This window comes from Ahaetulla prasina, chromosome 2, assembly GCF_028640845.1.
Source record: "Ahaetulla prasina isolate Xishuangbanna chromosome 2, ASM2864084v1, whole genome shotgun sequence".
NCBI lineage: Eukaryota > Metazoa > Chordata > Lepidosauria > Squamata > Colubridae > Ahaetulla > Ahaetulla prasina.
Window position 1 is genome coordinate 21002319 of NC_080540.1, and position 71766 is coordinate 21074084.

At 42.6% G+C, this 71766-nt stretch overlaps 2 protein-coding genes and 1 pseudogene across 6 annotated transcripts; 2 read left to right on the forward strand and 1 right to left on the reverse strand.

The window, feature by feature from the left end:
• Nucleotides 1-6850: 6850 nt before the first annotated feature.
• LOC131190285 (52 kDa repressor of the inhibitor of the protein kinase-like) lies at nt 6851-17141 on the forward strand. 2 transcript variants are annotated; one of them, XM_058167530.1, is made up of 3 exons: nt 6851-6990; nt 12015-12092; nt 14194-17140. In XM_058167530.1, the coding sequence occupies exon 3, from the start codon at nt 14196-14198 to the stop codon at nt 16494-16496; it is 2301 nt and encodes a 766-aa protein (XP_058023513.1). In that variant the 5' UTR covers nt 6851-6990; nt 12015-12092; nt 14194-14195; the 3' UTR covers nt 16497-17140. The 2 variants fall into 2 exon arrangements, with proteins under 2 accessions (XP_058023513.1, XP_058023514.1); XM_058167531.1 differs by lacking the exon at nt 6851-6990 and adding an exon at nt 7048-7496 and having other exon boundaries at nt 14194-17141.
• Nucleotides 17142-29108: 11967 nt separating this feature from the next.
• Nucleotides 29109-59604, forward strand: LOC131190287 (zinc finger and SCAN domain-containing protein 2-like). 4 transcript variants are annotated; one of them, XM_058167539.1, is made up of 3 exons: nt 29109-29208; nt 38022-38135; nt 57043-59604. In XM_058167539.1, exons 2-3 carry the CDS (start codon nt 38024-38026, stop codon nt 58692-58694), a joined length of 1764 nt encoding a protein of 587 aa, XP_058023522.1. In that variant the 5' UTR covers nt 29109-29208; nt 38022-38023; the 3' UTR covers nt 58695-59604. The 4 variants fall into 4 exon arrangements, with proteins under 4 accessions (XP_058023522.1, XP_058023520.1, XP_058023521.1 ...); XM_058167537.1 differs by lacking the exons at nt 29109-29208; nt 38022-38135 and adding an exon at nt 48710-49331; XM_058167538.1 differs by lacking the exons at nt 29109-29208; nt 38022-38135 and adding an exon at nt 48710-49331 and having other exon boundaries at nt 57046-59604.
• A 7157-nt stretch (nt 59605-66761) lies between these two features.
• Nucleotides 66762-71766, reverse strand: part of LOC131190416 (zinc finger protein 84-like) — a 13262-nt pseudogene continuing 8257 nt past the window's right edge.

A 71766-nucleotide genomic window follows, 5' to 3' on the forward strand; every position in this document is an offset into this window, starting at 1 on the left:
TATTTTTTGCACTATAAAATGCCCCAGACTATAAGACGCACCTAGCTTTTGGGGAGGAAAGTGTCGTGTCCCACTCCTCCGCTGATGGCCGGGTCAAGGAAATCCGAATCAGGCATGCCTCTGCAGCTCTGCCAAAGTCCTAGCAAAGTCCTCAGGGCAGGCAGGAGACCAGAAAGTGACTTCAGCAAGATATGTTTAGACTTTGCCTGACTCAGAGAATGCCAGAAAGCAGGTCCTTTATATAGGCCATGGGGTGTGGCTCCATGACTCAGCACTTATCCAGGCCTGCCCCTCCCTTCCTTCTGTTGCCTCCGTCTATCAAGTCTTCTGATGCGAGGGTCACTCCAGTCTGTAGCTGTTGGCAATTGACCTCCCTCAGGCTCACATGCTGTGGAGGAGGGGGAGGGGTCTAGTTGCTCCGTTTTCCTGGGCATGGAGCCAGAGCTGGGGGCTGGAGATACTTCCTCCTCTTCAGCCTGTCTGGGCATGGAGCCAGGGCTGGGGCCAGGAGGCATACTAGGACATTCCTCCGTGTTCGGAAGCAGATAAGAAGGCCCCAGCTGTGGTGAGATCGGACGAGACACAACAGAAAGCAAGAAAAAAATCTGCCTCTGCCTTTGCCTCTGCCCCCCAGCAATTTGCCTCCTTGCAGCAAAAAGCAAACAGCCTGGTCAGTTTCAGGACAGCCTGATTTAGCACGAGCAGCTGACTGGCGGTTGGATTCTGCTCCTAGAATACCGCCTATCAGCTGTTCCAGGCTGCGGGGATCGCCACCACCAATCAACACCATCACCACCCATCGCCGCTGCTGCCTATCACCACCTTTGTGCACCCCATTTTTGACCTCCGTGCATCCCGTTTTCGGCCTCCACACACCCCATTTGCGACCTCCACACATCCCATTTTCAACCTGTACCAGACAGCGGCAATGGCGGGGATGATCTCTGCGGCCTCGAACAGCTGATAGGTGGTATTCTGGGAGGCAGATTCAACCACCAATCAGCTGCTCGTGCTAAATCAGGCTGTGCTGAAGCTGACCAGTCTGTTTGCTGTTTGCTGCAAGGAGGCAAATTGCTGGGAGGCAGAGGCCGAAGGGTGGGAGCCAGCAGGTGGGCGGGGCTTCTGCAATATTCGCTGTATAAGATGCACAGACATTTCCACCCACTGGTGGGGGGGAGAGTGTGTCTTATACACCGAAAAATACAGCAGTGGATGGAAGCTTAACAAAGGGAGTTCCAACCTAGAATTAAGGAGAAATTTTCTGCCACTGAGAACAAATCAATCAGTGGAATGGCTTGCCTCCAGAAGTTATGGGTGCTCCAACACAGGATGTTTTTAAGAAGAGATTGGCCAGCCATTTGTCCAGAATTATATAAAGTTTCATGCTTGAGGAGGGGGTTGGACTAGAAGACCTCCAAGGTCCCTTCCAACTCTTGTTATTCTGTAATTCAATTATTATTGTTATATAGATCATAACTGCTTTTATTGTAACAGCTATAAAAACAGAATCTTGAACGTCTGAATGTGCTTCCGCTCCCTTATTTTATCTTCTTGTGAACTTGGGAAGGGCTTCCTTTGAGTTTCTCATGTTTTTGGCCCAGGATCCACCCCTCTTTTCTCTGATCTTTGCCTTGATATTGACTCATCTTCCTATCTTTCAAGGTCATACCCTAGGAAATAACTAAGAAAGGGTAAGGATTTGCTGCTTTGAAAATACTATTGTTTTGCTACAAATTATGATGTTAAAGATTATTATGAACATAATAATAACCAGATTTTTTGTGACAAGAAGACAACATAAAGACACAAACAACCATTGTGCCACACTTGGTTGAAACTTAAGTTTCCACTTAGTTAAAAACCTTGGGAATTTTAAGAGAACCCAGAGGAATCAAAACATTGGTTTTGGATGAGGGTACACAGCATTGTTGATAAACAAAACAGCCCAAGTCTATGTGGGGAAGTTGCTTTACTCAAAATAATCTAACTTACAAAATTATGTGTTCACAAGATTTTATTATCTGGGAACAAAACATCAATTATTAGGTTAAGCAGGAGGAGCTGACAAAAACATTTTTGTTCTCCACAGAAGCGTATCGTTCCTTGTTTATGTGTCTTGGAATAAATTTAGCAGAAGAACCTTCGCATACTGAAATATAAATGTTATTAGCGATCTGATCATGCAAACATTATGTGATGCTGTCTAACACTGTTGAATTAATTAATCCAATCTGATTGATTTTCATGCTTTTCACTTATATTAATGTCCAGGAGGCAGACCAGGGGTGAAATGCTCCCGGTTCAGACCAGATCAACTGATCCGGTAGCGATGGCAACGGGTGGTTCAGAGAACCGGTAGCAAAAATCCCTGCTCCCCTCCCCCCGCCCATGCCCAGCTGAGCCGTGCGATCATCAGAGGATTATTTTTTTTTTACTTTTAAAAGCATTTTTTTCTTCAGCCGAAGAAAATTAATTCTCTACCAAGAATTGAACTCTTTGCACTTCAGATAACTATATAGCACAGCTTTGCTGGCTGAGGGATTCTGGGAGTTGAAGTCCACAAGTCTTAAAGTTGCCAAGGTTGGAGACTCCTGATACAGAATGCATTAGCTTTATGAGCTAGCCAGATCCTGGCACTCAGCAGGATATACTGTACCGTAGCATTTTTATGTTTTAGCAAATATCCTCAGCAGATGATAGAACCTGATTGGTCTACTTTTTAGGATCAGAAAGTAAACAAGATTCAATCTAGTTAGTGCTTGGATGAGCGACTATCAGATCCATACCTTATACATGCCCCTGTATTGTTTGAGGCTATACAAACCAAACTGAAAACATCTATATTTCTGAAGTGACTTAAATGTTCCTTTCTTCTTAAATGTTCCAGACAGAGAATACCCAGCTGCTGTTTTGCATGTGCCAGATGTTTTCAGATGTTTCAGATGTTTGAAAATCCCCACCTGATCTCAAGCAAAAACACTGATGGGAGGAATAGCTTCTACAATGAAATAGTCCCAAAGGAAAAAGTTTCCTGAGCAGCAAAAGTGCAAAAGAAAAAACAAAGAGGAAATATTGTAATCAGTGGTGAGTTTCAAATTTTTTTACTATGGATTCTGTGGTTGTGGCTTTGTGGTCATAGCATGGCTTGGTGGGCGTGGCTTGGTGGGCGTGGCAGGGGAAGGATACTCTAAAATCTTCATTCCCTCCCCAATCTAGGGGAAGGTTACTGCAAAATCCCCATTTCCTCCCAATCAGCTGGGACTTGGGAGGCAGAGAATAGATGGGGGTGGGGCTAGTCAGAATTTTTACTACCGGTTCTCTGAACTACTCAAAATTTCTGCTAACAGTTCTCCAGAATTGGTCAGAACCTGCTGAAACCCACCTCTGATTATAATGGAAAATAGTCCATTTTGTTTGTTCTTTGAAATGGTTTTAAAATGGTTACATTAATTCTAGGCTAGTTAACCAGAATAAAGAAGCAAGTTACATCAAGCTTTGCACTGCTAAAACACTTTCAGTATGTAAATTTGAGTGATGCCCATTTCCCAGGAATAAAACTAAAAATTTCATGGGGGTGAACATTAGTCAAGTAATATACCATTTATTTTAATACATTTTAATTTACATATCATACAAACAGTAGAACCTTGCAACTTTATAATGCAATGCTTTTTATTGGAAATCAATAAAAATAATCAAATTTAAAGAGTATTTTTAATAGGAAAAACCTGGCTGTTGAAACACAATGCAAAATGTTTTTTTCAAATATGAAGAATAGCTAAGCTTAGCTGCTCGAAGTCATGGTGAATATTAACTTAAACATACTTGAAGTCACAATCTCTTGTGCAGGTAGGTAAGTATTCACAGGAGGATTTTACTTAAAGATCATCTATGAGGGAAGTGGGTAAATTCATATATAATCCAATATCATTTATATGAGCAACAGGCTCCCAGTTATGTATAGTTAGTCCTTGACTTCTGGCCACAATTGAGCTCAAAATTTCCATTGCTAAACATGACTTGGACGAGGGGATAGATGGGGAACTCATCAAATTTGCAGATGACACCAAGCTGGCAGGAATAGCCAACACTCCAGAAGATAGGCTCAAGTTACAGAAAGATCTTGACAGACTTGAACATTGGGCGCTATCTAACAAAATGAAATTCAACAGTGAAAAAAGTAAGGTTCTACATTTAGGCCAAAAAAACAAAATGCACCGGTACCGTATATGTGGTACCTTGCTCAATAGTAGTACCTGTGAGAGGGATCTTGGAGTCCTAGTGGATAACCATTTAGATATGAGCCAGCAGTGTGCAGCAGCTGATAAAAAAGCCAACACAGTTCTGGGCTGCATAAACAGAGGGATAGAATCAAGATCACGTGAAGTGTTAGTACCACTTTATAATGCCTTGGTAAGGCCACACTTGGAATATTGCATCCAGTTTTGGTCGCCACGATGTAAAAAAGATGTTGAGACTCTAGAAAGAGTGCAGAGAAGAGCAACAAAGATGATTAGGGGACTGGAGGCTAAAACATATGAAGAACGGTTGCAGGAACTGGGTATGTCTAGTTTAACAAAAAGAAGGACTAGGGGAGACATGATAGCAGTGTTCCAATATCTCAGGGGTTGCCACAAAGAAGAGGGAGTCGGGCTGTTCTCCAAAGCACCTGAGGGTAGAACAAGAAGCAATGGGTGGAAACTGATCAAAGAAAGAAGCAACTTAGAACTAAGGAGAAATTTCCTAACAGTTAGAACAATTAATAAGTGGAACGACTTGCCTGCAGAAGTTGTGAATGCTCCAACACTGGAAATTTTTAAGAAAATGTTGGATAACCATCTGACTGAGATGGTGTAGGGTTTCCTGCCTGGGCAGGGGGTTGGACTAGAAGGCCTCCAAGGTCCCTTCCAACTCTGTTGTTATGTTAAAGAGAGTAGTTCAATGAATTTTGCCCCATTTCACAATCTTTCTTGCCACAGTTGTTAAAGGAATTGTCACAGCTGTTAAGTTAGTAGCATGGTTGTTAAGTGAATCTAGCTTTCCCATTGACTTTCCTTGTCAGAAGGTCACAATAGATGATCATATGACCGGACACGGAAACCATCATAAATACATGCCAGTTGCCATGTGTTTAGGCCAAATGTCTGAATTTTTATCACATGGCTATTGGGATGCTGTAACAGTTTTAAATGTGAAAACGGTCAGAAGTCACTTTTTTCTATGCCATGGCATGATGGTTCAGTAGTTAAGATGCTGAGCTTGTCATCTGGACTGACAGCCTGGGTTCAAGACCTGAGTGCAAAGGAGTGACTGCCTGTTATGCGCCCCAGCCCCTGCCCACTTAGCAGTTCTAAAGCATGCAAATGCGAGTAGATAAATAGGTACCACAAAGACCGTATCCCACCTTTTACCAATCCTAAATCTTATCAAACAAGGCAATCCTACAAATCTGACAAGGTTGGGAGAAATCAGCCCTAAGAATACCTGAGGCATTTGGCACCAAAGGCAGTCCAAAGAGAAGCATTTAGAAAAAGCGCAGAGAAGAGCAACAATGATGATTAAGGGACTGGAGGCTAAAACATATAAAGAGCAGTTGCTGGAATTGGATATGCCTAGTTTAATGAAAAGAAAGACTAGGGATGACATGATAGTGTTACATAGTGTTCCAATATCTCAGGGGTTGCCACAAAGAAGAGTGAGTCAAGCTATTCACCAAAGCACCTGAAGGCAGGACAAGAATCAATGGGTGGAAACTAACCAAGGAGAGAAGCAATCAGAGGTGGGTTTCAGCAGGTTCTAACCACTTCTGGAGAACCGGTAGCAGAAATTTTGAGTAGTTTGGAGAACCGGTAGTACAAATTCTGACTGGCCCCACCCCTCTGGAGGAAATGGGGATTTTGCAATATCTTTCCCCTGCCACACTCACCAAGTCATGCCCATAGAACAGGTAGTAAAAAAATTTGAAACTCACTACTGGAAGCAATGTAGAACTAAGGAGAAATTTCATGGCAGTTAGAACAATTAATGTGTGGAATGACTTGCCTCCAGAAGTTGTGAATGCTCCAACACTGGAAGTTTTAAAGAAGTGATTGAATAACCATTTGTCTGAAATAGTATAGGGTTTCCTAGACTAGAAGACCCCCAAGGTCCCTTCTAACTCTATTATTCTATTCCAAAACGTCTCTTAAATCTGTGGCAGAGTAGCAAATAATCCTGGGTACCAAAAGAAAGATCAGGAAGTGGCTGGGAAGGGATTCAGGCTCTAGGATGCAGCTAAAGAGACGGAGCGGGCAACACAGACAGCCGGACATCAATGGGAAGCTTCTGCAAAAAGGAAGATAAATTGACAGGAGTTTTTGCCCCGAAGCCCTGAGCCAAATGTGCACAGGTTGCAAATTTTTTTTTAAAAAAGACACTTTTTTGCACGGCCGCCCTTCCCTCGGGACGGAGGAATAAATTAAGACAGCATCGTCCTGGTTTGAAGAGGTGGGATGCGGGGGGATCACCTATCTTTGGCAGCACCTGCTCCTGTTCCAACAGCTGGAGCGGGAAGCCCCTTTAAACCAGGGATCTCCAACCTGGGCAACTTTCAGCCTGGCGGACTTTAACTCCCAGAATCCCCCAGCCAGCAAAGCTGGCTGGGGAATTCTGGGAGTTGAAGTCCGCCAGGCTGAAAGTTGCCCAGGTTGGAGACCTCTGCTTTAAGCTCTTTGCCTGGTTTGTCAAGCGCCGCTTTTCCTTCACCCGCGAGGGGAGGCGGGGAAAGGGGGCGGCGAAGGATGCAACAAGCGCCGCCCCTTTGGAACGCGACACTACACGACACGCACCCAGAGGGGCGGGGCTTGCATGACGCCGACGCCGCCCGCGTCCGCCATTTTGCTTTTTTTGACCCCACCCGCGGGCGCCCAGAGTTGCCGTTCCTTTGTCCGCCTCGGGGACCCTCCCGGGCTGCCCGCGTTCACACGTGCACGTGGATACCGGGGGCGGCGGGTGAGTCGGGGCGAGGCCGGGGGAGGGGCAGGAGCTGTTTCTTGAATGGGACCCTCCACAGACCAGGCGCTGCCTTTGTTCTCCCCGCTGGGCTTCCCGAACAGGACTCGCCCACTTTTTTTTTTTGCCCTTTTCCTTCATGAGGACTAGGAACCCGTCTTGCTTTCCCTTCCTGGGAGGGCGGGCTCATCCTCTTGGCACTCGTGTCGGGGCCAACGTCACCTGTTCCCGGCTTCCCTTCCTGGGATCTCCGAAATACCTGGAGAAAGCCGCCCCCGCAGGAGGGGAGGCTCGGAGCGAATTGGTCTTTGTCCGACGGGCCCGGGGTCGTCGTGGTTGGGGGGAGCTTCGGCGGAAGAGGCTGCAGAGGCAGGAGGACCGCTGACCGAGGCATCCTCAAGGCAGGCTCGGGGCACGAGGGAAGAAGCCGCCGCCTCCTCTTCACCTGTTACTTCCAATCTAGAGAGTACACTGGTTTTTAATTAGAATTTTTCAATGCAATAAAGGTATATCAAAGGAAAAGAAGATGGGAAAAAGGATAGCGCAGTGCTTCTCAAACTTTTTGAATCCGTGGAATAGGTAGGTAGGTAGGTAGGTAGGTAGATAGATAGTAGATTAGGTATAGTATAGATGATAGATTAGATAGATAGATAGATAGATAGATAGATAGATAGATAGATAGATAGATAGATAGATAGATAGATAGATAGATATAGTATTGATGATAGGTTAGAATAATAATAATAATAGTTATAATAATAATAAGGTAGATAGATAGATATTGTATAGATGATAGATTAGATATAGTATAGATGATAAATTAGATAGATAGATTTAGATAGGTAGGTAGGTAGGTTGATAGATGATAATTAGATAGATATTGTATAGATGATAGATTAGATAGATACGTAGATAGATAGATAGATAGATAGATAGATAGATAGATAGATAGATAGATAGATAGATAGATAGATAGATAGATAATTCTTTATTGGCCAAGTGTGATTGGACAGACAAGGAATTTGTCTTTGGTGCATATGCTTTCAGCGTACATAAGAAGAATAAAATACATTCATCAAGAATAAAAAGTTACAACAGTTAGTGATAGTCAAGATTACTAATAAGCTATCAAATCGTACTAGGAAACAAGTAAAAACAATATAAATTGAAAGATACAAGCAACATGATTATAGTAATAAGTGGGAAGAGATAGATACTAATAAGGAAGAGAAGAAGAATAGTAATACAGTCTTAGTAAATTATTTGACAGTGTTGTGGGTGTTAAGCAGAGTGATGACAATATGTAATATAGCAGTAGTTCTGTGGCACACCGGAAAGTTATTAATTATATTTTTAAATGTGAAAGACAGGTTCGAAGGGAAGTTACACATTTTTAAATACCCAAACTGTACAGGTAGTCCTCGACTTACAATAGTTCATTTAGTGACCATTCAAAGCTACAATGGTACTGAAAAAAAGTGGCATATGACCGTTACACATACTTATGGCCATTGCAGCATCCCCATGGTCACGTGATCAAGATTTCAGACGCTCAGCAACCGGTTCATATTTATGACCATTGCTGTGTCCCAAGGTCACATGATCTCCTTTTGTGACCTTCTGACCAGCAGAGTCAATAGGGAATTCAGGTTCAGTTAACAACCATGTTACTAATTTAACACATGCAATTACTCACTTAACAACTGTGACAAGAAAAGTGGTAAAATGGGGCAAACTCAGTTAACAAATGTTTCACTTAGCAACATAAATTTGGGGCTCAATTGTGGTCATAACTCGAAGATTACCTGTATTGAATATATAGATCATATAGAATATATACAAAATTATTGAAAAAGTATGTGACAAAAATCTCAGCACACAGTAGAAACAAGCCCATGGCACATCCTCATCCTTGTATTGCAGCATGCTGCTTGAGCTTAGAGTTCCTCATTTTCTATGATTTAGTATTTTATTTATTAATTAGCTTTTTATCCTGCCTTTATTATTTTATAAGTAACCCAAGGCAGCAAACATACAAGGTTGACTCAGCCTTCCATCCTTCCGAGGTGGGTAAAATGAGGACCCAGATTATATTGTTGGGGGCAATAGGCTGACTCTGTAAACCGCTTAGAGAGGGCTGTAAAAGCACTGTGAAGCAGTATATAAGTCTAAGTGCTATTGCTATACCCAATACTCCTTCCTTCTCCTGTTTTCGCCACAGCAACCCTGTGAGGTGTTGGACTGAGAGCGAATGGCTTTCATATGTAAGGCAGAACTAGAATTCACAGTGTCCTGGTTTGTACAAGTGCCTAACCACCATAATCACTTTTGGTATATGATTATAGCAATTTGCCATTTTATTCTGTGTCTCACTTACATTTATACATAAGTATAACAACCAGCAACTGCTGCTGCTATTAATTCTTAAAGAAATAGCCTCTGTTTCTTCATCAAAGCTGTGGTGCTTTTGAGTTGACTTGGAGGTGGAAGGAGAGAAGTCTATGGAATGACTAAATAAAAAATTTAATAAAATAATGACCTGCATGGAGATGAGACTGGAGTCCTAGCGCATCTGTTACCATCTAGGGTTCTCCTAAACTCTAACCCACCTTTCATGGGTTTCCTTGGGTCCTTAAAATTCATTAAATGTATTCTGGATTTCAGCTTGGTGAGCCTTTTTTTAAGGATTCAAGCTGACAACTCAGATCCCACTCCAGCCATTGTTCTCAAGAGAGACTTTGATGGGCCCCAACCCAATTCATGATTTTAAAAATGGAAAGAATTGACTGATGTTATCTGAGGCCTGTAGAATTGCAGGTGCATCTATTCCCTTACATAGAAAAATTTGAACTTGAAAAACAAATGTATATACAGTTAAGATGTTAATTAATTATGCTACATTATGTGCTATTGATCAGACTTTTGGGAATAGGAGTTGATTTCCCTAGTCACAGTTTTCAGTGTTTTAAACTAGGAAGTGGGATTATAGAGTAGGTTTTATTTTGATCAGCTTTTGTTTCTCTGTAAAGTGTCTGTAATGTGCAGGGAGATTGAGCGTTTATAATGTGTCAGATGGGAGAGACTCAGAAAAATTCTGGGAAAGAAGGTATTAAACTGCCAACTTTTCACGTGCTGAATTCCGCTTTCTCACTAAACCATCTTCCATTCTGAGACTGCAAAATGTCTTATTTTGCCTCTTATTTTACTTTCCAGAATCCATTTTTCTCACTGTGTAAGAAAATGGAGATGATTCATATAATCTTGTATGTGGATGTCTTAAGAGGATAACTTAAGATTGATTTTACTTGCCTTTCCCTTTAAAGTAATAATAAAGTGTCATACTTGGAATAACCTTCATTGCATAGATCATGCACAGCAATCCCATTAGGTAGGTTGGGATTAGAGAATCTATTTAGTCTCCAATTCAAATATGATAAATTTTGGTTTTGTTGCATTCCTTTGTTTTTGACCATTTTAAACCCATTATTCATGGTTACAGCTAAGCATGTTGCACACACCTTGATATTGAGGGGTTAGATGTGGCCTGGACAGACCCAGATTAAAGGCTTGGCCTTCTCAAGTGACAAGGAACATCTACTTCCAGTTTCCTGGAGTTTTGCTGTTTTTTTCTCAGTGGCAATTTACAAGAGGGCAGGCTGCCTAGAAAATGGCCAGGACCTGGGCCGCTGTCGTCCTGCCTCTTTAAGCCCTGTCCCCAGCCAGCACAGCAAAGTTGGAAGAGGGACATAAAAGCTATGCAGAGGGACAAGTGGGGGTGTTGCTGTGTGTGTGAGAGAGAGAGTAGTGTATATTTGCATCTAGAAATAAAGCAGCAAAGAGATACTGTTCTCCAGTAGGACTCGCAAGAAGTACAATAGTTTTTGGAGGAGCAGTAGCAGGAGGGGTAGTAGCAGTGGGGGAAGAGTGGAATAGTGGTGAGCAGTGAGTACTAGCCTATGAATACTTTTGTGGTGTTGCTTAGGGACCTTTGTTGCAGGGGTGAAATGTAAAATTTGTTCTGTGGGTGTGGCTTGGTGGTGGTCGGGGTAATGTCACGGTGGGCGTGGCCAACTTTTTTTTTTAAACTTTTAAAAGCATTTTTTCTTCAAACTTTGGCCGAAGAGGTTGTAAAAAAATGCTTTTAAAAGGTTCTGGTGATCAGGCAACTCAGCTGGGATCGCCAGAGAAGTCTCTTAAAACCTTTTTTTTTTTTACAACCTCTTCGGCCAAAGAGGTTGTAAAAAAATGCTTTTAAAGGGTTCTGACGATCCCAGCCGAGCTGCGGGATCATCAGAGGCTTTTTTTTTTTACTTTTAAAAGCATTTTTTTGGCCGAAGAAAAAATGGTTTTAAAAGTAAAAAAAAAAACAACCTCTGATGATCGCTCGGCGGGGGGTGGGCGCGCAGGGATTTTTGCTACCAATTCTCCGAACCACCCGCCATCATTGCTACCGGATCGGGTGATCCGGTCCAAACCGGGAACATTTCACCCCTGCTTTGCTGTTTTGGTCCTCTTGTGTTTAGAGCTCACTGACTTGGGTATACTTAAAAAGAACCTGTGGCGCAATTCCTGAGAGGTTTGCATGTATTTAGCCTTGGACAGCCTTCAAAATTCTTTTCAGATGGGGACGTTAACTATACGGTTATGTGAGAACTTCCAAGTTCCAGTTTTGTGGGGTTTTAGTCCACAAAAGCCTGGGTTTTGAATCCTTAACTTAAGGCCCTTCAGGCATTTCCTATCTGGGCTCTGAAGAAGCATCTAAAAACAAAGTTTATTTATTCCCTGGAAATGATGTCAAAACTTTTCTTTCATTTCCCCTTCCCTCCATTGTGTTTTTTATGGAATTGTTTTCTTTATTGTCACATCTGTCCTTTGACCCAAAGGCAGTTGCCATTTGAGGAAATGTCTTTTCAAGAAGAGAAGCCTTTTGGTTGATCCTCATCCACCAACAGTTTATTCCCTGACATATTGCAGCTTCTTTTCTGAGCCTGCTAACAATCTTTATTTTCTGTTTTATTTTCTAGAGTGAAGTTTTCCCTTCTTGGCCTGCCTGCATAGAGTGGCTGGTCTGCACAGCCACTGCAGAGCAACACAGCTACCTGGTAAGGTTCATTTCCCTCCCCCGTCAGGGTTCCAAGGAACACCCCCAACAAAATAAAGCTCTGAGGATTGAGGTTCCTCAAAAGTTCCAATTTATTAGAGATGTCATGTTGGCACAGCTGGGAAAACCCGAAACTGAAAGCTTCCAGGTTTTCCACACCCAGTTGACCGTTCACAGCCGTGCCCCACACCCACAAGTTCATCACATTGTCCAATCAACTCTTCACACTCAATTGGATACAATCTTCAGGCAGTCTCCATCAGACGCAGGATGTCCTTGAATGCGGAATGTTGTTATGACTAATTTTCTATCGCTCCAACAACAACACACACACCCCTTCCCCGGGCCACCCATAGTAATAAAAACACTGTCTCTCTAACCATAACCTGACTGGCGTACAGGTAATCCTTAACTTACAACAGTTTGTTTAGTGACCATACAAAGTTACACGGCATTGAAAACAATGACGTATGACCGTTTTTTACACTTAAGACCATTGCAGCATCCCCATGGTCAAGTGATCAAAATTCAGGCGCTTGGCAACTGACACGCATTTATGACAGTTGCAATGTCCTCCTGGGGTCATGTGATCACCTTTTGCTACCGTCTGACGAGCAAAGTCAATGGGAAAGCCAGATTCACTTAACAACAGTGCTGTTACTAACTGAACAACTGCAGTGATTCACTTAACAAATGGGGCAAGAAAGGCCATAAAATGGGGCAAAATTCACTTAACCACTGTCTCTCTTAGCAACAGAAATGTTGGACTCAATTGTGGTTTAAATAGAAGTCGTACCTGTATTTCTCCTTGCTGGGCATCCTAAGCCTATCCTACATGCTTCTCTCCCTGCTGTTGTCTGCTGGATGGAAGACTACTTTCCATTCCCCTCATAGGCACCTTGTCCCAACCAGGCACCTGTTGTTCTGGATAGCCTCCAGCTAAGCTGAGGGAGAAAAATTCCAGGCCTCTGAAGATCCACACCAGACCAAACAAGCAAACTTGGCAAGAATAAGAAAAGGGCTGCCTGGCTGAGCTAACAGTGTCTGAAAATCAGGTTCTTTGGAAGGGCATTTTGTCCTATTGGGTCCCATTTCCCTTTCCAGACTGTTAAATACTCTCCTCTCTTTTCTTTTCACATTCTGACTTTTGCCATGCATGCACATATACACAAACACACAGTCTTCCTCCCCAACTAAATACTTCTCATATAATTTGGAAAGGGGGAGCAGGAAGGCAAAGTACGTATCTCCTTTTGTCTCCTCTGTTCTTTTGAGTCTCATGTTTTATTAATTTTATTAAACTTACCAAAATATGAAATACAAGTGAAAATGAAGAGAGTAGGGAAAAGGGGAGGAGAAAAATATGGGATAAAGGAGGGGGGAGTATTAACCTCCAATTCTTTTCAGTGAAGTAGAATAAAGGTAATAACACTAAAGCCTCAAATTTTGGGAATGTAGTATATACTAATCATTTCTATAACAACAAACTTAGCTAATCAGAAAATCCCAAATTCAGAGTTCCAATTTTTCTGTCTTGAGCATAAAAGTAGAAACAAGATTGGATATTTTTTTTTCTTTAATTAAAGCAGTTAATTTGCCTACCTCTGCTAGCTCTGTCAGGTTTTCCAGCCATTCTTCCATTGTAAGATGCTTGTTTCATTCTCATATGATTGTGAATTAAAAGGAGCATGTAGAAAATTACTCCTGAATAAAACTAATTAGGGAGTCAGGTGGCATGCAAATTTATATAAAATTTAATCAATATAAAATGTGAAAAATTAAGCTCATTTTGCAGTACTGAGATGAAAACTACTAAAAAAAAAACCCTAGCAATCACTAATCTGTATTTCAGTATACATGAATAAAATCGCAAGAAATTATTAAGGAACAATTAACAGCAGAAATGTCTGTTTCACTAAGACAGGGATCTGCAAACTTGGCTCTTTTAAGACTTGTGGACTTCAACTTCCAGAGTTCCTCAGCCAGGAAAGCTCTAGATCCCTGCACTAGGAAAACAACATTTCATTGTTTTTATATTCCTTCTTTTTGGAATCAGTTTCTGTTCTATTCATCGTCTCTCATCGTTCTTTTTTTCTCCATAGGAATGGAGATTGGAACTCTTTACAGGAAGCGCAAAACAGTTGAAGAAGAAACAGTGCAGAAGAAAAGAAGAAATGAGGAAGAAAATAGCAGCTCCTGTTCGGACTCACCAGCAGAATATGAATGCATCATGGATGGTTTGGAATTTGCTGTTCATCCTTACGATATTGGGTTGTATGTGAACTCGCCCACTCCTCTCACAGATGATCTGAAGTATAATCTTCTTGTGAACACCTTCACACCAGCGCATGACTATAATTTCAAGGGAGATTCAACAGGAATACGCAGCTTTCGTCACATATGGTTAATTAGATACTCACCCTGGCTTTGCTACTCCTCCTATTTGAAAGGACCTTTCTGTAAATACTGCATCGTCTTCCCACAGCCTGATCTTTGTGGGAGGCAGGGGGGCTTCATCATGGTGCCCTTCGTGAGGTATAACGATTTTCACGTCTGTGCCAAAAAACACATGTCCAGCGCATGGCACAAGAGTGCCGAAATAGATGCAACGAACTTCTTAACCAGCAGGAACGTCTTCGAAACCAACTTCGCTTGTCAGCTCGACAGCAGCATTAACCGGATAGTCAATGAAAATCGTAAAAAACTGCACTCGATCTTGTCAGCCATCGTATTTTGTGGCACCCACGACATTCCTTTACACGGGGAAACAAGAAAAACTGGGAACATGAAGAGCCTCTTGGCGTTTCGCGTTGAAGCTGGAGATGTGACCCTAAGAGAACATCTAGAGAATGAGGCAGGGAACGCCCGGGACACGTCCGCCCAGATAGAAAATGAACTGATTAAGCTGTGTGTGGATGTCATTAGAGAAGAGATTGTTTCTGCCGCTAATGGCTCCGCTGGTTTTTCGGTTCTTGTGGGCGAAAGCACTGAGATCTCTGGGGAGGACCATGTGTCACTCGGCATACGTTTTGTTGACATGACTGGCGCTAAACCTCAGGTTCGAGAGGAATTCCTTGGTTTTGCAGCACTGAAGGGATGGGACGCTACCTGCACTGCTGAAGCCATCATTGAGGAGTGCACCAAGTATGGTTTACATCTTGAAAAATTATGCGGCCAAGGGTATGACGGATGCTGTAGATTGGCTGGGAGAGATGGTGGTGTACAAGCTAAAATAAAAAGTAGGTACCCCAAGGCTACTTTTGTTCACTGTGCGGCGCACACACTCAACCTGGTTGTGAATGACTTAAACGTTGTCCCTGAGATAAGGAATGCGGTTGGCACAATCAAAGCTATCCTTCGCTTTTTCCATGAGAATTCGAGCAGAAGAAACCTTATTCTGGCGGTTCCGTTGCTGGGTGAAGCACTTTGGACTGCAAAACACAAGCATGTCAGATTTTTTTCCAAGAATTTTGTACAGATCTTTGATCAGTTAAGAAACCTGGCCGCTACAGCTTCAGGTCAAACCTGCCAGGATGCGTACCAATTATCCTGTGCTTCAGGGACACCTAATTTCCTCTTTTGCCTTGTTATCATGTCAAACTATTGCAGTAAGTTAGAGTCAGTGACCCAAGCTCTCCAGACTGTTCAGCTTGATATGATGAAAGTGTACGAACGCATCCAAGAGCTCTTAGCTGTCTTTCATGGCCACAAAGAAAAAGCAGAGGAGCACTTCAAGGGAATTTTTTCAGAAGTTCGAGAACTAGCAGACAAATTGGATATTGACTTGCGTATTCCCAGACAGAGCGACTTGCAAAGGAACTCAAATGCCAGTGTCCCGACTGAGGAGGAATATTTCCGCCAGTCACTCTATATACCCTACTTGAACTCGGTAATCTCATGGCTGGAAAGACGGTTTGCTCCAGAAAGCAAGGTGGTTTTTGGAATCTTTTCGCTTCATCCCCAAAAAATGGCTAAAGTTGGCCTTGAGACATTGAAAGCACAGATGGAAAAAATCAGTGAATTATATGAAATTGAAAATTTGGAAACTGAAACAATCACCTGGTTTGAAAAGTGGTTGGGGACAAAGGAAGAAAGGGTTGAAAATGGGGAAAATGGACTTCTGGATTTGCTGCAGTATGTTGACCAATATCCTTCGATTCAACAAGCCATTTCAATTGCTCTGGCATTGCCAGTAACAACTTGTACAATGGAAAAATCATTCAGTACAATGAGAAGGGTAGAAACATTGTTGAAGTCAACAGTGGTAGATGACCAATTGTCTGGACTTTGCATGATGAGTGCTCATCGGGTAAAAATTAATGAAAATAAGGACGTATTACTCCAAAAAGTAATTGACAGATTTGGAGAAGATAACAGACGTTTACAATTTGTCTTTGAAAAATAACTGGTTGGCTATTTTTTAATTATTTTTATAAAGAGGGAGGAATAAAAAGCATAAAAGGACTAAAATGCAGGTCTTTTTAGACTTACAGATGGCAATTCAATAAATCCAGAATATAATAAAAATGATTATGTTCCATTATACAATTAGAGACATGATATAAAATATATCATCCATTTTCTAAACATTTAATGTCTGTAATGAAGTGTAAACTGAAAATGCTTAATTAATACAGTGTACATCACTAGGAAAAATTATCAACAACATTAAGTCAAGTTTTCCATCAAATATTAACATATAAAGTGTCTATATAAGAAAACCTAACGTTTCCATAATGTCTACTCATAAATTTTCTAATTTGGAAATGGAAGTGTTGATTTAATGTTAATTCTAATTATGCTGGATCGATGCTGGTCTATAAGCATAACACATTTTATTGGATTGTACTTTTATGTTCTATTTAGAGAACGCAGTGAAATTACATCCATGTTTACTAAGAAATAAGTTCTATTGAATTCAGTAGGATTTATTTCCAAATGATTACAGTAGCTGTCTAAAGGATTGGACTCTGTCATGACTTACTTTGAATTGTTCCTGTGAATCTGCTCTAAGGTGAAGGAACTTTGGATGCATCTGTTGGTTGCTTTTTAAGAATAGATATAGTGTCTGTTTTGCCCTCCTGGAGGTGGGGGGGGAAGCATATTTTAGCTAAAATAGCTCTTAGTTGCTTTGTCATTTGAAATTGTGTTGTATCTGTGTCCAGAAGGAATGGGTTTGATCATGTTCAAGATTCTTTTGAGTACTGGGATTACAGCCTTTTCTCTCTCTCTCTCTCTTTTTTTTTTTTTTTTTTAATCCAACCTCATTTTCTCCGAATTAATGAAATAGCCAAAGGGTTTCAAATGGGAGTGCAGAAAACTACTCTTGGCTTTTCAAACAGAGCTTTGTGGAAAAAATGGAAGTCATTCAGACAAAAAGAGAATCTTCCCCATGATCATGAATATTCTATATCATGAATATTCTATATTCTTATGCGTGCCCCAAGCATATCATACGTAGATTGCAAAAATCCAGGCCACCTGCAGATGACAAGAAAGCTGCAGAGAACTCTGGTTGATTATTGAGGTGGTTATTCAGACTTTTGCGACCGATCTCATAGCGTTAATGTACAGGAAACAGCTTCTGCCTGCGTGTGCTCCTCCCTTTGCTTTCTTACAGAAAGCCAAATACAGTTCATTTTATTTGGATATTACTGTGGTGGATTATGTGACTCATCACCGAGAATGCTGTAAGACAAGTTATGTGCAAAACATAGCTTCATATGGTTCCAGCCAACATGTAGACTTCAACAAAAGTAATGTTAGAGAAAGAATATGACAAACCAAGAACTAACCAAGCCCATGTGGTTTCCTTAAAACTTCAGCGTGTCATGGTAAACAGGAAAATAGGATTCCTTGGCTAAAATATGATTGTCCATTAGTGACTGTGACATAAAGATAACAGTTATCTTCCTACCAGCTTGCCAACAATTCATTAATGAAAAGAGGAAGCTACCAGATCCTACCTGAGGTCTATCCCGTTTTTTATTCTGTTTCTTATCTTAGGTGACCCTTTTGTATCTGCACTGCAACAAATTTGCTGAGATAGGGCAACTTAGAGAGTAGAGGCTCCAAACTAAATAACCTTTTTTTTTAAAATCAGGCAAGAGTTGTCACAATGTTATTTTCCTTTGTAAACTTATTTGCTAGTCTAGGTGATTTGGTAAAGTTTGGATGAGTTTGTGTGATTCCTCTTACAAGGTTGCCAAGACTTGGTATCCTTCAAAAAGAGACTGTTTCTTGTAAGGCTGGAGAAGATTAAAGGGGGGGGGAGAGAAACCCCTATCATTTTCATTATAAAAAGTACTTCTCTGTGCAGCTGATCTATCAGAATCAAGTTTTCTCTTGGTTGATTGGAAGAGTTTGAGCTGCTCTGCAACTAAAAGAAATCGGGAATTAAAATGGGGGGGGAGGATTTCAATCTATTTTCCAAAGCACAAAAAAGGCCAGGCAAGGAATAATGGATGAGAACTGATTAAGGAGAGATTCAACCTAGAAATAAGGAGAAAATTTGTGACAGTGAGAGCAATCAACCAATGGAACAGAAGTTGCCTTCAGAAGTTGTAGGAGCTTCATCCCTGGAAGCTTTCAAGAAGAGACTGGACTGCCATCTGTCAGAAATGTTGTAGGGTCTCCTGCTTGGACAGAGGGTTGGACTAGATGACTTACAAGGTCCCTTCCAACTGTGTTAGTGTTATTTTAGAAATGGGCAACCTGTAGGCTGCCTAATAACCCTTCCCAGAAGCCTTAAGTCTACATGGCAAAATATTGGCTGCAAATTGGGTAATTTTTTTCTTTGCTCCCCCTCCCCATAAGGGAACTCCAATTGTATTTTTAACCTTACATTCACACACACACAAACGCAGAGACATTTCACTGCTTAAGGACTCTGAAACCTGATGAATATGGGAACAGGGTTTGCCTCTTAGCCCCATGGAAATTCCTACAAAAGGTTCTTTGGAAGGCTAACTAATCAGCATTCAATAACTGCAATAAACAGTAATTTAGATTCTAGAAATCTTAAACAGTTAACAATCTACAAAGATTTTCTTTGAAAAGTGAAAGACCGATTTTCTCTCTTCAAAAAACCTGTCTCATTTCAAAAAATGTTGAAAATGGAGCATTTGTCTATTATAGTACTGGGTTTTAGGTTTGGGAAGAATTAATATAGATTTATTTTTCTTTTTATCCTTTTTCTTGGTCCCTTGGAGTCAGTCTTGACTCCTGGCAACTACTTAAACAAATCCCTGTAATTTTATTCCATGGATATTTTAATATTAGTAGAGCTCATTGTGAGTTGTTAACCCTGATGGCAGTGTGGCTGCCTCTAAAGTCCGCCCGCTGGGAGACTAAAATTTTATGTTCCACCGTAATCCTAAAAATTGTAGTAGTATACAGGCAAAATGATTAATTTACAAATTCCCAGGCACCACTGAGCTCATTTGTTGAGTTGGTATGGGTGAAGGTGACTCCACTTCCTTTGAATATCTCTATTTCTCAAATCTGGGCAATTTTAATATGTGTGGACTTCAACTTCCAGAATTCCCCAGCAAGGTTGGTTGGGGAATTCTTGAAAGTTAAATCAACACATTTTAAAATGGCCAAGGATGAGAAACATGGTTAAACACAAGGAAAAGGAGGCAGAAAAGAAAGCAATTGTATAGCACAGTTCACTAAAGAATCTCGTGACTCGCTTTTATGATTTGAGGGCTACTTTTGGATCTTGAAGAACTTTACAAATCTGGAGAAATCAAATTCTAATTTCAGAATTTGGATATTAGTGCTATTACTTCTGATTCTATTCTTGGAAAACATTAGAGGAAAAAAAACACAATCTTCCTATGGTGGGATTGGGGAAAGAGAAGGAAATTGGTGATTTAGCCTAATGAGTGGTGATAAGCAAACATTACAAGGGATTATGCCAAACAAAAGGGTGTTGCTGTGAACTCAACAGCAGGAAGACTTGGCTAATTAAACAACAGATCTTCCTGAGGATTCAGTCTCTGACACACACACACACACACACTTCAACACTGCAGAATTACTAGGTATCCGGCATAGAGATGTATTCCGGTGCAGGTCCAAATCCACAGAGGTTGTTCTTGATGTCCTGTTCTACTGTATGGCTTCTGCCTTCAGGTGATAGCTGAAGAGAATGAAGGAAGGAGGTAGGATCAAGATACTTGAGAGTGCCTTGCGAGAGCTTCAACCAGGGATAATGCTTTCACCAACCTAGAATGGGGCCTTTCAGCTTCAGGTCAGCTTTATAAGGCATGTGTGAAAGTTTCCCATCCTTGTTGAAACAAAGGCATCCAAATTGCTCCCACCTCTCAGAGTTTTCCACCCTGAGGGATCTGTCTCTGCAGTAAAATATGGTTTGTAGTTGCAAATTTGTGTCTGACCCATCACAACCCCATGGACAACGTTCCTCCAGGCCTTCTTGTCCTCTACCATCCCCTGGAGTCCATTTAAGCTCACGGCTATTGCTTCAGGGACTCCATCCAGCCACCTCATTCTCTGCCGTCCCCTTCTTTTGCCCTCAATCTTTCCCAGCATTAGGCTCTTCTCCAGTCTTCCTTCTCATTAGGTGGCCAAAGCATTTGAGTTTCATCTTCGGGATCTGGCCTTCTAAAGAGCAGTCAGTTGATCTCCTCTAGGACTGATCGGTTTGATTGCCTTGCGGTCCAAGGGACTCGCAGGAGTCTTCTCCAGCACCAGAGTTCAAAGGCCTCGATTCTTCAGTGGTCAGCCTTCCTTACTTTCACAGCCATACATTGCAACAGGGAAATCCGTAGCCTTGACTATATGCACTTTTGTTGGCAGGGTGATGTCTCTGCTTTTTAGTATGCAAAAAATATGGTTGATTAGTGTGTAATCAGCACAATCCAGAGGGAAGACAAAGCATTGAGAGATGTGGAAAACTCGGGATCAATTTTCCTACTTGAAGACCTAAATAAACGACGATGACTGCATTCACAGAACATAATCAACAGTAAAGCAAAGTATATTGTGGCTACTGTGAGAATGAAACCAGCCTTCTATCAAGAAGATCTTGAGAATAACTTCATGGATCTGTTGATCCTTAAGCCTCTATACTTGCATTGTTGCCTATTTGTTGATGGGAAAAAACAGCTCCTGACCTTGGCTGTGTAGGTACTGCTGTGGACATAGAATTGCATTGTGAACTCTTAAGACAAACCTTTTGATCAATGTATGCAAAGCTAAAATCTTCATTTCTAGACCTGCTTGTCGTGTCCCACTCCTCCGCTGATGGCCAGGTCAGGGAAATCCGAATCAGGCATGCCTCTGCAGCTCTGCCAAAGTCCTAGCAAAGTTCTCAAGGCAGGCAGGAGATCAGGAAGTGACTTCAGCAATATAAGGTAGACTTTGCCTGACTCAGAGAATGCCAGAAAGCAGATCCTTTATATAGGCCATGGGGTGTGGCTCCATGACAGCACTTATCCAGGCCTGCCCCTTCCTTCCTTCTGTCGCCGCCACCTATCAATTCTCCTGAAGCGAGGGTCACTCCAGGCTCTAGCTGTTGGTAATTGACCTTCCTCAGGCTCACATGCTGTGGGGGAGGGGGAGGGGTCTAGTTGCTCCATTTGCCTGGGCATGGAGCCAGGGCTGGGGGCTGGAGGCACTTCTTCTTCCTCGGCCTGTCTGGGCATGGTGCCAGGGCTGGGGCCTGGAGGCATGCCAGGACATTCCTCAGCGTTCGTAAGGAGATAAGACGGGCCCAGCTGCGGGGAAAGCGAACGAAACACAACACTGCTCTAGAATTACAAATACAGGAATTTTTATACTAAAGCATACTAGTATAATTTGTATACCAGAGCAAGCATTCAAATAGCAAAGAATGACCTAGAATTGGCCAACAAGATGTGTGTTTTTAATTTAAATATTTTTTTTTGGCCAGAAATAAGCTATGGGGTGCTGTCAAACAAGCATGCTTAGTGACACTTGCAACTTGAGTGGGGAATTAGTTGTACAATATATTTACAGCTTAATTTTTTTACTAAATTGTAAAAAAAAAAAGTTTCGTAATTTTGCATTGACGTTTGCAATGAAATATTTCAATAGAAGAGAACAGCTCAGGTTTGAACTGTGGGGTCCTTGCTGCTCTCCGAGCTTGGTTGGTTTGTTGCAGACATTTCAGGAACTACGTAACATCATCAATACAAGTAAGGGTCCAGAATCTGCCGGATTGGTTTCTGTAATCTCCAGGTAGCCCATTCAAGGGCTGTCAAGAAGACAGCCAGACGTGCCTGGGGGCTACAGAAGCACACTCCCACGCTCTGACATCCTGAAGATGCAGCTCCTTCCACATCCAAAGCACTCCCAGACCTGCACAGATTTAGTCCACAATAGGCCATCCTCCTAATCAAGAGCTTCCAAGAAGGAATGGTTCCACCTGTCACCAGGTAAAACCACACCCACTTTTCAGCATCTCTCTCCATCTTCAGGAAAGTGGCAGTTTTCATTCACATAACAAAACTCCCCTTTTCTTGGCAGGGTTCCAGAGCCCTTAGTAGTGGGGTGTCAAACTCAAAGCTGGATCTGGCCCGTGGGGTGCTTAGATCTGGCCCACGGGACCGCCCTGGAAACAGAATAGGACCGGCCCACAGTGCCTCTGCCAATGCAAATGGAGCTCCATTTTCACTGGCAGAGCACCCAACATGAGTGATGTTGAGCTGGCCACACCCACCCCAGCCATGCCCACCCAGCCCCTTGGGTCAAACACAACCCTGATGCGGCCCTCAATGAAATCAAGTTTGACACCCCTGCTTTAGTATCTGCTGGACCACAGATAAGAATGTATTTTACAATTTTCAACTAATCAGCATGTTCTCAGTATGAAACTCTTCAAAGTTCACCTTTTGTAATTCTATTCTTTTCATGGATCCAAAATGGGAGGATGTTCTCTTCTACGGCTTGGAATTTTGAGAGTCAAAGCCATTAAGACATCTGAAGAGAGGCCCAGAGAGTGATTAAAAAGAAGCATTATGTTCTGGTTCTGCACTTCTCGAACTTAAAATGACTTAACTGCTGCTTTATATTGTATTCTATTCCATCCTATGCCTTCTGATTTTGCAGAAGTAAAATAAAGTATATTTCATATTTTACGTGTGTGTGTGTGTGTGTGTGTGTGTGCATGCGTGTGTGTGTGTGTGTGTGCAGGTGCAAGGGTCAAGAAGAGTTTGCTTTTGTGTGTGTGTGTGTATGTGTGTGTACATACACATCCTCCAACCTTAAAGCCTCTTTTCTTTTTCCTCTCTTAGGCCATTCATCCTTGAGGCAAAGGCTTCTTGTTTCTTGCACACTCCTTAAATATCCCATTTCCACACAATTAAGGTTTCTCTTTTTCCTAAAGAACCCCACTTCCATTACAATGTCCTTGCACTCAGACTTCTTCACTTCTTCCAGCAGGCCTCCCTTACAGCAAACCACCGATTACCCCCCCCCCAATCTTCCCAACCCATTTGCACATCTTCACACTCCTCCATCAATGAGATCAACACCCTCCCTCATTTTCCCCTCTAAGGGGACCATTTATCAGTTCGCAGTGCTTAGCGAGCTCCTGCTCTGGAGGGCTGCAAAACACAAAACAAAACAAAACAAAAACAAAAAAACAGCCCAAATTCCAAGATAGCCGCATTTCTGACTTTCTCCCCCTCCGGGGCCAGTCTTGAATGAAAAAGGAGGGGCCCGTCAGTGACGGATTCAAGCCTAAATTCTTACACGTGGATGTGAAGCGTGATAGGTGAATGGAGGAAATCAAACTGTCGGGGAGGGGGGGAGAAGAGGGGCTCTTGAATCGCAGGACCCCCAGCCTCCCCACATACATTAGGCTTCGCCGGTGTGTCCCGCTCTCCCTCTGCGCTCGCTCTCTTTGCCCAAGAGGGGTCCTATCGTGTTTTTTTTTTCCTTCATGAGGACTAGGAACGTGTCCCGCTTTCCTTACTGGGAGGACCTGCTCCGCTTCTGAAATCGGTGGTGGGTCTGAGGTCATCTTCGCTCGGCTCCCTTTTTCGTGGCGTCCGCTACCCCGATCGCCTGGGAAAAGCCGGCCTGAGCGGGGAGATTTCCGGAGCGACTTGGGTTTTTTGACCGAGGGCAAAGGAGGATTTCGCGCAGGAGGCTGCAGAGGCAGGAAGCGATCCTGCTCGGGTGGGCTGGGAGACGTGGGTGGTGGGACCGGAGCCCGTGGGGAAACTCCGGGAAAAGATCTGCCCAAGAGCTCCAGCTTAGCCTTGATTTTCCTTTCCCAGCGAGAGCCTCGACGGCGGCGGCCAAGAGACCTATAGGATCGGCCTGGCGCGGTCGGCTCGTTGAGACGGCTCCGATTCCCCGAGCCGCGAAAGGCCCCAGAAGTGGCATCCTCGATCTGTCGGGTGAGGATTGCTAATCCTACATCGGGAGGAGTGGTTGGACTCGGCAGAACTCCCAGCCACAAGAAGCGGGTTTTTCTCTTTTCTCTCTTCAAACTAAAAAAAAAAAAAAATTGCGAAAGCTCAATCGGAAAAAACGGTGGGAAAACTGAACCGACCAGACTTTCTGTCGCCAATTGATTTGAAATCAAATTCCTTAACGAAAAGCCGAGGGGTCCTTTACAGGGCCCGTGGGAGGAGGATCACTAGAAATTCATGAAATTCGGAGTAGGGGGCTTTCACACGCAGCTTTCTAGATTTCTTTCTTTTGGTCAGGTAAAGAAAGAGTAAGAACCCCATTTTATATATATATATATTAATTTATTAATTATTGGCCCTCTAGGCCTTGTGGTAAAAGTCTTTTAATCCATGAATATTTGGAAAATCTTTTTTCCCCCTCTGAATAGCAAACTGCATGAATTGCTCTATTCAGAAGTAAATCTGCTTCCAGTCCCTACTCGAGGTTATCCCTAAATAAGTCCCCTCGTCATATTCTGAAATAAAAAGCTTAAAATTTTGTGGATTTTACAGCATATGGATTTTACATATGCTGAGACCTTCCCCAATTGGAGTGAGGCCTAGTGAACCATGCCTAGTTCTCTTTTTTTCTTCTTTTTCCTTTCAAGGTTGACATTTATATGATAAATTATTCAAATTACAATTCAACCCTGTGGCGTTAAGGGCAGCTAAAGTATAAAGTAAAACACGTGTAGGAGTGAAGAAGTCGTAAAATGCTCCTACTTTCCATATTTCTTGTGTTTTTACATTGTTTGGGTGAAAATTCATACACTATAACATTAATAATAACAGATGTTATTTCCAAAATATATAGCTCTTGAAAGCAAGTATACGTGAATTGTGTTGTGGAATAATAAATAGTCATAATGATACTGTGGGGTTTGCTATCTCCACATAAACAAAAAGGATTTAAAAAGGAATTAAGTCTCTTTTCCCTAGAGCCCTGTTGATGGATTTATCTCCGCCTACAGCTATGGCTGTTGAAAAGTCCCATGTTCAGGTAAGACTACCCTGAGAATGGAAAAGTTTTGCCTTTCCTCAATTTGTACATAGGAAAGTGGGTCAAAACCAGGTATTTTTTAATATTAGATTTTTATCCTGCCTTTATTACGTTATAAGTAGCTCAAGACAGCAAATGTTCCTTCCTCCTCTTATTTTTTTTCACAACAGTCCTGTGAAGGGAGGGTTGGGCTGAGAGAGAACGACTGGCCCAAAGTCACCCTGTTGGCTTTTATACCTAAGGCAGGACTAGAACTCATAGTCTCCTGATTTCTAGGACAGACACTTGCGGATGCACCCTTGATACAGGTAGTCCTCGATTTAAGATTACAACTGAACACAGTTTTTTCTTGCTAAGTGAAACATTTGCTAAGTGAATTTTGCCCCGTTTTACAACCTTTCTTGCCAAAGTTGTCAAGAGAATCACTGCAGTTGTTAAATTAGCAACATGGTTGTTAAGTGAAACTGGCTTCCCCATTGACTTTGCTGATCGGAAGGGAGAAATTGAAACGTTATAATTAGTTAGAAATTATTTGATTATAGTTGAGATACATATCATACTGATAAAATGTAAGTTTAGATAAATCAATTGGAATGTATATGGGCACACAGGATTGGGGATCAACCCATCGACACAATGGATTTGGATTGATGATGATTTTATGTATGTTTGTTTGTTAAAAATAAAAATAAAAAATCCTTAAAAAAAGGCTGATCACAACTAACAACACCACAACTATCATAAATATGAACCAGTTGTCAAGGTTCTGAATTTTGATCATGGTGATGCTACAACAGTTGTAAGTGTGAAAAACATTCCCAAGTCACTTTTCAGTGCCGTTGTAACCCTAACGGTCATTAAGTGAACTGTTGCACATCAAGAATTACCTGTACTTCTTGATATGTATGAAGAATTGTCCCTGAGATTTATTTATTTATTTATTTATTTGCCAAGCAAGTATTGGATAATATATATAAGTAAACGCATGAATTGAATACATAAAATGAATACAATTAAAGGGAACATTAGGTCAGGGACAGTAGGCATGCTGGTGCTGTTATACATGCCCCTTAGGAATGGGGTGAGGTCAACAGTAGACAGTCTAAGGTTAAAGTTTTGGGGGTCAGGTAGTGCATTCCAGGGATTGACCGCTCTGTTGCTGAAGTCATATTTTCTGTAATCAAGTTTGGAGCGTTTCACTTTAAGTTTGTATCTATTGTGTGCTCATGTATTGTTGTGGTTGAAGATGAAGTAGTCATTGATAGATGGGACATTGTAGCAGATGATTTTATGAGCTATGCTTAGATCATACCAAAGGGGTGTAGTTCTAAATTTTCTAAGCCCAAAATTTCAGGTCTGGTGGCATAAGGTATTTTATTGCAAGCGGAGGAGTGGAGGACTCCTCTTGTGAAATGTCTCTGGACTCTCAATTGTATTAATGTCCGATATGAGCTGTATTTGAGAATTGGTCTAGCAAATGTTTTGTATGCTCTGGTTAGTAGTGTAATATTACCGGAGAAGAAGCTACGCAAGATTAGGTTTACAACCCTTAATGCCTTTTTGCCAATGTTGTTACAGTGGGCTTTGGCACTTTGATCTTGGAGCTAACTTGAAATTTGTATTCAGGCAAAGAGCTGAGCCTGCTCTAAACCCTTAAAGAAGCAATCATACACCAATTTATACAGAAATAAATCCTGCTTCAGTTTATTGGGATTTATTCCAAAGGATGTGCATGTATCAAATTGTAACCTTAAGACTGTAAAGTCTCTGGGAACGAATCCCACTGAACATGAGAGCATTAACCTTTGCTTAGACAAGTATAGGATTGCAGTCTTAAGGAGGCCTTTATTTTATAAAGACTGGTGATCTCCTACATTGGATCCTCAAGGACGTTTTTCAGTTACGTTCAATCACTCAGGACCTCCAGGTATTTAAGTGTGCTTTTGATCTGCTTTCTGAGCAGATCAAAACCTGCTGAGACTGTAATTAAGAATTCTCTCCTTTGGGCCATGTTTAGGAATCCTAGAAACTGTAGTCCCAATTTTAAGGTCATAGACTGTGGAAGACTAATCTAAAGGCAGCCTTAGGCACATTTACTTAAATGCTTCTCTGCAAAATGGGGAGTTTTGTACATAATTCTGTCCCTTCTGCATATAAAGAATTAGGTATAGGAAGTCTGTTCTGTATTCCTACTCTGGATGCCTTCTGCACGTTGCAAAAGAGATGTTTAGTTCTTTCCCTAAATATGGGTAGTCCTCAACTTACAACAGTTTATTTAGTGACTGTTCGATGTTACAACAGCACTGAAAAAAGTGACTTATGACCATTTTTCACACTTATGACCGTAGTAGCACCCCATGGTCACGTGATCAAAATTCAGAGGCTTGACAAGTGACTCATATATTTATGACGGTTGGATTATCCCGGGCTGATGTGATCACCTTTTGTGGGCTTCTGACAGTCAAAGTCAATGGAGAAAGCAGATTCACTTAACAACTGTGGCAAGACAGGTCATAAAATGGGGCAAAACTCATTTAACAAATGTCTCTTGTTACCATCAAAGATTTTGGGCTCAATTGTGGTCGTAGGTCGAGGACTATACTGTAGTCCCAATTTTGAGGTCATAGTTGGAGGAAGACTAATCTAAGGGCAGTCTTAGGCGCATTTAGTTGAATGCTTTTCTCCACAGTGTGGAACCCTGCAAAACGGGGAGTTTTGTGCATAATTCTGCTCCTTCTGCATATAAAGAATTATGTATAGAAAGTCTGTTCTGTACTCCTACTCTGGATGCCTCCTGCATGTTGCAGAAAAGGTGCTTAGTTCTGTCCCTAAATATAGACCAAATCACTTTCAAAACTCAACTGAAAGTACTTGTTTTTAGAAGTTGGGCTTCTAGGCTCAGTGGAGTGGTAGCCCACTGTACCTGCTGCATTGGCATCCTTCAGTCTCAAAAGACTATGGTATCGTGCTCTGGAAAGAGATCCTAAGACAGCATCTAGTGTGGCTAAAAAGGCCAATTCGAGAGTGGCAATCCCTTCCACACTGAGGGCAGATACATTCTGTCCCCTGCCCAGCCCCCAGTTTTCACTGGTTCCAGGACTGCCTCTTTGCCTCAGCCTGCCGAACAAGTGCCTCTTCGAATTGGAGAAGGCCATGCTGTGTCTTTAGCCTCCAACTGAACAATCGGAGGTCAGGGTTTCCCAGTTGTTAATGTCCATTCCCAGGGCCTTTAGGTCCCTCTTGCAGATACCCTTACATTGCAGCTGTGGTCTCCCTCTGAGGTGCTTTCCCTATACCAATTCTCCATACAGGAGATCTTTCGGAATCGGACCATCAGCCATTCTCACAACATGCCCAAGCCAGCGTAGACGTCGCTGGAGCCCATTAGATAGAGAATTGGTGGCCAGTTTAGGATAACCATTATTTTCATTGGTAACATAGTGAATGATCTGGAAGCTGGGTGTTTTCTATTGTTTCCCTATCTTCTATGTCTGAACATAAACTATATATTTTTGGGGGGGGGTCATTTTTGCCGCTTTAGGAGTCAGCTGGATTTGAACAGGTAACTGTGAACCTTACAGAGGATATATTATTGGATTTTGACCCTTACCTGTTCGCCCTCAGTGGAAATAACCTCCAGCAGTATTGCACCTTGCTGTCCTGGTTAGGTAAGGTCGTTACTCATAATTTTTTATTCAGCCACAAGTTTTAACGATGCAATCCCCGGAACTCTATGTAGACCAGTGGTAGTCAACCTGGTCCCTACCACCCACTAGTGGGCATTCCAGCTTTCATGGTGGGCCGTAGTGGTTTTGTCTGATACTGAAGCACTTTCCTTTTTTTTTTTTTATTTAATTGACTTTTAAAAAAATTTCATAGCATTATTTAAAAACATTTCATTAGGTTTTCATAAAAATCCCCGTGACAATTTAAATTTCTGAAAATATACTATTTGTATCGCCTGTGCATAAGTTACGTAAGTGAAACTAAATGGCGCTATAGTGTGACCGCAAACAAAAGAGCCTCATCCCAGAATAGCTCGCGCATCTCCCCCCACACCACCCAGCTGTAACAGACAAGCAGAGCTGGTAGCCAGTGCCACCCCCCAACCCAATCCACGATGCGCGAGACGCATGCGCAGACGACGATACATGGCGCATTAATGTGGAATCGGTGGGCAGTTAGAAAATTTTACTACTAACAGAGATACAAAAGTGGGCGGTAAGTATAAAACGTTGACTACCCCTGATGTAGACCATGTTACAAGCATCTTAAAGGAAGTTTACCACAAGTGAACCATTGTCAGGTCCTGTCAAAGACAAGGCTAGTGGTCTACTAAACAAAGTTAGCAAGGGCCTCTCCTTGACCAGAGAGGCCCTATGGGTCTCCAATGATACTATGGCTATAAGAAAACTCCCAAACTGCTTGGTCCTTCTGTAGCGGGGTCTCCAACCTTGGCAACTTTAAGCCTGGCGGACTTCAACTCCCAGAATTCCTGGGAATTCCCCAGCCAGCAAAGCTTCTGGGAGTTTTTTTTTATTATTATCTATTTATTTTGTCACAACAGTATATACAATCATCAACATAAACAATAATTCATCATGAGAGAAAAAATATATATAAGTAAAAGTATAAGTAAAAGTATGCATATAATACTATAATGAAGGGAACGGTAGGCACTTTTGTGCTCTTATGCACGCCCCTTATAGTCCTCTTAGGAATGGGGTGAGGTCAATAGTAGACAGTTTTTGGTTGAAGATTTTGGGGTTTTGAGTAGAGACTATAGAGTCAGGTAGTGAGTTCCAAGCGTTAACTCTGTTACAAAAGTCATATTTTCTGCAATCAAGTTTGAAGCGGTTGACATTAAGTTTGAATCTATTGTTTGCTCTTGTATTGTTGCGATTGAAGCTGAAGTAGTCTTTTATAGGAAGGATATTACAATAGATGATTCTGTGTGTTAAACACAGATCATGTCGAAGCCGGCAGAGTTCTAAGTTTTCTGCCAGGCTCCGCCAGGCTTAAAGTTGCCAAGATTGGAGACCCCTGTTCTGTAGGACTGTAAAACTGTTTAGAATTCCTGAATCTGCGAACTGCCCACCCAGTCAATCTTCCAACTTTTCACTCACAGTTATTCCTTATTATCCCTTAGTACTACATCCAGACACTGATTAAGAACGTGTGCAGGTCTTCTCGATTTGGTCATTATAGAACGGTAGTCTGTAGAGATTCTCAGTCATCCAGGTCATGGTTGTCCCAAAGGTGCTTTTTCAGGAGGCAACTGGATGTTCTTGTTTTTTCTTTTAAAGACGTTTCACTTCTCATCCAAGAAGCTTCTTCAGCTCTGAGTGGATGGTGGGGAACGAAAAGATTTATATTCCTTGCAGACAGCTGGTCATCTGCATCCTTTTAGAGGGTCGTGGAATAGTAGAACAGAAGAGTTGAAAATCATCACCCCAAAGGCAGTTATCTCACAAGGTGGATGTAATATGGCTGCCTGTACACATAAATTGGAGTGTAAAATTGCTGGTAAACTGAGGCCCACACTTATTTTTCAGCCACATAGGCGGAGGGGAGAGAGGTGAGGTCGTTCAGATAAAAGGACAAACACCCTATTCGACCCAACACCTTCCTTAAGGATATAACATAACAGCAGAGTTGGAAGGGACCTTGGAGGCCTTCTAGTCCAACCCTCTGCTCAGGCAGGAAACCCTACACCATTTCAGACAAATGGCTATCCAACATTTTCTTAAAAATTTCCAGTGTTGGAGCATTCACAACTTCTGCAGGCAAGTTGTTCCACTTACTGATTGTTCTAACTGTCAGGAAATTTCTCCTAAGTTGCTTCTCTCCTTGATTGGTTTCCACCCATTGCTTCTTGTCCTGCCTTCAGGTGCTTTGGAGAATAGTTTGACTCCCTCTTCTTTGTGGCAGCCCCTGAGATATTGGAACACTGCTATCATGTCTCCCCTAGTCCTTCTTTTTATTAAACTAGACATATCCAGTTCCTGCAACCGTTCTTCATGTTTTAGTCTCCAGTCCCCTAATCATCTTTGTTTCTCTTCTCTGCACTCTTTCTAGAGTCTCAATATCTTTTTTACACTGTGGCGACCAAATTTGAATGCAGTATTCCAAGTGTAGCCTTACCAAGGCATTATAAAGTGGTATTAACACTTCACGTGATCTTGATTCTATCCCTCTGTTTATGCAGCCCAGAACTGTGTTGGCTTTTTTGGCAGCTGCTGCACACTGCTGGTGTTGTGTCTTGTCCGCTCTCACCGCAGCCATGGTCTGCTTATCTGCTCCCGAACACGGAGGAATGTATGCCTCCCGGCCCCAGTCCTGGCTCCATGCCCAGACAAGCTGCAGAGGAGGGGGCACCTCCCGGTCCCAGCCCTGGCTCCATGCCCAAGCAGGCTGCAGAGGAGGAGCATCCTGCCCCAGCCCTGGCCCCATGCCCAGGCAAACGGAGCAGCTAGACCCCTCCCCCTCCTCCACAGCATGTGAGCCTGAGGAAAGTTTACTTCCAACATCTGATTGGAGTGACCCTCGCATCAGAAGATTGGATAGGCGGAGGCAACAGAAGGAAGGGAGGGGCAGGCCTTAATGAGTGCTGAGTCATGGAGCCACACCCCATGGCCTATATAAAGGATCTGCTTTCTGGCAGTCTCTGAGTCAGGCAAAGTCGAACTTATCTTGCTGAAGTCACTTACTGGTCTCCTGCCTGCTCTGAGGACTTTGCTAGGACTTTGGGCAGAGCTGCAGAGGCAAGCCTGATTCGGATTTCCCTGACCCGGCCGTCAGCGGAGGAGTGGGACACGACAGCTGGCTCATATCTAAATGGTTATCCACTAGGACTCCAAGATCCCTCTCACAGTTACTACTATTGAGCAAGGTACCACATATACGGTACCTGTGCATTTTGTTTTGTTTTTTTGGCTTAAATGTAGAACCTTACTTTTTTCACTGATGAATTTCATTTTGTTAGATAGCGCCCAATGTTCAAGTCTGTCAAGATCCTTCTGTATCTTGAGCTTATCTTCTGGAGTGTTGGCTATTCCTGCCAGCTTGGTGTCATCTGCAAATTTGATGAGTTCCCCATCTATCCCCTCGTCCAAGTCATTGGTGAAGATGTTGAAGAGTACTGGGCCTAAAACAGAGCCTTGGGGTACTCCACTGCATACTTCCCTCCATGTGGATGTAGTTCCATTGAGGACTACACATTAAGTGCGGTTGGTCAGCCAGTTATGAATCCATCTGGTGATGGTGCTGTCTAACCCACATTTTTCTATTTTATCTACTAGTAGATTATGGTCCACTTTATCAAATGCTTTACATCTTATGTGTCTTATGCATTAGGAACTCTCACTGATTGCTGACATCTTTTTGCCATCTAGATCAGGGGTGTCAAACTCGATTTCATTGCGGGCCGCTTCAGAGTTGTGTTTGACCTTGGGGGGGGAGGGCAGGGGTGTGTGGTGAGCTCAACATCGTTTGTGTCAGGGGCACCTGTGGCGGTCCAAGTGCTCTGCCAGTGAAAACGGGCTCCCGAGCTCTATTTTTGGCTGTGAGAGCCTCCTGCAACCCTCTGCCACTGAAAATGAAGCTCAGGGGAGCCACATGTGGCCCACCCAAGCTCCATTTTCACTGGCAGAGGCACCATGGGCTGATCCTTCACTGTTTTCAGGGCGGCCCCACAGGGCAGATCTAAGCACCCCATGGGTCGGATCCAGCCTTGACTTTGACACCTCTGTTCTAGATATTTGCAGCCCAGATATGGTAGCCCCAGGTATAGGCTCTGTTAGCCTACATATGATAGATGGATTGCTCCCTTTGCAGACCTATATTCAGCCGTAACAGTGTTCATTCACTTGGTTTGGACTTAGTGAATTGAATGAATCTCATCCTTGCTTATTTGTACCCTATGACTATCAATAAGAATTAGAATTCTTGATGAACGTATCTTTTCTTTTATGAGCCTATGCACCAAGACAAATTCCTTGTGTGTCCAATCACACTTGGCCAATAAAAAATGCAATTCTATTCTATTGTGGCTTATAAAACTATGGTTGCAGAATCTTAATTGCTAAAGAAACAAGATCACACCCAAAAATGGAGTTCTGGCTCATGTGTAGACTTCAAGGAAGGTGGAACGTGGTTACATTGAAGTTTGACGTGTGTCGTCCCAGCCAAAAGACAGGTTCTTGGTTAAGTATGGTGGTCAAAAATGAGCAACTAGGCCACAAGAGCACAATTCTCTTCCTAACATTTAGCTGGAAATTCTTATCGTTGCCAGACTTCATGACTTTCCTCCTTTCAACTTTCAATAGAATAGAATAGAATTTTTTATTGGCCAAGTGTGATTGGACACACAAGGAATTTGTCTTGGTGCATATGCTCTCAGTGTACATAAAAGAAAAGATACATTCATCAAGGTACAACATTTACAACACAATTGATGGTCAATATATCAATATAAATCATAAGGATTGCCAGCAACAAAGTTACAGTCATACAGTCATAAGTGGAAAGAGATTGGTGATGGGAACTATGAAACGATTAATAGTAGTGCAGGTTCAGTAAATAGTCTGACAGTGTTGAGGGAATTATTTGTTTAGCAAAGTGATGACGTTCGGGAAAAAACTGTTCTTGTGTCTAGTTGTTCTGGTGTGCAGTGCTCTATAGCGTCGTTTTGAGGGTAGTAGTTGAAACAGTTTATGTCCAGGATGCGAGGGATCTGTAAATATTTTCACGGCCCTCTTCTTGATTCGTGCAGTATACAGGTCCTCAATGGAAGGCAGGTTGGTAGCAATTATTTTTTCTGCAGTTCTAATTATCCTCTGAAGTCTGTGTTTTTCTTCAAGAGAAAATTGGAATGTTCAGCCGAAGTTCAGAGTAGATGATAGAAGCAGCTCCTGTGTAAAATTTTCTACCCATGGTTGCCGCTCTATCAAAATAGAGGTAGTCCTCAACTTACAGCCATTTGTTTAGTGACCATTCAAAGTTACAGTGGCACTGAAAAAAGTGACTAATGACTTTTTCACACTTAAGGCCATTGCAATATTCTCATGGTCATGTGATCAAAATTTGGATGCTTGGCAACTGGTTCATATATATTGTTGCATTCCAGGGTCATGTGATCACCTTTTGTGACCTGACAATGAAAGTCAGTGAGGAAGCTGTTACACTTAACAGCTGTGTTACTAATTTAACAACCGCAGTGATTCACTTAACAATTCACTTAACCAGGGGTGAAACCCAGCAGGTTCTGACAGGTTCTGGAGAACTGGTAGTGGAAATTTTGAGTAGTTCGGAGAACCGGCAAATACCACCTCTGGCTGGCCCCAGGAGTGGGGTGGAAATGGAGATTTTGCAGTATCCTTCCCCTGCCATGCCTACCAAGCCACACCCACAGAACCAGTAATAAAAAAATTGGGATTTCACCACTGTACTTAACAGTGGTGGCAAGAACGGTTGTAAAACGGGGCAAAACTCCCTTTACAAATGTCTCACTTAGCAGTGGAAATTTTGGGCTCAATTGTGGTCTAAGTTGAGGAGCACCTGTAAAATGAAAAGAATGAGAGTTTGTGCTGCCAAAAAAAAAAAAGAATGTACATTATATAGAACTAGTAACTGTAGAGGTGGGCAACCTAGAATCTGCTTGTAGCCTCTGCTAGGCAGCTTGAGTTCGTGCTCAAAATGTTGGTGATTGGTTTTAGGCATGCATTTTTTCCCCTCTCCCTCTTCCCCAATCAGGATGGAAATTGACCCCCTCAAAAAAACAACAACACTGAAATCATTAGGGTCCAACCCAAGGAAAATTTCCCAGTCCTGATTTCTACTTGACATTCATACTTGTTTTTTTCTTCAAGTCTGTATCCCAACAGGCCACCTCATTTCTTTTTTTCCCTTTTTATCTTGACAGTGATCTTGTAAAGATTTAGCTAAGAGAGAACTACAGAATAAAAAACACGCCAGGGAATTTAGGAGGTGTTGGGCACTGGAAGTAAAGTCTGCCTTCTTTTAGCTCAGTGAGACCACCCACGAAGCCACTTCAGTTGGGACCTTTCAAAGAATAAAATAGATAAAAGGTTTATGAGTTACAGCATTATTCTTAATAATCCATCCATGCAATTTTTAAAATAATATTTGGGGCTAATGGTATAAGAGGCAATCATATATCCACTTGGCATTCAATAATTGCAATTAGCAGTGAACCAGAAGAAAACGTAAGTGGTTAATAGTCTGAATGTAATACGTTGAGTTCAAGAAGAGAAAGAAATGTTAGATTCTTCACGAGAGGAAAAAAGCAGAAAGAAGTTGTATATTTCATAGGAATCTCTATTCAGGGCCATTTTTAGACTCTTCTTTAGCAAATTGGAAGAAATGAAACAATTCTCACTTCAGGATTTGCTAAATTCAATCTATTATTTATTTAGACCAGATAAATGTGTTCCATACCTTCCTTCCTGAGCTGGGATTTGAGGGGGGGGGAAGAGATTTCAGATTTTTTTTAATATAAAAAACCCACATTTCTTTCTTTTTCAGAAACATATTACTGTATATTTGAAAATAAAAATGCCCAATACTACAAAAAGAAACCAACTAACTACAAAAAATATGAACGCTTTAACAGCAATGAAAAGAATATAATGTATAGTGAACAATAAGAAATGAAAGGAAGAGGAAAAACAGTTTTCATATTCTACAAAAGCAGTTTATTCTGTTTGAAATGTGGAAGCTTCCCTTGTTTTTAAATACCTGAGTTGTAGATGACACGGCTTAGGAAATTCTTTAATATAAAGATCCATTATATTAAAGCTTAGAGATGATTTAGCTTAATGATTGGTGACAGGCAAACATCCTCAGGGCGTTATCGTAAACAAAAGACCTTTCTGAAGTGATCAATAGAGGAGGACATGGCTAATTGAAGGATAGATCTACCTGAGATACAGCCAGACCCCTCCCCTTCCATTCAACTTTGCAGAATTAACAGAGTGGGGATGGGTTGCACATGTGCATAAGTGCATGTGTGCCATTGCAGGTTGAACACAGCAGGGGGTCTTCCTTGATAGCTCCTACTGTATGGTTTCCATCTTCAGGTGATTCCTGCACTTTTTAGCAAAAGAAAGGCAGGAAGATCAAAATTGCCTGTATAAGCTCAAATAAAGGGCTTGGCAGAGTGTCTTGCCTGAGCTTTAACCAGGGTGAATGCTTTCACCAGGTTGCAATGGAGCCCTTCAGATCCAGGCCAGTTTTTTTAAAATAAGGGTTACACTACCCTAGTTAACTGCTGTAGGAATTTAGCACCCATCCCCCTCCTAAAAGAATGAAATATTTTAGAAAATATTTAAAAGGCAGAATATATTTCCCTGGATGAGAAATGGAGAAACATGTTTTAAAGACAAAGTAGCTTCCTGACTCCCCCCACCTTTGTCAATGGGTCAGAGGTAGAAACTCATTCCCCCCATCTTTGTCAATGGGACCATCATCTGCAACACAATAGGACCCATCTAGCAACTGAAACTCACCACATGACACCTGGGAAGATTACATCAGCCAGCAAGGCTAGCTAACACCCCCTGGGAGTCTGACAACCAATCAGGATACTCTTCTTGTGCCCCAGAAAGTTCAAAGCTCAGAAAAAGCATAAAGCTAGGGAGTGCACAGGATCTCATCCCTTTTTCTGTTCAGGAATTCAAGCTATGTGATCCTGATCACCATTAAACCATCTTTCCAAGCAGCCTCCATGTTTCCAGTGTCTTTGTCCCCACTTGGAACTGAACCCATGTAGGAATTTAGCACCCACCCCCCTCCTAGAAGAATGAAATATTCTAGGAAATATTTAAAAAAGCAGAATATTATACCTTCCTGGATGAGAAAAGGAGAAACATGCCCTTGGAAAGCGGCCCCCACCTTTGTTAATAGCCCCAGAAAGACAAAAGACATCTTATCTACAACACAGAAGACCTTCAGCTCCAGGGTGATGGGATTAAGACATGGTCCTCAGGACATGATAGGATTAGCCTCTACCCATCTCACCACATGGCACCTGGGAAGATTACATCAGCCAGCAAGGCTCAGGCAAGCTTGAGGGACAACCTACAAGGCTAGCTAAGACTCCCACCCCCTGGGAGTCTGACAACGAATCAGGATACTCTTCCTGTGCCCCAGAAAGTTCAAAGCTCAGAAAAAGCATAAAACCAGGGAGCACACAGGATCTCGGCCCTTTTCTGTTCAGGAACTCAAGCCATGTGATCCTGGCCACCATTAAACCATCTTTCCAAGCAGCCTCCATGTTTCCAGTGTCTTTGTCCCCACTTGGAACTGAACCCAGATGGATATTTCTTCCAACACCCAGATGGATATTTCTTCCAATACTGCATAACTAGAGAAGCCAGGGATTCAAGCTTTTTTTCATGTGAAGCATTTATTCTTCACTAACCACAACCATTTCAATCTCTTTTGCAATCTGGCTGGACAGAGATGCAGAAGCACAACTCAGAACTTTTCCTGGAGACAGAAGAAGGTGTTGCCACACCCCTTTCGTTGGTCCACATCGAGGAGGAATTTAACACATCTCCGTCTTTATACCAAGGTAAGGAATTCGTGAAAGCAGCTAGGAAGTCATTGATTGGCCCACAGACCAAATGAGCGCAACAAGGAGGAAAAATGGAACTCTTTATCAGTGGTGGGTTTCAAATTTTTTTACTACCGGTTCTGTGGGTGTGGCTTGGTGGGTGTGGCAGGGGAAGGATATTGCAAAATCTCCATTTCCACCCCACTCCAAAGGAAGGATACTGTACAATCTCCATTCCCTCCCCACTCCTGGGGAAGGTTACTGCAAAATCCCCCTTTCCTCCCAATCAGCTGGGACTTGGGAGGCAGAGAATACATTGGGGAGGGGCCAGTCAGAATTTTTACTACCAGTTTTCCGAGCTACTCAAAATTTCCACTACCGGTTCTCCAGAACTGGTCAGAACCTGCTGAAGCCCACCTCTGAACTCTTTATCAACCTGCCCACTAGGACCCTCTTCCAAGTATCTCAAAGCAGAGGTTGTAGTCTTTAGATGTGTAAAAGCATAGTAGGCCAAGGGATAGAATAGAATAGAATAGAATAGAATAGAATAGAATAGAATTTTTTATTGGCCAAGTGTGATTGGACACACAAGGAATTTGTCTTGGGCATATGCTCTCAGTGTACATAAAAGAAAAGATACGTTCATCAAGGTACAACATTTACAACACAATTGATTATCAATATATCAATATAAATCATAAGGATTGCCAGCAACAAGTTATAGTCATACAGTCATAAGTGGAAAGAGATTGGTGATGGGAACTATGAAACAATTAATAGTAGTGCAGATTCAGTAAATAGTCTGACTGTGTTGAGGGAATTATTTGTTTAGCAGAGTGATGGCCTTCGGGAAAAAACTGTTCTTGTGTCTAGTTGTTCTGGTGTGCAGTGCTCTATAGCGTCGTTTTGAGGGTAGGAGTTGAAACAGTTTATGTCCAGGATGCGAGGGATCTGCAAATATTTTCACGGCCCTCTTCTTGATTCGTGCAGTATACAGGTCCTCAATGGAAGGCAAGTTGGTAGCAATTGTTTTTTCTGCAGTTCTAATTATCCTCTGAAGTCTGTGTTTTTCTTGTTGGGTTGCAGAACCGAACCAGACAGTTATAGAGGTGCAGATGACAGACTCAATAATTCCTCTGTAGAATTGGATCAGCAGCTCCTTGGGCAGTTTGAGCTTACTGAGTTGGCGCAGAAAGAACATTCTTTGTTGTCCTTTTTTAATGATGTTTTTGATGTTAGCTGTCCATTTGAGATCTTGCGATATGATAGAACCCAGAAATTTGAAGGTTTCTACTGTTGATACTGTGTTGTCAAGTATTGTGAGAGGTGGAAGTAAGGAAGGGTTTTTCCTAAAGTCTACCACCATTTCTACGGTTTTGAGTGTGTTCAGTTCCAGATTGTTTTGGTTGCACCACAAGGCTAGTCGTTCGACCTCTCGTCTATATGCGGATTCGTCATTGTCTCGAATGAGACCAATCACTGTTGTGTCATCTGCGAACTTCAGTAGCTTAACAGATGGATCATTGGAGATGCAGTCATTGGTATACAGAGAGAAGAGAAGTGGGGAGAGCACACAGCCTTGGGGGGGCCCTGTGCTAATTGTACAGGTATTTGATGTGATCTTGCTTAGCTTCACCTGCTGCTTCCTGTTTGTTAGGAAGCTTGTGATCCACTTACAAGCCTGTTCAGGTACCTGTAGCTGGTTTAGCTTAGTTAGGAGAATGTCTGGAATGATGGTATTGAATGCTGAACTAAAGTCTACAAAAAGGACCCTTGCATAGGTCTTTGGAGACTCAAGATGTTGTAGGATGTAGTGCAGAGCCATATTAACAGCATCATCTGTTGATCTATTTGCTCGATATGCAAATTGCAAGCGGTCTAACAGCGGATCCGTGATGGTTTTCAGGTAGGAAAGCACTAGCCTTTCAAAGGTTTTCATGACGACAGATGTTAAAGCAACTGGTCTGTAGTCATTCAGTTCCTTGATGGTGGGCTTCTTCGGCACTGGGATGATGGTAGCCATATCATGGCTTCGACCCTCCCTGCCCAAAGTCATTTTGGGAGATGTTGCTTTGTTGTCTTTTGTTTTTAAATTATTACACCACTTTAGATGAGCACTATACTTTTTGCATGTATCGCATTGCAGATATGGGGAAATATGACACTGATTTCCAGTACCTCTAATCAGGGTTGACTTAGGAGCACCAAAGAGGGTCATGACAGCCTCATTCACTTTTGGGCCTCTGGTTGCCTATCTCTCTTCTTAAAGTAAAACTATATTCTTGCAAGTGTGGTGGGAGACTCTCCATTTTCTTACCCTAAGAACTCTTTGCTTGAGGAAAGCAAATGAACCAGAAGGAAGAAGGAGCTCTGTGTCTCATCTCCTCCTTAAAGGCATCTGGCATGGCCTTCTATTAACCCTGTCTTACCCAGCAGACTCCCCCAAAGGCCAGGAAAGCAGCGGGCAGCAGAGGGGTCTGATTTCCAGCAAGCTTAAAGAAGTTTGGGAATTTTCACTTTCTCCCTTTGCATTTCCTTCCACCCAGACCCTAAGTTGGAATGCAAAAAAATATGGGGTTGCATTATCACAGACATTATGGGAGGGACTCTTCACCCTGCTCCTCATTGGATGATGTTTAAAAAAAAACAAGACAGAGATAGAAGTTTACTTTCATCTTAGAAAGATTAGCGCCGTGATGGCGAACCTATGGCACACATTCCACAGGTGGCACATATAGCCATATTGGTGGGCACACAAATTCAACTCTGGTGCGCATGTGCGCACTGGCCAACTGATTTTTGGGCCTTCTGGGCCTACCGGAAGTAGGGAAACAGGCTGTTTCCTGCCTCTAGGGGCCTCCGGGGTGGTGGTGGGGAAGGCCTGTTTTTCTCTCTCCCCAGACTCCAGAGCCTTTCTAGGAGCTTGGGGAGGGTGAAAACAGCCTTCCCCACCCCACCCCCAGATGCCCTCTGCAGGCCGGAAACAGCCAATTTGCCAACTTCTGGTGGGACCAGAAGGCCTGTTTTTTGCTCTCCCCAGCCTCCAGAGCCTTTCTAGGAGTCTCGGGAGGGTGAAAACGGCTTCCCCACCCCCCCGGAGGCCCTCCAAAGACCGAAAATGGCCTGTTTGCCAACTTCCGGCAAACACGTGCCAGGAGCAGGGGGGAGCGTGCACATGTGTGGGGGCAGGACACAGAATTATGGGTGTGGGCACGTGTGCACGCAAAAACCCCTCCCTCCCGCTCCTGGCACACAGTGGCAATAAGGTTAGCCATCACTGGATTAGGGTATTTTATAGTCAGCAGTTCACACAATAATTAAGCAGGATTGATCTATCTGGGTCTGCATCTAAACTTCTTGGAGTCAATTAACTAGGTTGATTAATCATTTTCTGAAGTCATCGGTCCCACCCTCCCCACACATTAATTTGGCTAACACTGTCAGTGAATCAGTGCGGTGCAACCTTGTCCATACAGTGCCCAGAATTCAGGTTCTGGCTAGTATTTTGCTAGTCCTGTATTGTTCAGCATTTTTTAAAAAAGCTTCCTAGTTGGAAGAAATAATTTATATATTTATAATATATAGATTAGAATCTGCCCAGTTTGCCCTGGAAAATGTTTTAAATGTTTTAAAGGGCCTCTGGTGGCTCAGACTGCTAAGACAGTCTTATTAAAACAGCTGCTTGCAATTACTGCAAGTTCAAGTCCCACCAGGCCCAAGGTTGACTCAGCCTTCCATCCTTTATAAGGTAGGTAAAATGAGGACCCAGATTGTTGGGGGCAATAAGTTGACTTTGTATATAATATACAAATGGATGAAGACTATTGCTTAACATAGTGTAAGCCACCCTGAGTCTTCAGAGAAGGGCGGGATATAAATGCAAATTTTTTTAAAAAAGAGTTACAGTTTGAAGAACACTCTTTTCTTCAGAATTAAGACATCTTTTCAAGAGCAACTTTCCAATTTACTTTATACAGGACTAGGAGTGGATACTTTTAAGTTTGGATGGAGTTTTTCATATTACAGAAAAATTAGAGGGAAAAGTGCGGAAAAAAATCCCTCGACTCCTACACCCAGCATATATTTTCTTTCATCTTTGCTATCTAATATTTCTATCTAAGTCAGGGATTTGCAGTCCTCCAGAACTCTTAAACTACAAGTCCCAGCAGCATCAGCCAGCATGATGGGCAGCTTTGCAACTTGTGGTCCATCAGTTTTGGAGAGCCACATATTCCCCGCCTCTGAATGACCTCATGGATGGTCATTCTGCAGCCTTTGGATAAAACAGTACACTGAGTCCTCCCCTCCCCTGCTCAGCCTGCTCTTTTTTGCATACAGGTAGTCCTCATGTAGAATAGAATAGAATGGAATTTTTATTGGCCAAGTGTGATTGGACACACAAGGAATTTGTCTTGGTGCATACGCTCTCAGTGTACATAAAAGAAAAGATACCTTCATCAAGGTACAACATTTACAACACAATTGATGGTCAATATATCAATATAAATCATAAGAATTGCCAGCAACAAGTTATAGTCATACAGTCATAAATGGAAAGAGATGGGTGATGGGAACTATGAGAAGATTAATAGTAGTGCAGATTCAGTAAATAGTTTGACAGTGTTGATGGAATTATTTGTTTAGCAGAGTGATGGCCTTCGGGAAAAACTTTTTTTGTGTCTAGTTGTTCTGGTGTGCAGTGCTCTATAGTGTCGTTTTGAGGGTAGGAGTTGAAACAGTTTATGTCCAGGATGCAAGGGGTCTGTAAATATTTTCACGGCCCTCTTCTTGATTCGTGCAGTATACAGGTCCTCAATGGAAGGCAGGTTGGTAGCAATTATTTTTTCTGTAGCAACCACAATTGGGAATGGTAACTTGGTCATTAAGCAAAGCAGTGATTAAGTGAAATTAAGTGACTGTGCTTATGATCTTAAGTCAGCTTTCCTTTGCTTTACAAACCTGCAAAGGTCATAAATGTGAGGGCTGGTTGCAGTGTGACTTACCACTATCATCAACTGCAAATGGTCACTAAACAAGGCAGCCACTAAACATAGACTTATCTGTTTTCCACGTTAGTTCCCTCCTAACCAGCCCCACCCACCCATCCTGTGGATAGAGTAAACCAATTCACATAATTCCCTAGCCAGCATGGAAATGGCAGTTCTACATTTCTGGAGAGCATCAAGTTAGGAAAGATTTAACTAAGGCTAAAGGCTTAATTCTAAATATGCCCATTTTTCAAAACTGACCATGACTCCCATCTCTGGTTATCCAAGCAGGTGATGAGGTAGCACAAACCAAAGAGCAAGAAAACGTGTCTCTTGTGAGGCTGCAATATAACTTTGTCCAAGAAACTAATCTACCAACAAGAAGCAGCGAGTTTTTCCTGACTGGTGAAAACGCCCGCCTGTTTCCTGAGCAGTCCAAAGCCCACCCATACGCAAAGGGACTCATTAAAGATTTCAGCACCCCAACTACACACGAAGGGAATTCTTTGCATGTCAAGGCCACCTATGTCTCACGCGAGCAACACGGCAGTGGGATTATTCCCCAGAGTCGGGAGCTGAATAATCCTCCGGATGCTGTGGTTGCAGGAGACAGTTCACAAAAGGAAGGGCATCCCAGCGAGAGGTCACCTCCGGAGAAGGAAAGCCACCCTGGGAACAACTTCGAGGTTGATGATAACCAGTTACCAACTTCTAAAATTCATGAAGAAACATGTGATAGCAAGGCATCCTCTGGAGGTCCTAATTCTGCAGAGAAATATCTCGGCCTTACCCATCAACAGGTCTCCCTTAAAGGCAGCACCACCTTCAGATGTCCCAAGTGTAGCCACCCGTTCGAGTGCAGTTTTTCAAGTCCGGTGGGACAAGTAGTCAAGGAGTGGGTGAAACTTACCTGCTCTTCTAAAGAAAAGGCTGGCAAGGTAGTGGAGAAGCCCTTCCACTGTCCCGATTGTGGGAGGGGCTTCGTTCACCAATCCAGCATCCCACGCCATCGGAGGCTCCACAGGAAGGGAAATCCAACTCCCGATTCACAGAAGATGCCCAACCTGTGCGCTCATTGTGGGACCATGTTCACCATCAATCCCCAGACGTTGCATGAGATTGACCTGCCATTCAAGTGTGTCTTCTGTGATAAGAGCTACGGGCAGAGATGGCATCTGAAGAGACACCAGCAGAAGAATCACCAGGTGGCTCACTAAACCGGACAGCTGCTTTGGCCAAAGATGAGGGCAGCTTCCTTCTATACCTGCCAGGAATTGCTGGGAGAAATTTCTCCTTCTCTTCCTTTCCTGATCAAAATTCTCCTGAAGAAGGGAGGGGAGGGGGGCTTTTCTCAAACCAGGACATTGATGTGTCTGGTCACTCTCCTTACTGTCATGGCTCATCTCTGATTTGACCACATCATGGGCTGCCAAAACTACCTCAGCTTGTGAAGTAGGTGAGATGGGCAGCCTAGAAATCTGGTAGATAGATAAATAAAGATACTTTCCTTCCCATCACGCTTCTGCTATCTTTATTCTTTTGTCACAATGGGAGGCCTCCAATTTTGCCATGATCAGCACAACCTATGGGGTGGTGGTGAAATCCAAATTTTTTTTACTACTGGTTCTGTAGGCATGGCTTGGTGGGCGTGGTGTGGTGTGGTGTAGTTTGGTGGGCATGGCAGGATACTGCAAAATCCCCATTCCCTCCCCACTCCAGGGGAAGGATAGTGCAAAATCTCCATTCCCACCCCACTCCAGGGGAAGGATACCGCAAAATCCCCATTCCCTCCCCACTCCTGGGGGAAGGATATTGCAAAATCTCCATTCCCACCCAACTTGGGCCAGCCAGACGTGGTATTTGCCGGTTCTCCAAACTGCTCAAAATTTACGCTACCAGTTCTCCAGAACCTGTTAGAACCTGCTGGATTTCACCCCTGCTATGGGGAGGAATGATGAGAGCTGCACCCCAACAATATGTTAAAGCAACCTGGTCCACCAGTTATTTACATTAACCCTAAAAACAGCAATGCCCAGTTACTGCACGTGTTTATGTTAGTATCTTCATAGTTATGCTACTGCAAAAGAGGGGGTCTCTGGGCTGTATACAATTAGTCCTTGACTTATAGCAGTTCATTTAGTGACCGAAGTTACAACGGCACTGAAAAAAATGCCTTATGACCATTTTTCACACCTACAACTGTTGCAGCATCCCTTTGTTCATGTAATCAAAATTCAGACTTGGCCACTGACTCATATTTATGACGGATGCTTTTTTGCATGACCTTCTGACAAAGTCAATGGGGAAGTCAGATTCACTTAACAACCGTGTTATCAACTTAACAACTGTGGTGATTCGCTTAACAACTGTGGCAAAGGTCATAAAATGGGGCAAAATTCACTTAACAACTGTCTCACTTAGCAACAGAAATTTTAGGTTCAATTGTGGTTGTAAGTTGAGGACTACCTGTATGTTATCTACAGCAAAGATCTCCAACCTTGGCAACTTTAAGACTTGTGGACTTCAACTCCCAGAATTCCTCAGCCAGCTGAGGAACTCTGGGAATTGAAGTCCACAAGTCTTAAAGTTGCCAAGGTTGGAGACCCCTAATCTACAGTATAATTTGCTTTCACCACTATGGCTGATAGGGAGCCACACACAGCAAAATCCTGCATGTGTTTATTCAAAATTAGTCCATGCAGCCAAGGTTTCTGGAGGCCTCTGTTTCCAGAGACAGCATATATTGAATGCTAATTGCTACAGTTAATGACAAGAGAAAATGTCCTGGATGGACCTTTGATCGATCCAGCAAAGTACATCTGTGTCCTTCAGTGATCTTATGAAGTATTATTCACTTTAAAATACATGGACCTAGAATTGTAATTTTATATATAGAAGCCAAATACCACTCACTTATCACAAAATCTCCAGAATGGTAAAGCCTACAAACTTGAAATTTGGCACGTATGTTCCTCTTGGCTTCTAGGTGCTTGCTAAGAAAGGATTTTTTGAAATGACCATCAGATCATTAGTATTTCATATACAGTATTATATTCACACGCTCTGATGCTAAGGAGCTAGACATTCTACTTCCCCTCCCCACCTGAATAGAACTCTGTTCCAACTGCCAGTTGCCTTATATTAACATGCCCTGATGCTACCCCTTCGCTAAACAGGGTGTGGGCGTGGCCAGCGCATGACTCATCCCAGCCTGCCAACATTTCTATTGTTAGAATAGAATAGAATAGAATAGAATAGAATAGAATAGAATAGAATAGAATTTTTATTGGCCAAGTGTGATTGGACACACAAGGAATTTGTCTTGGCGCATATGCTCTCAGTGTACATAAAAGAAAAGATACCTTCATCGAGGTACAACATTTACAACACAAATGATGGTCATAGGGTACAAAATTAACACTTAATGATACAACACTTAATGATAATCATAGGGTACAAATAAGCAATCAGGAACAATCAATATCAATATAAATCATGATTACCAGCAACAAAGTTACAGTCATAAGTGGAAAGAGATTGGTGATGGGAACAATGAGAAGATTAATAGTAGTGCAGATTTAGTAAATAGTTTGACAGTGTTGAGGAAATTATTTGTTTAGCAGTGTGATGGCCTTCGGGAAAAAACTATTCTTGTGTCTAGTTGTTCTGGTGTGCAGTGCTCTATAGCGTCGTTTTGAGGGTAGGAGTTGAAACAGTTTATGTCCAGGATGTGAGGGATCTGTAAATATTTTCACGGCCCCCTCCTTGATTTGTGCAGTATTCAGGTCCTCAATGGAAGGCAGGTTGGTAGCAATTATTTTTTCTGCAGTTCTAATTATCCTCTGAAGTCTGTGTCTTTCTTGTTGGGTTGCAAAACCAAAGCAGACAGTTATAGAGGTGCAAATGACAGACTCAATAATTCCTCTGAAGAACTGGATCAGCAGCTCCTTGGGTAGTTTGAGCTTTCTGAGTTGGCGCAGAAAGAACATTCTTTGTTGTCCTTTTTTGATGTTTTTGATGTTAGCTATCCATTTTAGATCTTGAGATATGATAGAACCTAGAACTTTGAAGATTTCTACTGTTGATTCTGTGTTGTCTAGTATTGTGAGAGGTGGAATATGGTAGGGTTTCTCCTAAAGTCTACCACCATTTCTATGGTTTTGAGTGTGTTCAGTTCCAGATTGTTTTGATCGCACCACAAGGCTAGTCGTTCGACCTCTCGTCTATATGCGGATTCATCATTGTCTCGAATGAGACCAATAACTGTTGTGTCACCTGCGAACTTCAGTAGTTTAACAGATGGATCATTGGAGATGCAGTCATTGGTATACAGAGAGAAGTGGGGAGAACACACAGCCTTGGGGGGCTCCTGTGCTAATTGTACAGGTATCTGATGTGATCCTGCCTAGCTTCACCTGCTGCTTCCTGTTTCTTAGGAAGCTTATGATCCACTTACAAGTCTGTTCAGGTACCTGTAGCTGGTTTAGCTTAGTTAGAAGTGTGTCTGGAATGATGGTATTGAATGCTGAACTAAAGTCTACAAGGAGGACCCTTGCATAGGTCTTTGGAGATTCAAGATGTTGTAGGATGTAGTGCAGAGCCATATTAACAGCATCATCTGTTGATCTATTTGCTCGGTATGCAAATTGCAAGGGGTCTAACAGCGGATCCGTGATGGTTTTCAAGTAGGAAAGCACTAGCCTTTCAAAGGTTTTCATGACTACAGATGTTAAAGCAACTGGTCTGTAGTCGTTCAGTTCCTCGGCTCTGGGAGGATGGTAGAGCGTTTGAAGCAAGAAGGAACATAGCACATCTCTAGTGATTTATTGAAGATATAGCTGAAGATGGGGGCCAATTGGTCAGCACAGACTTTTTATCTTGTCTGGGCCTGGAGCTTTTCCTGGCTTTTGTCTGTGAAATAGGTCCTGCACTTCCTTTTCTGTGATCACTAGGGGTTGTGAATCCAATGGGATGGGGTCTGTCTAGCCTACCTCAGGATTGTTGCGGTCCGCCAGCATCCTGCGGAGCTGGCAACGGACTCAGACAGCAATGAGGCTGAGGAAGAACACGGGCCAGTCCTGTAGGCTGGGGAAGGCCCGGATGAGGGCTCTGCATCAGAGGTGGAGCCAGGGCCATCAGGGAGTGAGATGCAGACTCTGGAGCCTCCAGAGACTGACAGTAGTGAGGCAGAGGAACAGGAGGAGCCTGTTCCTAATGCATGCATGAGAAGAGCTGCCAGAAGGCAAGAGCAGCTAAAGCAAAGAGGATGACTCAGGAGTAGGGCCAAGAGATGATTGGCCCCTCCCATAAGGCTTAAAAGTCCAGAGACAGTGTTAGGACTCTGCCAGAAAACAATATTGATAGCTTTGTCTTGTTGCATTTATTTTGTATCTGGTATCTTCTGAACTTTTGCCAAGAAAGGCCTTTGGCAGTTTGCCTAATTGGACCAAGGTTGGTGATAGGACTGAGGAATTGTGTTGGGAGGAATTTGCTTTAATTTATTTGGACTACGCTGAGAATGAACCCACTTGTCTGAAGTTGCCATCCTAAAGGCCAGATGCCCCTCATCATGTGGTCCTTAACTACGCTGTGGAGATGATACGCCTCCTGTTAACGACCATGATGCTAACTAGGTTTTCTCTTCGATCTATTTTTTTTGCGGTGGGTGGGTGTCTTGCAAGACGTTCCTCGAAAGAAGAACCGTGCAAGATCGATTCGCTAGTGGAAGATAAAAGCGTTCAAACGATCGGGAGCTGCTCGTTTCGCAGCCAATCCTCTGGACGTCGCCCCGGGAGCAACCCTTGGCATAAAGCGAGCGGGGTGCGGGAGGTGCCTTCTGTCGGTTTCGGCCGAAAAGCGAACTGCTGTGTCCCCCTACCCACCCACCACAATCCCTCCCTTCCCTGCGCCCCACCTCCCCCGGCTCAGGCCGTGCTCCGCTGCCACCAGAGGGCTCCGGCGACTTCCACCGAGCGAGAGGAGCTGCGCTTTCTCTTCGTCTCTCTCCGCCCTGCGTCTGGCCGGGATGAGTTTCCTGTCTCGGGCGCTTGCTGCATCCGGATCAGCGGGAGTCAGCTCGCCCGGAGAGCCGCAGCAGCAGCTGTGCCTCCTTTCCCGATCCACGACCGGCATCGCGCGGCGCTAGTGACCAGCGGATCGATCTCGGTCCTGCAGCCTCCGCTTTTTGCACTTCTCTCTTGTCTGTCTCTCTCTTTGCTCGACCGAGGTGGGAACTGCCCTCCGGCCACAAAACGATCAACACAGGGGCTCCGCCCAGGCTCTGCGGCCATTCAGCCGCCTCCGTCCTGGCCGAGCTAGATGCCCTCGGGGGATGCAGGGAGAAGGGGGTGGGCATAGCCCAGCACGGCCCGCGCGCGGGAGGAAGATGAGTGGGGGGGCCCGTAGTGGGCGATTCGCGGAGGGCGCTGCCGGGGGCGCGCGCTTTCTGCCCTGCGCCGTCTCGCGCGGGAACTGCTCCTGCAGCTTCGGTTGCTCTGGCCGCCCAAGAAAGTGGCTTTTCCTCCTTCCCGCGCTCCCCGCCCTTCCCCGTTTATGGGGGGTTTCCAAAGAGTCTCTTCCAAATTTCTGGTTGGGGAGAAGAAAAAAAAAAAAAGAGCCTGCGGCTTTTCTTTAAAAACAAGAAAAAGTAATAGACTCAAGGAGAGGCCTCTTGGAAAGAACAAGCCTAGAATTGTCACCCATAGATTTCTACTCCTGACAAAGCGATGTTGTCAGCAGGGAAGGAGGTTTCTGCTGTTCACAAGCCCCGGAATCAGGAAACGGCTCTGAAATAACAAAGAGTTGGAAGGGACCTTATAGGTCATCTAGTCCAGCCCCCTCCCTCGGCCTAAGCAGGAGACCCTACTGTGTAAGAGTGGGGGGAAAGAAAGAAGGACTGATTTATACACAGGATTTTGAAAGCTCTGGCAACCTGTATCAGGTTCCCCCCCCCCACATTCCCCGAGCTTGGCATCCCAGAGTCTTGGCCCTTTGAATCTCTCAGAAATGGGTCTAGCTGCAGCCTCAAATCTATAGGGATATTGGAGAGGGATAAATAACCTCTGTTTCCCACCACGCAAATCCCTGGGGAAGAAAAACAGATAGCAAACAGCAACTGCAGAAGATGATGGTGCTGTTTTGCACAGTGCTTTCAATTAGATCAGTTAATGATCTTGATGCTGCAACTAAAAAACATGGAACAGTTGGGTTAGCTTTAACTTTGATGGTTGGGAAAGCAGCATTGTCCAAATTAGGAAAAGATTTGATACGGTAGCAGTATGAAGTTTCTGTCTGTTTCTTGCTCAGACATACTAGCTCATTTTAGGGGATGCCTGAATTTCTCTGTATTGTGCATAGGAAGGCAGTAGTTATGGTGCTGAAGGAGGTTTGGGAGGTGGACTGGAATATAATGCAAACAAGACATATTTCACAGACAAGTGAAACTTAAAACAGCTATTTAGATATTGCATTTTGCTAGATGGCCAAGGTTATGGTTTTTTTTTAAATCCAACTGTGTATATATGTGCATGATCTTAAAAGTAACAGCTGAGTTCTCTGAGATATGCAAAATCTTTTTTTGCAGATACCTGATTTTGTTTGTTTCTTTGCAAGAAAAAAAACACCCCTGGATAATGGGGGGGGGAAAACATTAAAAGTTAATGCTTTCCCAAGTTTAGTGCCCTGTTTTCCAATTCCAGATATCCCTAGCCAATGTCATAAGTCTGAGCAGACTGGAAATTGTGACCTAACACACCTGGGAGACTCTTATTATAAATGTTGACCTCAGGACAGGGAGGAATTGTCTGGATCCTTCTGGTTTAATTAACCCCACCAATCCCCCTCAATGCCTGGAAGATGTATAAAGTCATGTTATGTAAAATAGGTCATTAGCATGCTGGTGTTATGCTGTTTGAGACAATGTTTAATTAACATGTTTTTAATGCAGGATGAGGCATTCAAGTTTTGAATGGGTGGGTGGGTAGTTGGCTTTGAGACTGGCATGAGATGGACCACAGTTGTGGAATCAGATGTATCAGAAAACGGGTTCTATCCAAAACCGCTTGCATGGCTAATGGTACTATAGGATTAAGATTATAAATTTGGGAGTTAAGTTTTAGGCTGGGGCGCACAGAAGCATTTTGTATTACATCTATGCCATATCACATATTATAAGTCAGCATAAGAAAATGTAGCTCCAAATATTGTGGTATTGCTTTTACATCCTATCATGATCCATGAAAACACTCTAGAATGAATGGGTTGGAAAAATTAAAGCCCAGCTTTTGACTGAAGAAAGATGGATTGCTGTCCCACTTTTGCAAATTCTGTAATTTGAATTAAAAAATGGGCCTTGATTCATTATATTGCTTATCAAGAATATACTTGGTTTTTGTTTAATCCATTAAGTCTGATAGCAAAGTACCAATACAGGTAGTCCTCGATTTACAACCATTTGTATAGTGACGGTTTGAAGTTACAATGGCGTTGAGAAAAATGACTTATAACCTCACTTAACAGTCATCTTGCTTATCAACAGAACTTTTGGGCTCAATTGTTGTTGTAAATCGAGGACTACCCGTAACGACCTAATATAAGATCATTATCATTTTTCTGTCTTGTTTAATGGTGCCTGACCTATCTAGCAACTGTCCGTCAGCAGCAGAGGCAGAATGAAAGTTGCGTATTTACCAGTTTGTGGTTGTCCACAATGATCAACCTTGTATAATGAAGCCTTCACCAAATATTGCAGAGTAAAGTTAATGGAAGTTGAAGTTCTGTTCCTCTTAAAGGCAATCTGGGAATTTTGCATGCAGGAAGACGTGCTCTGTCAATGAGGTCTGCTCACCCTTTTTCTCATTGAAATCCTGGGTGCTGGGCATTGATTCTGGATGTTTTTGTTGAACCTCACTTAAAAGCTGTTGCCACAGTAGGTTGAATTTTGCAGAACGTCCGTCAAGCTCTTGTAGAAAGGATTATCTAGTTAAGTTAGTATGCATGCTGCCTCCAAAGCAAATCCATTTATCAAACTTGAGATGGATACATGCCTGTGGTAAGGTTAAAGGTTGGCATCTCTTGTTTTGTGCTATTTGTCTTGTTGGGTATAAATTATATCGGTCTGTGAAGGAAGCTGTTGCACCAAGAATGGCAGACTCAAGAGGGTCATTTTTTTTTAGTTTCCATCATCCGTATTTATTTATTTAGCATATAGCATACAATGTCAGGGGAATCTATACATGCTAAACACACAGTGCAATCCTGACAGCCTAGATTGTTAGTTCATTCTGTTTGGCGCTTGTGCGCCTATCCTTGGCACACTATAAGGGGGGCAAACTAGTTTTACATCAATCAGAGAGTGGCAGTCAGATTGCTGGCTCTTCCAGGCTCATCTGCCAGTCTCGCCTCACCTCGTCTGGCCCAGTCCAGTGCTGGCTTCTGCTCTCCCCACACACAAGCGCAGCAAGCTTTTTCCCAACGAAGTGGTACCCATTTATCTACTTGCAATATTGAGAGAGCTGCGTTGGCGCAGTGGTTATAGTGCAGTTCGGCAGACTACTTCTGCTATTCACCAGCTCCCAGCAGGTTGGCAGTTCGGGTCTCACCAGGCTCAAGGTTGACTCAGCTTTCCATCCTTCTGAGGTCGGTAAAAATGAGGACCCAGATTGTTGGGGGCAATAGGCTGATTCTGTAAAGTGCTTAGAGAGGGCCGTGAAGCGGTATATAAATTTAAGCACTATTGCTATTGCATACTTTTGAATTGCTGGCTGGGCGGGAACTAGGGATTGAGCAACGGGAGCTCTCCATGTCTCATGGAGTCGGGTTCAAACTGCCAGAGTGCAGATCATTTCTGACTGGCAGGTCCAGTATCATTAAGCCACCGCATCCCCTTCCATCATCCATAATGGCTGCAGAAGGAGAACTTTAATAGATTAAACTGTGGGCTCATTTTATCCAGCATCTCATTTCCAAGCGTGGCCAACTACCTCTTTCCAGGAATTCCCTACACTTGAAGATGTTTTCCATTTCCTGCAATGGGTATTCCCTATTTGACACTGAGGTTTCAAGTTCCTGTAGCTAATGTCATCTTGAGATGGGTCCTTGGTGCTCTTTGGCACTGGCACTGATGATGTTACCTAGTTTGGGTAATGAATCGTCTGCAAGAAAACAACCAAGCTCAGAGAACCCCAAGGGCCCCACAGTTGCACCCTGAGCTACAAATATTCTCCTTTAGCGGTAATATAATCTTCTTTGACAGCTAATACTACACCTTATGGAAGCAAATCAGCGGTGGGATTCAGCCAGTTCGCACCAATTCGGGAGAACCGGTTGTTAACTTTCTAAGCAGAAAGTTGTTGTTGGAAGAAATCTTATTTTGGTTTTTTTTCCCACTTTACAGGGCTAATCCTGTAAGGAAGGCAGGAAGGCAACATTCTGGTGTTGTTTCTAGCCTAATCTTTATTGCCCTACTTACAGAAACTGCCTCTCTGGTTAACCCTTATTACATTGTAACAGCTAAGGCGAGGCGCCCGTCGATGTGAGTAACGTTGAGTTGGCCACACCCACATGGTCACATGATCACCAAGCCACGCCTACCTTGCTGGTCATTAGGGCAGAGAACCGGTTTTTAAATTATTTGAATCCCACCACTGAAGCAAATGCCATGTTAACATGTTGCACAAAGAAGCACTTTCTTGTGTCTGTCTTTAATTTACCATTTTCTGTTTTTCATTCTGCTCCACCAAACTCTTATTACAAAATAGAAGCATTCACTTTCATTTCTGCTCAATGCTTAATTGTGTACGTTGCCACAGGGTGTTCCACATTCCTGTGGCTATTTCATACTGCTCCCCCCCCCAAATGCGTACATGAAGGAAATAATGTCTATATGTTAAAAAAAAAATATCACTTGCAGTGTGAAAAAGGGGGTCTTTTTCTCTCTCGTAAATATTAGAAGCTGAAATCATTCAGTGAATTTACATGATGGAAGACTCAGAACACAGAGTGTGGAATTTGCTAGCAGAAGATAAAGGAGTAACCATCAATCTAGGAGGCCTGAAAGGGATTTGCCTAAATTCTTGAAGTATCAGTCCATAAATCACTGTGATGACTAGAGGTTTTATATCCTTGTAAGGAAGGAATGTGTTGCCATCCTTGGAGCCTTATGCAGTGGCACTATATCTATATCTAGATAGCTAGATAGCTAGATATAGATATAGATATAGATATAGATATAGATATAGATATATGTAGGTCTTTGGTTATTCAGGTTTTCTCCCGCATAAAATTGGAAGTGTCTTGGCGACGTTTCGACAAAGTCTCATTCGTCATCTTCAGGCTTCAGCTTCCTGCTTCTGGGAGCAATGTGTGATTACAGCTATTTCTTCCTTTTAACTGCTAGTGGGGGTTTGAACTGATTGGATGGGAGCTTGGCTGTGCTTTGATTGGATGGGGGGTTTTTTGTGCTCTGATTGGATGGGGGTGTGTCCTGTTTGGGTGGGGGCTTGGTTGTGCTCAGATTAGTCTGAGTTGCAGGGGGATTTGAGCTGGTGAGCTGCATTGCTGTAGTTTGGCTTCATGTTCGTGATCGTGATCGTGCTACACCAGTACACCAGAAGCCACTAGGACCAGAAGCCAGACCGCAGCTGCAAAATTAGCCATTTCAAACCCCTCCAATCCATACATGCAGCAGACTGACACCAACCATGAAGATGTAGCACGACCACGAACACGAAGCCAAACAACAGCTCCTAGAAGCACGAAGCTGTAAACATCAGCCTGAAGATGACGAACGTCGAAACATCACCAAGACACTTCCAATTTTACGCAGGAGAAAACCCGAATAACCAAAGACAGACAGACAGACAGACATATATATAAGCAGGAAGAGTGCGGGGAGGGTCGCGCGCACATGCATCGGGGTGTGGGGGGCATTGAATTATGGGTGTGGGCACGCACATGTGTGACCCCCCTGCGCGACCCCCACTTTTGGCACAAGACGGCAAAAAGGTTAGCCATCACTGGCCTAGTGGTTCAGGCACCAGGCTAAAAACCAGGAGACTGTGAATTCTAGGCCCACTCCAGGGTTACTGTTGTGGAAAAAATAGGAGGAGGCAGGAGTATTAGGTATGTTCACTGCCTTGACTTTTTTATAAAAAAATAATAATTAATAAAATAATAATTATTATTTTAGACTTTTAAAAGTCTAAAATAAAAAATAAGGAAAGGGAAGAAGGTAGGGTTGCTTTGGCCATGCTCATCCAGAGGCATGTTGCTCCTCCAAGTTTATATATGAACAAAATGAAGACCTGCAGTTTCCTCAGGCATTTTGCTCAAGCAGGTAGATGAGTTCTGCTACTATTAATGGTGAGTGGGGTGATTTATCTGTGGGAGCCAAGGGTGGGGGGTATTTTAGCGATTTTGTGTGTTTTAATCTCATTCTCTACTCAAGAGTTCTGGAGTGAAATGGGCAGCTATATAAATTACACAGTTTTTGACTAAGATCAAGTGTCGTTATCTGTTCTTAACAGTTTAATATCGGATATGTTCACTTTGGTGTAGTGATTAAGGCATCCGGCTAGAAAATGGGAGACTCTTGAGTTCTAGTTTCGCCTCATGCATGGAAACCGGCTGGGAGACTTTGAACTAGTCACTCTCTCTCTCTCTCAGCCCAACTCACCTCACAGAGTTGTCGTTGTGGGGAAAATAGGAGAAGGAAGGAGTATTGTGTATGTGTGCTTCCTTGAGCTATTTATAAAAAAAATAAAAGTGGGATATATGAATAAATAAAAGTGTAGCCTTAGATTTATTTATTTTTTTAAAGATTTTTTTAAAATCTTTTAGTATCTTTGAATTTGAGTGGTCACTTCAAGATCCAGGATACAGCTTATGGAAAACATGATAATTCAGCTTCATTTTTATTCATTTCCTGTGTGTCAGAACAACAGCTGTTCAAATGTAGATATGGAACAGTATATACAGTGGAGGAGCCAAAGGATGTTTTCCAAGAAATACTTAGGAAATTTAAGCTCTGTGTTCAATAAAATTAGGAACAACTACTTATTTTTTAAAAAAGGGGTGTGTGTGAATAGCTCAAGACCTTGAAATCCAGGAGGGAGGGAGGATAGATAGATAGATAGATAGATAGATAGATAGATAGATAGATAGATAGATAGATAGATAGATAGATAGATAGACAGACAGACAGACAGACAGACAGACAGACAGACAGACAGACATATATAGATACCAGTGTGTTTGTGTATGTGTTTGTGTGCGTGTCTAACCGTTAACAACCACATGATTCACTTACCAACTGTAATGATTTACTTAACAATCGTAGCAAATATGTCCTAAATTTAGGCACTACTCCCTTAAGAACCACCTTTCTTATCATCAGAAATTTTGGTCCCAAAGATGGTCATAAGTCAAGGTCTACCTTGCTGGTGTTGATGGAGTTAGCAGAAATGGCTAAATTGACTGCTTTGATCATGGCAAAAAACACAAATATTTTTGTTTCTACCTGGAAACCACTTCTGGACTTTATGCTTGAGGTAGAAAAAATGAAACTTTGATTTTGGGATTTACTGATTCGATAGATTTGTTGTTGTAAAGATGACTAGTTTAAACTATTATGTAAACTATTATGTAAAATGTGGTTTGATGTTACTACCCTATTGATGTTACTACCCAAAGGGAGTCGGAAGTCAGTGTCTTTTCTTTCTTTTTTTTCTCCCTCTTTCCCCACTTTTCCCTTTTTTTTTTTTGATAAGTTATATTATAAACTAATAACATTATTTAAAAAGAGAGAGAGAATGTTGAAAATGGAAAAAAAGATAAGTCAAGGACTTAGCTATATTAGCATTCCTAACTTTGGTTTCCTGGTCTGGGCTACCTCAAAGGGCTGACGTATTTGGACTCTTCTTTTTTTTTTTTTTCCTCAGCAGGTGATGGAACAATGAAGGACACCAAAGGGAAGACTTTGCAAGAGAAGGAGGAGGGCTTTGAACCTCAAGCTGAACTGCATTTCACCATATTGGAAGAATCAGAAGGGGGCATTTCTCAGGGGAAACTCTGGCCCTGTGAGATTGATGCAGAGCTACAACCCGAGAGCTCCCGTCAGCCTGATCCGGATGATGAAATACTTTATTCTGATCAATCCCGGTCCTCACCAGAAATACAGAGGCTACACCCAGAACCTGACAGGAGGGTCCAGGAGAGAAGAGTGGAAATGTACCCTAAACCTGGTTCTGAGCAACAGGTCGAGCTTCATTTTACAATCCTGGAGGAATCCGAAGGGGGCATTTCTGAAGGTAAACTCTGTGCAAGTGAGATAGGACAGGATGACTCACCACCGGTGGTGAGCTACCCAGAACGGCAGTGGGATAGGCCTGTTCAGTGGAGTAAGAAAGCTGGTCAGCCATCTAGTGTGAAGGAATCTCTCCCAGCTGAGGACAGACGAGAAGCCGAGACTAAAAGGCCAGTCCTCCAGCCAGAGAGCTCTGATCAGCAGGTAGAGCTCCATTTTACCATTTTTGATGATCCTGAGGAACGAAGCCTTTCCCAAGGACCAGAGGACTATCCGGTCTGGGAAAGCCCATTTAAACCTGCGCTTTATCAAGGTGACTATCCAAAAGAAATTTGGGATGAGTCCATTGACAGTCTTGGAGATGTCTTTGAAGCATCTTTCCAGCAGCAGTTCTACTCCGAAGGAAGACTTTACCCCTGTAGCGAATGCGGCCGGGTTTTCAACCGGAAGTCAACCCTGACCCGACACTGGCGGACCCACACAGGAGAGAAGCCGTACTCGTGTCTCTATTGCGGGCGGAGTTTCAGCTTGAATCTGAATCTTCTTACCCATCAGATGACCCACACGGGAGAGAAACCTTACAAATGTCCAGACTGTGGGCAAAGCTTCACCCGTAGCACGAGCGTCACCCGGCACCAGAGGAACCACAGAGAGGAAGGCCTTTTCAAAAATGACTTGTGGGAGGACACTTTCTCATACCCGGTCCCGGTTCCTTTCACTTACCCGATGCCTCTTCTGGTGGAGGAGAAGTCCTTTGTCTGCCCCGTTTGTGGTGAGGCCTTTACTCACAGTGGGAGCCTGAATAGGCACTTGCGAACACATGGGGTGGAGAGGCCTTATAAGTGCATGGTCTGTGGGGAAAGTTTCTGTTCTATGTCCAAGCTTTACCGGCACGAGAGAATTCACATGGTAGACAAGCCCTTCCACTGTGAAATCTGCGGGAAGAGCTTTGCTGTCAAGTCAACGCTGACCCGGCACCAGATGCTCCACCAAGCAGAGAGGCCTTACATGTGTTCCCACTGTGAGAAGGGCTACGTTCAACGGAGTCACCTGGCCAGGCACCACCACAAAGCACATCCCGGGGTCCCCTTTAACCCAGTTAAAGTGAACACTGTGCCTGCCACCATTCTGGATTCTGACAACTTAATCACCTATTTCTGGGGAGATGAGGAAACAGACGCTACCCCAGAGCCTGTCCCAACTCAATTGATCTATTCAGAGCAGATTGCTTCGGAAGGACTTAATTCTAATCTGGAGCTCCCTGTTCTCTGGAGAGAACCTCACTAAGATCCCACCTCTTGTCTTCTTAAATCTCCATGCACTGGGGTGTTTCTGATCTTAGAGTTTGATGATGCGAAGTGGATTTTTATGGTAGAAAACCAAAAAAAAAAAAAATTGGTTTTGTTGTGGACAGTTTTTGTGCCAAGACCCTTTTCCTGCCATGTTACTCATATTCCAGGGACTGTCCTGTCACGCCCATATACCACAGCCACATCTCCAGAAGATACGTCATTGTTGTGGTTCCTTACAGTCCGCTACAGATGGCGCCAGTATCCAAACACTTGTAGGAGGCAGACCCAGCAAAGAGTGAGAGGTGGGCAATCAGCACACTTCTGGATGGACCCGCTCAAATTTCTCTAACTGCTGAATAAAACAGAAGCTGTGTGCCATAGTACTGGGCTCAAAGAACATCTGTATATCTCTTGATGCAAATCTTCACAGGGAGAAAGGAAGTAGTCCGGCCTGTAGCAAGATATTTAGTTGTAGGTGATGTGTGGAAGCTTGGAAATTCATCTGAAATCATTTTTGCTTGTGATAAGGATGTCTATGGAGATTCTCAACCATCCAGGTCATGGTTATCCCAAAGGTGCTTTTTTCTAAAGGCAACTGGACTTTGTTTTTCCTTGAAGACGTTTCACTTCTCATCTAAGAAGCTTCTTCAGTTCTGACTCTGTAGTTAAAGATAGAGATTTTTTCCTCCCTTAACAGGAAGCCTTTGCCTTGTTTCATCACTTCTTCTTTTTTGGGTGGGGTGGGGTAGTGGGTGAACTTTTAAGAGAAATGAGTAAAATATAGAAACAGAGAAGACGTACCTAAAGGCTATTATTTGATGCACAAACCAGATGTTCTGTAAAAAATGTCTAAGATCTAGGCAGAATATAAATATTTTGAAGAAATAAATACAGGAATATGATGATACTGTTCCTCTTTTTGTTTTTCTATTCTCCAGATTTTCCTGTTGTCATCTGAGCTAGTGGACTATCACTAGTGCAACCTTAAGGTTTACAAGTTTTAAGAAAGGCAACAGAGTCCAAGGGCCTCTTGATCGTTCTAGGCCTCTATCCCGGCTCCAATTGAAGCCACTATATATTTCCAAACTCCTTATGAAGAACTAAGGGGAAATAACACAGCTTCGTAAAAATAATGTCTTCCCAATATTAACAAAATTTCTAATCTCATATCTGTGCTCAAGAGATTGATTTGAACCCTCTGTGATCTTTCTTGGATAAAAGAAGCTAATCATTTCAAGTCAAATTTCATGTTGTTAGTTACTGCCCAGCTATCAGCAGATTTAGAACATGAAATAATAGGGTTAGAAGCAGTGGTGGGATTCAAGTGATTTAACAACCAGTTCTCTGCACTAATGATTTCTTCCAACAACCAGTTTGCCAAACTGCTAAGAAAGTTAACAACCGGTTCTCCCGAAGTGGTGCGAACTGGCTGAATCCCACCGCTGGTTAGAAGGGAAATTGGAGGTACCTTTCTTGAATTTCTTGTGTTTGTAAATAATTGACACCAGGAGAAACATTTTTCACAACTAACTTACTTCCAGTGTTTTGAGACCAAGAGTTCCAGTACACCTGGAAGGCGGTAAGTCGAGCGGAGAAGTCTGCAGGCGGGCAGAGGGCAAAAAACAAGGACGGTGACCATAATCATGCAACCGAAACCTGTGGCATGAAAATTTTATTTTTACAGATATTCATGTATATAAAAAAGAGCAGGACTTCAGTGGCAAGGCTATGAGCACCACCCTGACTTTTCTGTCATCCCCTTGCAAATACTTCTTAAAGTCCAGTTAAGGATTTATAAGGATTTTTGTTTCTACGGGCGCCTACCTGATACTAACTAAGCATACTGTAAACGGGAGACTTATCAGGAAAATCAGAACTATAGACTAGATTGCAATTTTAAAGTAACAAAACTACACTGAAAGAAGTCAGGAGCAAAAAAACAAAAACAACAACAACTATAAAGTTGTGTGAAGTCACCAGGAGCCCCATGTGACTTGAAAATATTCTGTCATCCTCCTTGGGGACTTGGAAATCCATAATGCTGGGAAAGGTGGTATAAAAGAGAAAAAGAGGATGACCAGCCTCATGGTAGGTGGATTGTTAAAAGATCTAAAGGGCCAGACTGGGGATAGATTGGTTCTGTGATGGCTAAGAGGAAGCAATAGCAATAACACTTAGACTTACATACCACTTCACAGTGCTTTACCACCCTCTCTAAGTGGTTTACAGAATCAGCATATCACCCTCAACAATCTGGATCCTCATTTTACTCACCTCAGAAGGATGGAAGGCTGAGTCAACCTTGAGCCTGTCAGGATCGAACCGCTGACAGTGAGAAGCCAGTTAGCCTGCAGTACTGCATTCTAACTACTGAGCAACCATGGTTCACTGATGATACTGACTTGATGGCACATAACCCTCCTATAAACCCAGTGCACTTCAGTCCTAATAATTTGGACAGTTAATGAGCAGAAAACTGCACTTGTATTTCTGTGGGTGGAGAATTGATGAAGTAAACATCTATCTACTGATACAATATTTCTAGCTTAGGGTTGAACTGTGGGGTCCTTGGTGTTCCCTGAGCTTGGTGCTTTTACTAGCACTGATGATGTTATCTAGTTTGGTAATCAAACGTCTGCAAGAAAACCACCAAGGTCAGAGAACAACAAGGACTCCACAAATATCTCTCTGATGGAAATCTTAAACCATTTCATTGGCTGGCAATTTAGGCCAAGTTTCTACATGGAGAAGATTGGGTTGGTTGAGTTTTCGGAAGCGTAATTCATACCCTGTAATCCAGAGAGGCTTCAACAGATGGCAGCATCTGCTGACATTGTCTAGGCTAGAAATCTAATCCGGGCTGGTTGAGATTATAGTTAAATGATATTTAACCAGGGAAACTTCAGAGCAGTAGACCAGAGTGGGAAAAACATTATGGAAAAAGACCCAGGTCTTATAGCCAAGAAAACCGCAGTTGATTTTGACTGGAGATCTGTTTAATTAACCATCTGATCTAGTTACTGACCAAATTAAAGGTTATAATTTATTCAAAGCAATAACAGCCTCCTGTGGAGATTTGTCAACAACTCCTTTTATTCTTCTCTAAACAGTTCTGATGCTTAAGGAATCTGTCTGTTGTATAGGGCTTTCCGGTTAAGTAGTCCCCCAATGAAAAGAATGACTTAGGAAATGGGCTTTGTCATGCCCCAAGCAAAAACTCAAGGAAAGTCATTCTGGACCATCTAGGCTGCAAGGCTTTTCTTGAATGACAAAGGGAACTGAAAAGAGTTTTAGCAATTCAGTCTGAAATACAATACAATACAACCAGGATGGGCAAAAGGAATACAGTTCTTGCAGGTCCCCAGGAAGAAAAAGGAATTAGCAAATTTGAAAAGTGATCTTTGGAAAGAGTTTTCAGGGGTTTTTTTTCATGCTGCCAAAAAGATTGGAAGATTTTTTTAAAAAATATATATCAAAATGAAAGTTTTAAAAAAGTAGAGGTGTACTAAATACTCAAATGATCTTGTGTCTATTCAAAACAATGTTTTTTATGCTCGTTCTGGCTTGCTCTAGAACAGGGGTCTCCAACCTTGGCAACTTTAAGACTTGTGGACTTCAACTCCCAGAATTCCTCAGCCAGCAAAGCAAAGCTCTAGAACGGACTTGGGAAAATATATATAATTATACATACAGAACACACACACATTTTACCATTGAGTATGGTGCAAATCAGAGCCAGTTTGGGTTACTGATTAAGGCATCAGACTAGAAAGCAGAAAACCTTGAGTTCAAGTCCTATTTTAGCCATGAAAGCCTACTGGGTGACTGTCTTTCACCCCATTCCACCTCACAAGGTTGTTGCTGTTGAGAAAATAGGAGGAAAGATGTGTTGGATTTGTTGGCCAACAATTGAGTTATTCATTGTATAATAGATGTCGGAAATAACTGTAAGTAAATAAAAGAATAAATAAATCAGGTCATGGGATTAGTTGATAATTCAGTGCATTAATCATGCATTAATCCAGAATAATGGATTGAGCAATCTATGGATGTTAAACATAGATGCTTACTGGGGAATTCTAAGAGTCAAATCCACTTCTTGAACAAAATGCTGAAATTGAGAAACACTGGTTTAGAAACAAAGCCATTTCATTCTTAAACAGAAAGACAAAAAAAAAGTGGACAGTATCTGCAGGGGAAGGAAGGAAGGAAATGTGTAACTTGCAAACAAACATGAATTGATAAAATCTGGTAGCTATTTAAAATATGTGTGACAACCTTCTGCAAGGAATCTGGGAGCACCTTTTCAGACTGTTATCAAGAGGCATAAACTTTAGGCCACAATTGTTTCCTCACCCCACAAAAATTTACACCTTTTCACAACTAGTTAAAGTCTGAAAACAGCTCCCAAACACCTTCTGATTTTGGGCTATCATAGAATCATATGCTTTCTCTTACAAAGCCTTCATCATGAGCAATCTTCATAGTTATGATATGACACCATAGCAGCTTATCCAAACTTCATTTATTGGAGTTTAAAATTTAATACAATGACTATACTATAGAACTATGTGGGTTGTTGTTTTTAATGTCCTGTTTAGATTTAGCGATATCCAGCCTATTTTTCTACTTTCCCAATGTAGAAAACACATATCAATGTCATGTTTAATTTGGAAATGAAGTGGATTGCATTAGTGTAGGCTGCATTTTATTAGCATACATGCCCTCTGATGCATCAATGTGCTAATTGCCGATAATAAAGAAGTTAATGAAATGAGCAGCCTGATAATCAGGGAGAGTTGTAAGGGACAATGTGGTGGTGGTGGGATCTATGCTTGGGGGAACTTTTTGGAATGTTGAAGATTAAAATAATGAGAAAAGGAACAAAGTCTACAGTAATTTGCAGCTGGAGGAAAAAATAAAGCGAGGAGCTTAGCAGCTGGACAACAATAGAATAGCCTTTTCCAATCTGGAACCAACCAGATGTATTGGATTTTTACATGTGAACTATGCAGCTCTCTGGAAATAATTTTGAAATGGTGCTCTGAAGCCCTACCATCAGCAACAGCAGTGCAGATCAACTTTCTGTCTGCAGCTCTTTAAAGTAACTGCATCCATTTCTGAGATTGCTCCCTGCAGCAATGGCTTTTTGGAAGCAAATTGAGAGCATTAAACTACTAAGACTAGACTGAGGATGGCTGGATGTCTCCTAGGTGATTGTGAGGAACAATGGAAAGAAATTGCCATTATTTCATTAGCAAATTGCTGACCCTAAGAAGCCTACATGAACGCCTGCACAAGGATCTATGGTAGGTAAATGTAAAGGTTCCCCTTGCACATACGTGCTAGTCGTTGCTGACTCTAGGAGGTGGTGCTCATCTCCGTTTCAAAGCCGAAGAGCCAGCGCTGTCTGAAGACGTCTCCGTGGTCATGTGGCCGGCATGACTCAATGCCAAAGGCACACAGAACGCTGTTACCTTCCCACCAAGGTGGTCCCTATTTTTTCTACTTGCATTTTTACGTGCTTTCGAAACTGCTAGGTTGGCAGAAGCTGGGACAAGTAACAGGAGCTCACCCGTTACGCGGCAGCACTAGGGATTTGAACTGCTTAGCTGCCGACCTTTCGATCAACAAGCTCAACGTCCTAGCCCCTGAGTCACTGCGTATATAAATTCTATAAACCCTATAAATTCCATCTTCTAATAAGGAACTCTTCATAAGAATTTGTGTTGCAGTCTGTACAAGGCAATGCTAGGAGCCATCTACATAAAGTTTAGTAAACAAATATGAAAAAGTGGAAATGAATAACCTTGAAGTAGATGCGGTTGGTTGACTAGAAGGCAATGAGCTGCAGACATATTGTCTGCCACCCAGAGTTGCAGGACTGCAAGATAGGAGTGAATAAATTAAATAAAAAATACAATAATACTTAAGACTATTGGTCTAAGCTAGTGTTTCTCAACCTCAATTGCTTTTAGACATCTGGACTTCAATTAAGGGAAAGATTTACAATAGACATAGTAGAAGAATATTTGAAATTGAGCAGAAGACAGATTTTGGACTTGAATTACGTACAAATGATGAACACATAATTGCTAAACAAACTTCTACTGAAATTTGAAATAGAAGAACAAGTGAAAGAGTGTATTATAAAATGATACCATGTTTGGATAAAATACCATATTGCTGGAACAAAGGGGAAATATATGGTTAAAAGTATTGAAATTCATATTAAAATTTAAGAGATTATGAAATGATGTATTGTTGGTTTATGACTCCAGAAAAATTGTCTAGAATGTACAAGCGTACTTCAAATTTACACTGGAAATATGGACAACATGAAGGATCATTTTATTATTCCTGATGGACTGGTAGACTTGTTTAAAAGCCTGAAAATGTTGAGTTCAAACAAAATTACGCAAATAATTTTTAAAAATTAATATTTTAACTGAAACCAGTCTTTTTTTTCCTGGGATTAATGGACAATTAGAAAGGAGCAACAGATTATTCTTATATTTCTGATCACTTCTAGAAGTGTGATTTTATTCTGTTGAAAAACTTTTTAATAAAAATTATTTTTAAAATAGATATGTGGACTTCAACTCCCAGAATTCCCTAGCCAGGCTAAGGGGTTGGATGTGATGACTCCTTACTTCCAACTTCTTGGATTCTGAGTTTTATCTGATCAAATGTTCAGTGTATCTCAAAAGCCTACCACCTGCTTTTTGTATCAAATGATCACCATATTTCCTTAATTGTAAATCAAAGGATTCCTTAATCCAAACCATGAGACAGTCTGATGGAACACACTTATAAAAATAAAAGTGACCTTTAAGCAAACTTCGATCAGGTTCATGAATTGCACTAACTGGCCTAGCTCAAGCCAAATTCAAGCAGGTCTCATTTATAAAGAAAATTCCAAAGCCTGCGTATGAATATAAATATATGGAGAAAAGCCAAACCTACCCTGCTGCTAATAATTTATACTTAACTAGTTTGTTGAATTAATCATAATCTTTTGCACATCACATTTAGTCTATATTCTTTAAACCCTGTCATTGTGGTTGGCAAACTATTGTTTATGGCTTAACATAAAGCACAAACTATTATGTCTGGAAGGTACCCCCTTTTGTTTGATATATGAAAAGATCTAACCTAGAATTTGGAGAATACAAATTCTATCACATCTCCAAGTGATCAACTTCCATCACTGGAACGTTATTTGTGTTTGCCATGATCTAGTCCAGAAAGATCTATTGCCTTTAAACATTGTTTTACCCTGATGGCAAAAAAGAAAAAAAAAATCTGTTTTAACCCCATCCTAAAGCATCTAACAATTGATCATGTTCTCCTTAGAATCTGTAGGTGCTCCATCACTGGAGGTTTTTAAGGGTCTCCTGTTCAAGCAAGGGGTTGGACTAGAAGACCTCCAAGGCCCCTTCCGTGTCTGTTATTCTGTATTCTGAACTTGGTCAAATGGCTGAAAAGAAAAAAAAATCAATAGAGCCGCAAGAGAAGCCACAATAAATATTTTGCTTTGCACCTCTGGAGGGACTTCTTCACAGCTCTGAAACAACAGAAGTCTAACAAATCTGATAGAATAGTAGTAATTTTCTAGCAACTGAGTCATGATCTCCTAACACCCATGCTGTGAACTTCACACGGCAAAGGGAAAATGTCAGAAGAACTCATGAGATAAACTCATATGTGAAACTCAGTCACCTCAAACTATGAAAAGGGTGGCATATAAATTTGATAAATGAAGAAATTTTAGCTGAAATACTTGGCTGTTTACAATATGCACTTATTATATAAAAAAGAATCTTATCACAAACTACATTCTATCAGAAAGAATTCACTATTTATTGGAGGAAAGAAAAACACAGGATAATCAGACATAAAACAATATGTATTTTTTTAAATTTTATTTAATTTCTTTTTTAAAAAAATAAAAAAAACCACACTGTATAAGCAAGATATAAAATTCAAATGTTGATAAAAAGATTCAAGGCTGTAAGCCCAAGGTGACTGGAACCAACTTTGAATTAAACAGGATTAATCAAAGATAAACAATCATTTGTGTTGTGGCTGGTACTTTACATTGAAAAATAGGAATTCAGAGAAGGGGTGGAGAATGAGGTAAGATCAGCATAGTAAAAATGAGCAAAAAAATAGGATATACAGTACCTCAAACAATACCTTCTACAGCCATTATTATCTACAAGGAGACCCATTGATAATTGGACCTATCGAATTTTCAGGAGAACATCTGAGTCAATTTGGCTCCAGTTTGGGCCTTGAATTCAAAGATAGCAATTCCAACTCACAACCACCCTCCCTGAGCTAAAATTAAAAGTTGCAAGACAGACTCAAAATATTATGGCCAAACTAGGAGCTAAGGAGATCTCATTCCAATATCTTTGTTTATATTATACATGCTTCAGCCTCCCTCTCAAAATGCAACGTTTTATGTGGCTGGTCCTAGGTAGAGAACCTGCAGAAAAACTAAGAAAATAATCAGTGGCACATATCACCTTACAGGAAAACCACAAACCTAGATTGATGTCCATGCATTTTTTTTTTAGGGGTAATTTAAAAAATGCATGGAATACAAATTAGGCCACTCTCCTCTCCTCCATCACCTCAAGTTCCAAGGCAATATTTTGATCATCTTTCTGATTTAAAAAAAATATCTATTTTCACCAAAGTGGGACATCTTTCTGGCAGTTTCACTCAGATTCTTGGAGGACTGGAAGAAGGGGTTATACAAGAGATCTTTGAACCCAACTTAAAAAGAATATTATTGAGATAAAAGCAAAGAGGTGAGACACTCTAGAATAAATGTGTTTGCTAGGGCCTCCTCTAATACTTCATGGGGAGAAGGAAGCCAAGAGAGAGTGCTCGAATATGCTCCCAATTTTGAGTGTAAAGAGATAAGGTGCTGGAATGTCGGAAGAATGATGTGATCTCTCATCTTCACACAATAGGATTCAGCTTCCGGATCACATCAGAACTTCTCCCTCTTCCGCTTTAGAAGGTTCCTGTGCATAGATGCTTGTTCACAATCAGGGCAGGCATAAGCTTTCTTCTTGCCACTAAATTTTAAATGGGTCGTAAGGCCGTCAGTTCAGGATTGAGGCAGAAGCTTTTCCCACAATGCATGCAAGGCTAGAGCCTTTCCTGGTTGTGGTTGGCCTTGTGTCTGTTGAGATTACACAACACATTGCAGCAAAAGTCGCATTCGGAGCACTTGAAATGTTTCTCCCCTGTGTGGATTCGCATGTGGATCTTCAGGGCGGTCACCGAAAAGAAACTTTTCTTACAGTGGATGCACGGGAACGGTCTGTTCTCAGTGTGGTTCTTCTCATGAATCAGGAGATTGGTCTGACTACGGAAGGATTTCTTGCAGCGAGTGCAGACGTGTTTCATTTGCAACAACTGCTGATCACAGACGGTTTTTAACCTCTGGAGCTTCCTCAATAGCGCTGTTTGCAGTTCAACACTGCGTCTACCTTTTACTCTCTTCTGTATCCTTAGTGGATTCTGGATCTCTCCCAGCTGCTGAGCCAAAGGTGCTCTCCCCAAATTCTGGGCGGTAGCATTTGAGCATGCATTTAGAGAGCAGAATCGGTCATGATCCTCCTGGGTCTTGCTTTTGGACAACTGTGGCATAGGCTGGGTCTCTGCTGGTTCCCTGACATTGGATGGCTTGCATTTTGCTTTCTCGCCACTCCGAGAGCCAGAATTGGCCTCAAGCGATTCCCTTTTCTGTGCCACAGATGCGACTGTGTTCCTTTGCACAACACTTTTGGTAACTTTCATTTGGGCTTCTCCGGAGCATGTTTTCTGGCAGGGCAGCTGGAGGCAAAGATCCTTCGGCTTGTGGTTCGTGGATGCACCTTGAAACAAACTGGAGGAAATGCTCACACAGGGGTCACTTTCAGGACCATCGCAATGTTTTACTTTCTTGGGGGAGTTGGATGCGTTTGGACGGACCATTTCTCGTTCTTCCAGTTGACAAAAGCAACGCTTGGGCCTTTTCCCCACAAGCTGCGTTTCTCTTTTAGATTTTCTTACGGAGGAAGCCCGTGGTCTCAATTGCCAGCCATCGTGGTTTTTCCCCTTCTTACGACTATGGGAATGGGCATTTTTGGAGCAGGTCCTGGACTGATGGAGAGAGAATATGTCCTTTCCTCTGGGTTTCCTCTCCGATTTCACTGCCTGGCTGACTTCCCCATGGCCCAGCAAAATATTTTCTTTGAATTTTCTAGATAATTGCACGGGCGTGGTAATAATATGCTTTTCTGGAGCTCCTGTGTCTGATATTTCTTCTAAGGGCACCAGCGGGTTTCTTGCTTCTTCCTGGGCACCTGGCACCTCATCCGAGGGAAGTGGGAGCTGCAGCAATGCTTTTCCAAGAGGATCTCCCTGACCTTCTTCCATAGAAGCTGTGGTGCTTGGGAAATTAGAAAACGCCCGTGTGACCTCCATGATTGCAGATAGCTTACGGCATTCTTCATTCAGGTGAATTCTCTTGTGTCTTTTGAGATGCCACTGCTGAAAGAAGCCTTTCCCGCACAGAGAGCAATTGAAGAGCTTTCGGTCCAGGTGGCTATTTTCATGGATGACCTCCTTTACAACGGGCTGTTGGGGGAATTTTCCTTTCAGGTGGGTCTTCTCGTGCCTCTTCAGATGCCACGTCTGGACAAAGGCTTTCCCACAGGCAGCACATCTGAAAGGCTTCTGCCCAGAGTGGATCCGTTGATGCCTGGTGTAGGAATAGTTGTCATCAAAGAGTTTCCCACATTTTTGACAGAGGTGGGGCTGTTTCCTTCTGTGGGGAACCTTGTGGGAGGAGGTGGGGGGATCTTTTGTGATCGTTTGGTCTTTGGAGTCCGAGCACAGTTTTTCCCCCGTGTGGGTTTCTTGGTGGGAAACCAAAGGTCCTTCTTGGGAGGACTTTTCCTCACGTTCCAAGTGGGGATACGGCTGTTGCTTTTTCCTATGGATTTTCCCGTGATTGACAAAGGAACTTTTGGTTCTCATGCATTTTCCACAATGCTGACATACATAATTCTCTTGAGTGGGGATTTTAGGGTGCTTGGCAAGTCCTGAGTGACGAATGACATCACTTGCAGGGAGAAGACCTTCAGAAGCCTTCTGTCCGTAGTGGCGACTTTTGATCCTCAAACTTTCGACATCTTCATTGGAAAGTTCTCTGAGGTGAATCGCTAGATGTCGAAAAAGGTGGTGTTTTCGAATGAAACTGTCTGTACATTTGTGGCATTTATAGGGTCTCTCACCTGTGTGGAGTTTCTCATGATCAGCAAGTATGATTTTTGTAGTTAAATATTTCCCACAATATTGACACTGATAGGGGGTTTTCGCTGTCCATTTTCTTGGGTGCCAAATGCGGTAAGAGCTACGAGTGATGATGTTTCTGGATTTAGAGGGATTTCCGTTTTTGTGAGGAATTTCTGAATCAACCAAGGCACTTTTCATAGCCAAGCTTTTAACTTCTTTTGGATGCTTCCTGGATGCCTGTTTCATATGGGTCATCAGGTGTGACATTAAAATAGCCTTATGAAGGAAGCTCTTACCACACTGGGAACATTTATATGGCCTTGCTTCCCTGTGCATTCTCTCATGGTCCACAAGCAAACTTTTGAACCTTAGACATTTCCCGCAAAACTGACACTTATGGAGATTGACTTGGTCTTGCTGTTGTTTAGTGAGGCCAATGTTCAGTCGTCTTGTGCTCCCAGAGATAGGAGCTGTGCTGTCTTTCTTTTTTGTAGTTTCAGGCGTACTTTCCATCTTTTCTTCCTTCTTATCCATCTTTCTGTTGTTTCTGGGTGTTGTGTGGCAATTTTGATGTTTGTCAAGAAGTTCCTTCTGGACAAACATTTCCCCGCATTCATGACACTTACAGGGCTGCTGGGTTGTGTGGCTCCTTTGATGTAGGAGGAATTGCTCTTTGAGCGCAAAAGATTTCTTGCAGGCGAAACGTTCGTAACGCTTCATGTTTTGAGGCTTCACAACACTGTAGGAAGGTCTGTTGCCTGCTTCTGCTCTGTGACCCCTCTGGTGGCGGTCAAAGACTTTTTTGGATGAAAACCTTTCTTCGCAGTCAAGGCATTTATAGGCCTTCGTCATATTGTGTATCCTCTGGTGATTGGAGAGAGATATTTTGGACTTGAAGATCTGTCTGCAGTCAGGGCACGAAACCGGATGGTCGCTTCCTGCAGCTCTTTCTTTGGTCTGTGAGCTCTCATTGGCATTGCCTGTTTCTGCCTTTGTCTTTCCTAGCTGATTTTGTGAAGGCTTCTTCAACTGGGACCCATGTTTATAGGCCTCTCTGGGCTTCTGACTCTGTGATCCACTGCCCTTGGAATTATTAAATAAGTTTCGGCGAAGGATTGTCGGTTGAAAACCTCCACGGTGAGGATAACTTCCACGATGAGGCTTCTCTTCTTCACTTTCTTGATCATTATCTACAGCCCAAAAAAAAGAGGGGGGGGGAAAGAAAGTGGTAGTGCAGGGGGATTATATGGTTAGTGAACAAGTTGCACTAGTGCCACTTGGCATTTGGATGCAATCAGGATATTGATGGGTTATCTTTATATTAAGACCTGCTGTTGTTGTTTTTTGGGAGGGGTACATCTCTCCAATTGTCTTTTACCATCCCATAAGATCCAACAGGGTTGGTCCACTCAGGATCTCCCCCACCCCTTTGAAATATATTATGGAATTCCAGAAGTGTGCCTCCTCTGTTGCCACTCCTGCCGTCTGGAACAGTATTCCCCCAACTGTTACAGTCTACACCAGGGATGTCATACTCAAGGCCCACGATGTGGTCAGATCCTGCCCACGGGGCTGTCCTGATCTATCCTATGCGAAGAGGAAAGATCAGGCTAGCCTGGCTTCGGCCCGGTCTACCCAATGTGAAGAGGAAACATGCCAGCAGTTTGGGGAGTGGTGTTAAGATGGCCATACCCACCTAGTTGGCCACACCCACCCAGCCCCCCCAAGGTCAACCACAGCCCTGATACGGCCCTCAATTACAT

Bases quoted from the DNA above. Each gene is read 5' to 3' on its own strand.
- LOC131190287 (XM_058167537.1), top strand. From the start codon at position 48,725: ATGATGCTAACTAGGTTTTCTCTTCGATCTATTTTTTTTGCGGTGGGT. The intron at 49,332-57,042 runs GTGGGAACTGCC...TTTTTTCCTCAG, and splicing joins TCTCTCTTTGCTCGACCGAG to CAGGTGATGGAACAATGAAG.
- LOC131190285 (XM_058167530.1), top strand. From the start codon at position 14,196: ATGGAGATTGGAACTCTTTACAGGAAGCGCAAAACAGTTGAAGAAGAA.